General features: G+C 34.9%; 12 protein-coding genes and 1 non-coding gene across 15 annotated transcripts; 8 read left to right on the top strand and 5 right to left on the bottom strand.

Annotated features, from left to right (window-relative positions):
* Nucleotides 1-21,355: 21,355 nt before the first annotated feature.
* On the bottom strand, nucleotides 21,356-22,716 carry LOC120775752 (nuclear speckle splicing regulatory protein 1). The gene is made up of 2 exons (XM_040106080.1): nucleotides 22,681-22,716; nucleotides 21,356-22,623 (listed from the first exon to the last, which is right to left on the bottom strand). The coding sequence occupies exons 1-2, from the start codon at nucleotides 22,689-22,691 to the stop codon at nucleotides 21,483-21,485; spliced, it is 1,152 nt and encodes a 383-aa protein (XP_039962014.1). The 5' UTR covers nucleotides 22,692-22,716; the 3' UTR covers nucleotides 21,356-21,482.
* A 417-nt stretch (nucleotides 22,717-23,133) lies between these two features.
* LOC120775590 (nucleolar complex protein 4 homolog A) lies at nucleotides 23,134-25,372 on the bottom strand. The gene is made up of 6 exons (XM_040105826.1): nucleotides 25,080-25,372; nucleotides 24,870-24,987; nucleotides 24,130-24,783; nucleotides 23,740-24,075; nucleotides 23,489-23,682; nucleotides 23,134-23,422 (listed from the first exon to the last, which is right to left on the bottom strand). The coding sequence occupies exons 1-6, from the start codon at nucleotides 25,227-25,229 to the stop codon at nucleotides 23,306-23,308; spliced, it is 1,569 nt and encodes a 522-aa protein (XP_039961760.1). The 5' UTR covers nucleotides 25,230-25,372; the 3' UTR covers nucleotides 23,134-23,305.
* Nucleotides 25,373-25,652: 280 nt separating this feature from the next.
* On the top strand, nucleotides 25,653-26,311 carry LOC120774895 (uncharacterized protein C1orf131). The gene has a single exon (XM_040104762.1). It carries the CDS (start codon nucleotides 25,731-25,733, stop codon nucleotides 26,274-26,276), a length of 546 nt encoding a protein of 181 aa, XP_039960696.1. The 5' UTR covers nucleotides 25,653-25,730; the 3' UTR covers nucleotides 26,277-26,311.
* Nucleotides 26,312-26,429: 118 nt separating this feature from the next.
* LOC120773761 lies at nucleotides 26,430-26,901 on the top strand. The gene has a single exon (XM_040102835.1). It carries the CDS (start codon nucleotides 26,521-26,523, stop codon nucleotides 26,821-26,823), a length of 303 nt encoding a protein of 100 aa, XP_039958769.1. The 5' UTR covers nucleotides 26,430-26,520; the 3' UTR covers nucleotides 26,824-26,901.
* Nucleotides 26,899-28,081, bottom strand: LOC120773760 (26S proteasome non-ATPase regulatory subunit 8). The gene is made up of 4 exons (XM_040102834.1): nucleotides 27,883-28,081; nucleotides 27,627-27,802; nucleotides 27,354-27,561; nucleotides 26,899-27,266 (listed from the first exon to the last, which is right to left on the bottom strand). The coding sequence occupies exons 1-4, from the start codon at nucleotides 27,988-27,990 to the stop codon at nucleotides 26,961-26,963; spliced, it is 798 nt and encodes a 265-aa protein (XP_039958768.1). The 5' UTR covers nucleotides 27,991-28,081; the 3' UTR covers nucleotides 26,899-26,960.
* A 201-nt stretch (nucleotides 28,082-28,282) lies between these two features.
* Nucleotides 28,283-33,111, top strand: LOC120773759 (bromodomain adjacent to zinc finger domain protein 2B). Its single transcript, XM_040102833.1, has 2 exons — nucleotides 28,283-28,876; nucleotides 29,316-33,111. The coding sequence occupies exon 2, from the start codon at nucleotides 29,337-29,339 to the stop codon at nucleotides 31,929-31,931; it is 2,595 nt and encodes an 864-aa protein (XP_039958767.1). The 5' UTR covers nucleotides 28,283-28,876; nucleotides 29,316-29,336; the 3' UTR covers nucleotides 31,932-33,111.
* Nucleotides 33,112-37,588: 4,477 nt separating this feature from the next.
* Nucleotides 37,589-39,568, top strand: LOC120775462 (ribokinase). 2 transcript variants are annotated; one of them, XM_040105649.1, is made up of 6 exons: nucleotides 37,589-37,751; nucleotides 38,314-38,446; nucleotides 38,507-38,596; nucleotides 38,655-38,783; nucleotides 38,856-39,052; nucleotides 39,128-39,568. In XM_040105649.1, the coding sequence occupies exons 2-6, from the start codon at nucleotides 38,366-38,368 to the stop codon at nucleotides 39,474-39,476; spliced, it is 846 nt and encodes a 281-aa protein (XP_039961583.1). In that variant the 5' UTR covers nucleotides 37,589-37,751; nucleotides 38,314-38,365; the 3' UTR covers nucleotides 39,477-39,568. The 2 variants fall into 2 exon arrangements, with proteins under 2 accessions (XP_039961583.1, XP_039961582.1); XM_040105648.1 differs by lacking the exon at nucleotides 37,589-37,751 and adding an exon at nucleotides 37,815-38,251.
* Nucleotides 39,534-40,057, bottom strand: LOC120775463 (translation machinery-associated protein 7 homolog). Its single transcript, XM_040105650.1, has 2 exons — nucleotides 39,960-40,057; nucleotides 39,534-39,867 (listed from the first exon to the last, which is right to left on the bottom strand). The coding sequence occupies exon 2, from the start codon at nucleotides 39,850-39,852 to the stop codon at nucleotides 39,658-39,660; it is 195 nt and encodes a 64-aa protein (XP_039961584.1). The 5' UTR covers nucleotides 39,853-39,867; nucleotides 39,960-40,057; the 3' UTR covers nucleotides 39,534-39,657.
* A 459-nt stretch (nucleotides 40,058-40,516) lies between these two features.
* LOC120773975 (ADP,ATP carrier protein) lies at nucleotides 40,517-53,671 on the top strand. 2 transcript variants are annotated; one of them, XM_040103220.1, is made up of 4 exons: nucleotides 40,517-40,640; nucleotides 52,315-52,624; nucleotides 52,717-52,844; nucleotides 53,039-53,671. In XM_040103220.1, exons 2-4 carry the CDS (start codon nucleotides 52,319-52,321, stop codon nucleotides 53,511-53,513), a joined length of 909 nt encoding a protein of 302 aa, XP_039959154.1. In that variant the 5' UTR covers nucleotides 40,517-40,640; nucleotides 52,315-52,318; the 3' UTR covers nucleotides 53,514-53,671. The 2 variants fall into 2 exon arrangements, with proteins under 2 accessions (XP_039959154.1, XP_039959155.1); XM_040103221.1 differs by lacking the exon at nucleotides 40,517-40,640 and adding an exon at nucleotides 47,663-47,770.
* On the top strand, nucleotides 49,846-49,990 carry LOC120776233. Its single transcript, XR_005705419.1, has one exon. It is a non-coding gene; the product is annotated as a small nucleolar RNA psi28S-3327 (small nucleolar RNA).
* Nucleotides 53,672-53,854: 183 nt separating the features above from the next.
* On the top strand, nucleotides 53,855-55,753 carry LOC120773974 (ADP,ATP carrier protein-like). Its single transcript, XM_040103219.1, has 3 exons — nucleotides 53,855-54,772; nucleotides 54,842-54,969; nucleotides 55,097-55,753. The coding sequence occupies exons 1-3, from the start codon at nucleotides 54,458-54,460 to the stop codon at nucleotides 55,572-55,574; spliced, it is 921 nt and encodes a 306-aa protein (XP_039959153.1). The 5' UTR covers nucleotides 53,855-54,457; the 3' UTR covers nucleotides 55,575-55,753.
* A 196-nt stretch (nucleotides 55,754-55,949) lies between these two features.
* On the top strand, nucleotides 55,950-57,590 carry LOC120774387 (28S ribosomal protein S29, mitochondrial). The gene has a single exon (XM_040103997.1). The coding sequence runs from the start codon at nucleotides 56,056-56,058 to the stop codon at nucleotides 57,229-57,231; it is 1,176 nt and encodes a 391-aa protein (XP_039959931.1). The 5' UTR covers nucleotides 55,950-56,055; the 3' UTR covers nucleotides 57,232-57,590.
* Nucleotides 57,380-60,659, bottom strand: LOC120774386 (phosphatidylinositol-3-phosphatase SAC1). The gene is made up of 10 exons (XM_040103996.1): nucleotides 60,317-60,659; nucleotides 59,966-60,057; nucleotides 59,541-59,878; nucleotides 59,378-59,486; nucleotides 59,124-59,311; nucleotides 58,900-59,055; nucleotides 58,438-58,827; nucleotides 58,212-58,379; nucleotides 58,051-58,152; nucleotides 57,380-57,987 (listed from the first exon to the last, which is right to left on the bottom strand). Exons 1-10 carry the CDS (start codon nucleotides 60,352-60,354, stop codon nucleotides 57,790-57,792), a joined length of 1,779 nt encoding a protein of 592 aa, XP_039959930.1. The 5' UTR covers nucleotides 60,355-60,659; the 3' UTR covers nucleotides 57,380-57,789.
* Nucleotides 60,660-60,948: the final 289 nt, after the last annotated feature.

Consider the following 60,948-nt stretch of genomic DNA (forward strand, 5'->3'; position numbering starts at 1 on the left):
TGTAGCGCTTTATACATAGCCGCGAAATTCGAAAGACAAAAAGGCGGAAGGGAGATATTTATAATAAAAGGCTATTAAACCTTTTAGGTTAAGGATGCCACAGATACTCCTATTTTCTGCTAAAAAGCTATTAAGAATTAACAGATCGATGCTCAATTTTTTAAATAACAGATCTGCACTGCTCGGTGTGGATTTGTTACTTCACTACAATTCTGTAAATATGAAATTTTGTAACTAACTAACTAATTTCAGTTTGAGAAAGAGCCCAAGATAATTTCGGGCTTATTGAATCAAGAGCGTGGGTTGGTAAATATTTCAATAATAAATTTAGAATAAAATCAATCGTTGAAAAATGCAACCAAAATCGCCTTATGAAGATTCTTTTGGTCTATATATAAAATCAAACTCACAGTTACAAGAAAATGAAATTTTGTGGCACAACTCTGACACATTCGTCAAAGAACCAGAAAAGTCTGAAATAGACATATTCGGTCTACCCGGAGTTGCGGCTGCCAACAACATCTGGAGCAAGCGGTTGGTTGTTTACACTAAATCGCATCTTCGCGTGACAAGTTTGACAATTTCAATAAAAACAGTTGACGACGCCTCGGATGAAATGGCAATGAACTACAATTTAATAGTAAACCGGATGAAGGTACAGCTGTACAACATCTTGATGTTCTCGAAAGTACAAAAAATTTTGTCATTACCATTTCAATTCAATTTGAGTATTTAACATAAAAACGGATAAAATTTCCCATTCAGAAACGCTATAAGGGAAAATTTTCAAAATAATGCAGTATGTACTATAGGAAAATGAGACATTAAGTTGTCGTATCTGCAAATACACAGACTTTTGTCGATTGAGACAGTTTTTTAAACTCCAACATCCTGTTAACTACTTAAGGGATTAGACCATTCTAGAACCCTTAAAATATGCTTAAGGTAAGTAGATGAGGATTTCATTGGGACCTTAGGTCTATTTCGCTCTAAAAAAATGTGTTTAACTCATACTAATTATCCTGGAAGCAAATAAAATGACTCATAAACTACGAAGCGGCTAAACCGATTTCCATGAAATTTTAGGACGGTCTTCAAGATGGTTTAGGGAGTGTTTCTGTAAAGTTTGGTGGCGATCGAAATTTCTTTTTAATGTTCTTAAATACATTATTGATGCGCATACCATACGCAGACGCTTACTTCTCCTTGCCCGCACAAACAATATTTCAAAGTGTCCACTTTTGCTTTCAACAATTAGAGCGAAGCAATTGAACAATTGTCGGTAAGGAAATTGGCCTGCATTTTATATAAAATGGGCTAAATCTAAAATCTATGAAATTATATACATATGTACATATTCAGTATACATATAAATAGAACCACTGTTTGGAGTCTGCTTAGAAGTTATAGAAGTAATAAAAGAGTTCATATAATTTAATCCGCATATGAAAAAAAAAATAAATAAATGGAAAAAAATTTGAGAGTCGGCAACAAGCCACGTTGCCACTTTTCTTTTTTATTCAATTCAATTTGTTTAAAGTTCTCTTTGTTATGGTTGACCAGGCGCACAGGAAACAGAGCGCAGCGCAGAGTATTAGCTACTAGATCACCTCTGGGGATTCTACAAGAGTATGCTCTGGTCTTGAAACCTTCTGTTAGTCGCCGCATCTTTTCATAGAAGTTAAGAGCATTTAATCTTGTATTCTTCTGCTGGCAAAAACTATTGAGTTTTTGGTATAATTTTAAGCTTTAAGCTTAATAGTTACAGTTACGCGTGCCTTACCTAATCTGTACTCAAGTTATTATTGAGTTCATTACAACATTAAAATTCTTTAACTTCGCTGATGTGAATTTGTAGATTTGTGGAAAGTATACCTCTTGAAGAACTATATGTAAATATCATTGTTTGGAAGTAGGTGCATAGAACGCAATCACTCAGCGAACATTGCCACCGATTCACTTCGTTGAATGAGCAATGAGCGGCAAATGTTTGAACTTTCTTAACGGTATATGTTGCAGTCGGCTTTCGTTCACAACAAATGTTTCTGTTATTCTGCCACCATTTTTTAATATTTACGACCAATGTTTCACATGTTTATACACACACAAGCACACCCACACACACAGAGTGTCTTGAAAAAATATTTGACAGGCAACAACATGCGCTACATAAACAAAGCATCCAGTTGTAAGCACACACGCACAACCGCCGTACATTTACGGCGGCACAGCCTACATTTCGTCCACCTTCCACCACTGCCCCTGCAGCGAAACACTTCTGCTCATTGCTTTTCCGTTCGCCTGTCGCTTGGTTGACAATTGGTCGAGCCGCCGACATTGGTAGCAGAGCGCGAAACTTTTCGTCGCCTTCCATACACCACACTCCACCGCTCATGGCCGCACGCCGACGTACATCGAAGTCGATCATAGTTGTGAGTTGCGAGTTGAGGAGTGGAAATTCAATTTCACAAATTGGCAGACTTTGACTGCATATCCGCAGGAGCGTACGTGTGTTGTTGGTCGCAAGTTGGCCGTGCCGACGCATCGTACAGCTACAGCGGAAAGCGGATGTGCCGACGGCCGTCGCCATCCGCGTTATCGTCGTGACATATTGCATCGCGTTGCATTTAGTAATTGCAAAAGTTATGAATGCAACTGGCAGTCGTGCTTTGCTCTTTATTGCCGCTGCTGCTGCCTTTGCTATCCTACTGATGATGATGAAGCTCCGCGGCAATATACTTATTCGTTCTTATAATGCGCGTAGGCACAAGATTTTCAATATTCATTGAGGATGGTCTGCATACGTGGATTTACGGATTTATGGCCGAAAGGAAAATTATGAACACTTGAAGGAAATACTTTGCTAAGTGAACGGCCGAACTTTTCCCAACTATCATTTTGTAGATTATGGTTTAATATTAGTTTGTTGTTTCGAAGATTTTAAAGAAATGTCATAAATAGACCCTAGGAATCTAACATAGAACTCAGGTCTAGCAATATTTGCACAAAACTGAGAATATGTGAATATTAGTCAAAGTCAGGTTTATTATCTGATGTAACACTTTCGTTTTATGACTCCGGAATGCCAGCAATATTAAAGTCGTTCTTTGTTGATTTCAAGCTGTGAAGTTTTCCTGGAAAAAAATGAATCCAAGTCCATCTATCTTACTATTTCCAACACACTACTGACCTTTCTAGTTCATCTGCTGATACCGCATTAAATTCTTTCAGTACTGCAGTCTTTGATTTCCATCGGACGATGCTTCCAGTAAAGCCGTTCTTCATTAAAATTAATTTAGAGCGAAACTACATATTCTTCTCTTTGTCTGATCATACTTTCCATATAAGTTAAGTAAACATACGATTTGTACCAACTTATCGCTACTGGGTTTGTGTTTACTTAATACACTAAGAGTGAACGGACCAATGTGAGAGAGGGGAAAACAAAAGCAAAAGCAAAGGAAGTAATGGATTCCTCTACATTTCCGAAGGGAGAATCTTCCATAGATACTGATACTTAGTAGTATGCAGTATGCACGATTCGTACTGTTCGCTAAAGGTGCACTTCTTTCGGGACCACGACTAATAAGTACAAGTATTATCTTAATATTTGGACTTGCGAAACAGTGCGTATACGTACTAAACCCTGAACTCCGTCATCTGTAGCTTTATGGAAAGGCTTTGCGGGACCGCCGCTAAGCAGTACCAGAGCTGTCGTCCTCTAAATGGTATACCATACTTTTCTCCTTCTCAGCCACTTCCATCTCCAGATTCTGCTGCTCTGTTGTAAATCTCGGGAAGTAGAAAAATGTACGCTATGCTGCTACCACAGAAAGAGCAATTAACTCCGTTATCATGACCATGCCTATGCAGACACTCACTGAAACATCCGTGTATTTTAGAAACTGTGTCATATAAAAGTCTATCTCGATCCAACCATGCTTGTACATTTCCGATTAATCGGTGCGTCCATCTTGTCATTCCTCTATGTTTACTTGTCTTGTCCTGCCAAAAAGCAAAATTATCTTTTGTCATAGATCCGCTTCAGTTCTCGAGCCATTATGTCTGGCGACATTATCACAAATATAATGCTAGCGGCTTCACGAGACACCCTTGCCATTCTTGCATATGTTTTTGGCATTAATGCTGGTCCCCATATAGGCACGGCATAAATTAAAATTGATTGGCTAACCTTGAACAAAAGCGCTCTGCTGCTTCGTTTTGGCCCTCCTATGTTGGCCATGATTCTGGATAAGGCCGCATTTACACGGACAGCTTTTTCGCTCATTTTCACAATCTGGATTTTGTAGCTGAGTCTCGTGTTTATCATTACATCAAGGTCGATTGTGGATATATTTGCGACTATTGTTAAGTCCTGAAATTATCAATAATTTGATAAAATTTGTTGTCATATATTTTTATATACATCTTTATTTTCATTTCTAACTAAGCAGAGAGACAAATTTCTAAAACATATGACCTAATTTCATAAAATGCCTTTCATGTATGTAATTTTCTATCATAATTTTCCAGTTGACAATATTTGTTTAAGGTCCATCACCGACCTCCCATCCTCTGACGATCCCATCGACTTTATACCTTTCTTCCATGGATTTCAGATCCTGGTGAAATCGCTATCTCTGTTCCTCACTATAATTTCCTCAATTATTTGAAAATTTACTCCCATTATTTTAAAACCTAGTGCAAATTTCCTACAGGGTGCATATATACGTTATATACAAACAATCATATGTGAAATGATTTTTCATTGCGCAAAAATCTGATTGCATTCGTATTTGTATTGTATGCTCCAAATAAAAGCCTGAAATAACCGATTTAATGGACGTGAATTCCGCGAAAGTTGTCAGTAAAAGTCGGCGGCACTTTTCTGAAAATAATGTAAGTAAGTGAATAAAAATTCCAACACATACTCATGCACAACAACATATGAGAACTTATAAATGAATGGGAATATGCGTTGATATTAAAAAACGTGGTCGATTTAAGCGTCTTATTGTAGTAAGCACGTTTTATGACGTTTAAACTAATGGGATCTTTGTGGAAAAAATGTTATAGGTAGATTAATGGGTATAAAGGAAGGTTATAGGCATGCACGACTTAAATCGATTTTAATATCGAACTTACGTGTACTTAAATCAAGTATAACAATATGATTTTCCAAAATTCCAATTTTCCCAAGTTAACAAATAATAAAAAAAATGTGAAAATCTCTGTTCACCGAAATGTGCTCTCAATGAATTCATTGATTGATGCGATGTAATGGAAGTGACACCGTCTTGTTAAGACCAAATGTCGCCAAGATCTCGAGCTTCAATTTCAGGCATCAAATATTCGGTTATCATGGCGCGATAACGCTCGCCATTGACGGTTACGTACTCGCCGGCATCATTTTTGAAGAAATATGGAACAATGATTCCACCGGGCAACAAACCACACCAAACCGTCGCTTTTTTCTGAATGAACTGAACAGAAACAGGTTTCTCTACGTCCTAAATGCAGCAATTATGCTTGTTTACTATACATACCCATTGAGCCAGAAATGGGCCTCATCGCTAAACAAAATTTGGCTCGAAAATGTCGAAGCGATGTCGCTTGTGAAGGTCGAGCGGCTTCAGTTCTTGCACAAGCATTGTATTTTGTACGCTTTCAATTTAAGATCTCGACGTAATATGCGCCAAGTCGCTGCATATGTCCGTCCGAGTTGCTGCGAACGGAGCCGTATCGACTCTCCACGGTCTTCATGTACACTCCAACTACGACTGCTATATTTTCTTCACTGCGTGCTGGACGTGGTCTATTCGTAGACAGCTAAGAAGCAATCAAGGAAGTTTACTCGTTTACTCGAAAGTAGAGTAAGTGGAAGGTATCGCCAGAAGTCAACGACTTCACTTCTACTACATGACAGGTGACAAAGGCTTCGAAGGCTATGAGATAGGTGGGAAAATTTCCAAGAGCAGTGTACGGCTATCACCCGAAATTGGTATCGACATTGGCAACTCTATGCATAGACCATACAAAGATCCAGACAGGATCATGACAAGGAAGATCAAAACGCGATGGAACGTTCTACCTGGGAGAAAAACTGCAAAAGTCGTGTGTAAAACGGTAGATTAAAAATATACAAAGTTCATACTGACACTTTACGGAAGAAACTATAGTAATATGTTTAGAATGCCCACAGGTCACTTTGTGGTGGCAAGCCCTGTGCACTTGTCTCTACTGGAAGAGGTACCGCTAGTGAGGCCACAGAGTCTGTTGAAATTCGCGACAAGCGCAGGTATTATAAGGAATTACTACTCCTTATGGACTACGTCACGGCACCCCGTCTGTTATCGCAAAGAACCAAAACTGGTCTATCCGTGACTGATTAGTCTACCAGACTAACCTGACCTCAGGATTATCCGGGTTTAAAGAGACTACCTCTTCCGAAATTCACACCCATATTTTCAATGCTAAGCTTAACTTGATAAATTTTCTTTCCATTCAATTAACTTTTTTTTTGCGGATTATTTTATGGTAAATATCGTGTGTTTTACACTGTTTGTAACATTTGCTCGCTGTAACCGACATAACCGAGTAACTAAAGAAATATGTGAATATGTTTGTTTGTATCAAAAATATCTATTTCAGTTAAAAATATCTTTGATAAATCACTTTAAAAGCCGAGTAATGAAATGTACGCCGTCCAGATACTGTCGGGACTTGAAATTCTCTTAGGTGTAAGAAAAATTATGCATATTAATCAACTTTCCTTTAAGCTAATGAATAGTGAAATATGTGCGAATTTTTGCATTGAATTTTACGCAAAAGAAATCTGGTATACGGTATATGCATTATTTGATTAGACAGGTATTCATATTTATTTAATGTGTGCCAGTCAATTTGTAAAGGAAACCCTGCAAAATACAGGAAGAGTCTGGATTAATAGTTGCATGAATCAAAGCTAGGAAAATACCTTAAGGTATAAAAAGAAAATATATTTATATATATGTCTCATACACTGACCGACATATTCGACATAAGATTTGTTAGAAAAACAAAAATCTTTATACATATGTATGTACTATTTAGAAGTTGAGGGCACAATCGACCCTATTTTATCTATTTGTGCCAATACGTAGGTTGCTATATATATTTCTGGCCTAATAATGTAAATAGGCATATCTATCAACGAAAATGTTTTTTTTTTTTATTTTTTATATATTTTTTTTTTCAATTGCTGTTTTGTTTCGGGCTCATATGCATAGATCCATGATTCGTCACCTGTGACGATCTTATAAACGTCTTTTGAAGCACCGCGATCGTATTTTTTCAGCATTTCTTTACACCAATCCACACGAGCCTTTTTTTGAGCGATTGTCAAATTGTGCGGGATCCAACGAGAACAAACCTTTTTTACGGACAGGTGTTCATGCAATATCGAATGTATGCTGGTGGGAGAAATGCATAGGCATGCCTCTATCTGAAGGTATGTTACATGACGGTCTTGCATTATCAGTTCACGTACGGCATCGATGTTTTCTGGCACAACCTTCACGGAATTCGTCTTTGAGCGAGCGTCGGCCACGATTGAATTCGTTGTACCAGTTTTTCACAGTTGTGTCGTGATAATCCACGTCGAAAGTTGTGAAAAATGATCGCACGAAAATGTTCACGAGTTAATTCCATTTTTTGGCCGAGATGAATTTTTTAACACCCTGTAAATAAAAAAAAAATCACGATTAAATGACAAAACGTTCTGAGTGATGTTATGCTAAAAAATGTCAAACTTTCCAATGGAAATGTCAGATTGCACCTGGCAACACTTAGTGTTGCCCTAGGCCAGAATATATATAGCAGCCCTCGTACTACCTACTACTATATATACCACATACTAGTAAAATATTCCCTGAGATTCATTAAAGTACCTCACATACCATCACCATTCACATAAACTAGTCATCCAGACGTTATATGTTTATTATATGGGGGCTGGGTCCAGTTTTCGTCCAATTGCATCCATTTTAGGCACAAAGCTACGCTATCATCAGTAAAAGACTCTCTACCAATTTCATTGAGATAATTCACATGTTGGCCGATATTTGTAGTATAAAATCACCTGGAAGTTCGAAAATCATTGTATTAGGTACATGAGAGCTAAGCGAAGTATTGACCCGATTTAATCCACTTTTGAAAGAACACAGATATATCATTGCCAGGAAAAGATTATCTCTGAATTTCAATTATAAAATATCTCGCTCATTGACGGATATTTGCGGTAAAAAGTCAACTATAGACATAGTGCATCAAATATTCGGTACCTAAGCGCTTGAACAGTTTTCAGGCATGGTTAAATAGGAACTTAAGAAAGAAGTCACGCACCAAATTTAGTCGGGCGGTTCTGTTATATGTGATTTCATCTAATTGTGGACGGTGTCACCCCCACGTCCAGTTTTTAAACAACAAAAAATAAGAAAAAGCGTTAAATTTTGTCTAGTTCTTTCTAGACTCATATATGGTGAGAGGCAAGCACGATGACAACATCTGATGAATCGGCGTTACGAGTTTTCGAGAGAAAGGTTCTGCTGAAGATTTATGGTCCTTTGCGCAAACGGCGAATACCTCAGTCAATGGAACGATGAGCTGTACGAGATATAGTAGGACGATATTGACATAGTTCAGCGAATTAAGAGAGAGCGGCTACGCTGGTTAGGTCATGTCGACCGAATGGGTGAAAACATTCCAGTTCTAAAGTATTCGACGTAGTACCCGCCCGGGGAAGCAGAGGATGACCTCCAATCCGTTGGAAAGATCATGGTGGAGAAGGACCTGGCGACACTTGGAATCTTTATTAGGCGCCAAACAGCGAAAAGGAAGAACGACTGGCGCGCTGTTGTAAACTTGGCTATTACCGCATAAGCGGTGTCTACACCAATAAAGAAGAAGAAGATAAAGTTAAAAGAATTCGTTGCTGTGATTCCTGCCAAACACAAATTAATTGACATATGGAGTTCAAACTTCACCAAATATGAAAAAAGTTCAAACAACCAGGAAAGAAATTCGATTCGTTTCGTACGCACATCTTCTTCTTCTTAATTGGCGTAGAGGATGGAGTCATGTGTAGAAGTTCACGCAAGTGAGGAAAGTTCTCTGATCGCCATTCACTTGGAAGTGGCCATAAACGATTCTTTTACACATGGCTCAAGTAGCTCACTACTTCCGGTCTTTGATCAATATATCCTCTGGGTAGCCTAAGAACATCCGTTCGAAGGCGGGCTAATGTGAGAAGGCGAAACATCCCCTACATAGGGTTGTGCGCTGGGTTTGGGACCCGCCACGTAAAAAACAATACCAATGAAAAGTAAGCGATATGTCCGAGTCGAATTTGATCAGATGGTATATGCGGGCATACCTTTTCACGCAATATAAGTTCATAAAGTGCATATACATATACTATATTGTACTTACGAAAAACCGTTATGTACTGCCTTTCTTATAATTCAAAGTAAACTCATTTGTACAACAATAGAATCTTTCGGCAAACACATTTGCAACTTTTCACCACATAATGATTATATATGTACATATATAGTACATACATATATATATGCATATGGGAGTAATTCCGCGATAACTCTTCGATTATGCCTCACTCGTCACCAGCTCAACTCAATGTCGCAAAGGTGTGTTTGCGTGCGCGCCTGTGATGTGTATTTCAGTGCGTGGGCGAATTCCCCCACATTTGTATGTTTAGTGAAGAAATGCTCATTTATTGTGATTGAATTTGGTTTGTTTGGTTTTTGCTACGTTTGTCGTCTCTCGTGTTGTCGCGTTAACGGTCGACCAGTCGCTAGGAATTTGCCGATGCCACTATGATTGCTGCTACAGCCGTCGCCGTCGACGCCGCAACCATTGCCAACGCCAATGTCGTTGTTATTGTTATTTGCTTTTGTCAATGGCATTTCTATTTCTTTATTGAAAATAAAATTAAATGTTCCAAATACACCTACACAAACACACACGCACTTGAAGTGACAAAATTTTTCGCAATTTTATGGAGGTGGATGAAAAGTGGCAGAAGAAGACGAAGAAGCATTGGAGATCCTTTGATCAGCTTGTCAACAAAGTCAAGCGGCCATGCTCGGCTTTTGCAAAGATTTCAACGCAAACAAGCAATGTTGTTCATGAAAGTTTATATGTTTGTATGTGTGCATTGCACGGTCCTTGCTCTGCCACTTCGCCAATTCTCAGCTCCCAGCTCCCACCTCCCAGCTATTTTCTTGATTGTTTGGCGTTTTGTCGTACAGCTCGTAGTTACAATTCGCCTCTTCACATAAATATGCATGTGTGTATGTATGCATATTTGTCCATGTGTGTTACCTTTTATGTGTAAATGTGTCCTTTGGGGTATGCAAAAATGCTGTTGATTTCCATCGAAAGGTTCTTATCAAGAAATGAGCACACAGACACAAACAAATGCACACGCCAACGAGCAATCATACCTGTGTGTGAGGAGAGTGCTGTAAGTCCCATTGATTGTATTGATCAAAAGTACACAAACGCATATATGTATAGTACATATGCATGCGTATGTATGTTTGTAGTCTGTGTATTAAATTTCGTTCGAATTCGACAATCAGTTGTGCACAATTTCCGATTTTATTTTGCCATGGAGAGTAATATACTCTACCTTTTCACACACACAGGCACACATGCCCAGACATATGTACATAGAGACTATGACACATATGCATCACTGCATTCATGTGCATATTAAAATTTGATTTGCTGACAAATATTGCATGTTGTTTATTGTTTCAGTCGTTTCCACACACATACACACACGCACACGTACACATGTTCTTTTCATGCCAGAAGCAAGATGACAAGAAACACGATAAGAAATTCAATATGTATATTTTTCTGGTTGTCATGGTCATGGTACATATCTAGCAACGGTTATGAAATATTATTTGGAACGAAGTTTTGGGAAAAATGTCTGCATAACTGTTATTTGGTAAGCCAGTGACTTTTGAAAATATGTTTTCATAGTAATTCCCATAAAACCACGCTGTGAAGACAATATAGCAGCCGTAGCTGAGAGTGTACACGAAGACCCCGGGAGTCGATTCGACGCCGTTCGCAGCAACTCGGACTGACGTAAGGAACAACTTGGCGCATTTCACGTCGAGAACTTAAATGGAAAGCTTACAATATACATATTGTGCAAGAACTAAAGCCGCTCATTCTTCCCAAAGGACATCGTTTCCCTCCATGAGCTCTTGAAAAGTTATAAGAAGATCCGACGTTTTCGAGCCAAATTTTGTAAACAAGCAAATTGGCCGCATTTGGGACGAAGTGCAACCTGTAGAGATTCAAATTTCATACTGAAAAAACAACGATTTGGTGTGGTTGGTTTCAACACGACGCCACTTCCCACACATCACAACAATCAATTTATTTATTAAAAGAACACTTCGCTGAACAGAAAATTTCGAACGAGTCAACGAAAAATGAACTCAACGAATGGTACATCTGAGACGTAGACGCGACATTTGAAAGAGATAATCTTTAAAAAATAAATTTCAAAGAATGTTCTTTTGAATGATAATAAACATTCCCCCCCAATTTAAAGTTTCTGTGTTTTTTCTTTAAAAAATTAAAGATCGTCGAAATGGATCACATTTTAGTAACCACTGTAGCTCGATTAAATCTCAATGAAATTTATACCACTTTTTAAACTCTTGCAACGTATAGCTGCAGAGTATAACAGTTTTGTTCACCTACCAATTCTATATATCGCGTGCAACTAATCGAGGTGATCCGGATGACGAGGCTAGTTCAAATGTGTGACAGTCTTTCTGTCCTTCTATTCGTGTAAGCTGTAATTTGAGTAAAAATCGAGATATCGTAATGAAATGATATGCATGTCCCTTAGTAAAAAATTACGAGTTCGTAAAATACAGTAACTTGTAAAGTTCGGCGGTAAGCCTTGAATCCCTACTCGCAGATGTTTTTGGAATACAAAATTACGTGCCATTCGCTAACTGGAAATTAAAGCAAATTTATCTTAGATGAGATGAGTCGACCTACATTATGTTTTTATCAACTGGACTGTTGATGATGTTATGAACTGGATGATTCAATGAAAACACGGTTACACTGTCTCTTGAAGAATTTCAAGAAGTCATTTTTCAATTAATTAAGAAAAATCCTTCCCTATGGATACATCGACATAAAGCTGTAACAAATAAAAATTATAAGTATTAGACCAAATACCCAGTACTCCGATAAATGTTTGAAAAGTTTGTAGCTTGTTTAAGAAGGTCACTTTATGCAATTGCTAGGAAGACATAGACCACTTTTTGATCGACAAAGTTTATTTATCATGGAGAAAGTGGCGCATGATATAAATCTACGAGAATCATTGGAATTTAATGAGTTATAGTGAACATTAATTTTTAGTAGTTATATGTACTCAGTAACATACAGGGAAATAAGTAGAAAATCGAAGTTTTCTTAAAAAATGAGGTCTTCAAAAACAACCGTGAATCAAAAACCTGAACTGCTATTGCGAAGTGAGGGGAAATTGTGAGAGTAATATTCTAGAATTTTTTAATTGATCTTAATCTTGAAATTATAATACATATATTGTTAATGTTAATTTTATTGATATGTGCTAAAAATATTGTAAATAAACTGAAATGAGACTTAATGAAGTGAATACATCAGAAATAGTTCTTTGCCTACCGATATATGTATGTGTAAGATGACGTACCCTGTACATAAGTATTTGCTTTCACTTACTAAAAGCTGACACTCAAACTAAAGTTTGTCTGCCTGTACTCTACACTTTGCTCGTACAAATACGTAAGTACGAACACTTACAAACAACACTATTAACCAAATTCCCTTATTTCTCGTCAATTAATTAATTTCTATTCTATAAATTACAAAAAAAAAACAATTTATCAATTGTCAGATCTCCAACAAAAGCAATATCCGGCAGTTAGTTTCATTTATACATATGTATTTATGTATTTCGAAAATATTGACATTGTTTGAAACAGAGCTTAAGTTGTGTTAAGCTATTTGTATTTGCTGAAAACTGCACAATGTTGCCTTTTGAAAACCGTTACAGAGTTGCAGAAGCTTCAAAGTAACATAATATAATAAACAGCATAGGATTTACGAAGTTTGTAACGTCGAGAAGGAAACGTCGAAGATTCTAAAAGGCGCGTTCCAAAGTAAACAGGACTTTTTGAATCTAGCGCCGCCTGGTGGTGCAATCTATATGTCGACTGGCATGTTAGAATCTGCTATCTTTATCGATTGTCTGGTGAGAATTTCATGACATTTCATTGATTGGAAGTGAAGTTATTGCATTTTAAGTGTCAGTATGTTTGTGTTATCGGCGTGAAAATGAGCTTCGAACAAAGAGCCAATATGAAATTTTGTTTTAAAATTGTTAAAACTTTTACCGAAACGTTTCAATTGATGAAACAAGTTTATGGCGATGATTGCCTATCCCGTAGTAGAGTGCACGAGTGGTTTCAACGTTTTCAAAGTGGTCGTGAGGACATAAATGACGATCAACATGTGGGCCAATCAAAATCTGTGATCACCGGAAATTCCATTGAAACTGTGCGTGAATTCATCAAAAATCAGCCGAAATCATCATTGAAATTCATGGAAATGGAATTGAACATCTCCAAAACATCGATTTATCGCATTTTGACCGAACATTTTGGCTTACGAAAGGTGTGTGCACGGTTTGTTCAGCACAAATTGACTGACGACCAAAGATTGCTCAGAATCCAATATTCGAAGGACGATTATTTGACCAAAAATCACATTTTAACCATTAACCACTCCCCGTATTCACCTGATATGGCACCGTGCGACTTCTTCCTTTTCTTGTTTCCATGAAAGGAAAGCGTTATGCAGACGTAGAGACCATTCAAAAGGCTGGCACTGGCATACTGGAGCTAAAACACTCGTTCGACATGCATTTGGACCGTGCAAAAAGTTGTATTGACGCAGAAGGACACTATTTTGAATAAAATAAATTGATTTTGCCGAAAAAACCATTTGTTCTGTTTTTTTTTTAATCCTGTTTACTTTGGAACGCACCTTGTATAAAGAATAGCCTTGAGTCAATTTAGCCTTCTCCGTTTGTCTATTCATCTGTATATATGGGAACTAGTCTCTAAGTTTTTCAGATATCGGTCTGAAATTTGTCGATATTTACCGATAAAAAACAAGATGCAGATCTCTTTATACTCTCATATTAAATAAGAAACGCAGCCGCAGAAGGGTATTACAGCTTCGGTTCAAACGAAATTAAAGTTTTTTCTTGTTTTGTTTCCGTTAGGAGGTTTTCTCGGCATTATTCTCACCACAGAGACCTCTTTCAAAAAAGGTGAATAAGAACTGGCCCCATAGCCGCCATTTTGTATCAAAAAGGAAAGAGGGAAATTCAATACCATTTTCTTACTCGCAGAATAAGTTGGTTAAGATCTTAACTAAGCTCATAAAAAGTTCGTGAGCTACTAAAAAACTTTTATTAATAAATTAATAGTTTAGCTTCTGGTGCAAAAATTGTAAAATCTGACTTACATCGTTATAGTAAAAAGCATAACCATATAAAGCGATACAAAACACTTTCCAACGCATAGACATACATAAACCGTTACATATTCACATGTGGCCAATGCCAATTCATATTGCCCTACTTCAAAGTGTTGCATTTCTCATTTCCGTTTATTAACTGTACTTAATTAGCTGTTGTATTCGCCGCACTCAATCAAATCTGCATATTTGGATATGTATGTATGTATGAATGCAGATGTAGATATTTATTGTCATGACGCGTAGTATGTAGGCAGTCCTGTCCAGCATTGTAGTAGAAAACTAATATCTTGTTAAACAACATTTTTGGGGTCTTCTACTGACACCCCCAACACCATCATGCATGTACATACATATGTACATATGTAAGCATTTATGCTCGTTTGTATGCGTGTGGAGTGATTGTGACGTTTTGTTTGGTCTGGTTTCCAATTTAACCAATTTAATTCGAAAATAATTGCTCGAATTATTTGTTAGAAATGCACAAAGCATCCTTATGCTTGATTGCTTGCACACAACAGCAACAACCCATTTTCGAGTTCAAATTTCCTTGTTGCCTGTTATTTTGTAATGCTCTTTTAATTATATCGTATTATTTTTCGCATTGTGAACACAACACAGAGACACATGTACATCTATTAATATAAAATAATTTTTTGCTATCAGGTTTTTTTGCAATTTTACCAACAATACATTGTTAGCATCTCCGAAAATTTTTGGTTGAGTATCGTTGTTGTCATGGCAAGACAGAGATCTCACTATTTAAATACATATGTATGTATACTACTATGAACAAAAAATAGTAAGACTGTGTTCACAATTTCAAAATTCTTAATTTATTCTTCAAAATCTATGTCGTCCCCCTCAAAGTAATCTCCCTTTGCATGAATACAAATGTGCTAACGTTTTTTCCAATCCTCTAAATACAAATTCCTAATTGCCTTCAATTCACGCAGAGATTCACGTTTCTATTGATTCAAGACGGATCCTGAAATGGGTTTGCTGAATAGGCAGAAGTAACGCGGAGCTAAACCAAGCGAATACGATGGTTGCAACACGATATTGTTTGAAAATTTGGCGAAAAGCTCACGAAGAACCAATGCAGTATGTGACCGGTCATTAACATGGTACAAAACCCATGAGCTATCGGCCAATAATCCGGTCTACTTTTACTAATAGCTTCTCGCAAACGACACATAACACCATAACACTCAAATAGTATTCCTTGTTGACAGTTTGGCCTGTCGAAAGGAATTCAGAGTGCACCATACCTTGACAATCGAAGAAAACTGTCAACATAACCTTAAAACAAATAAAGCGACTTTTAAGTTCGGAAAGTTTAAAGTTAATCGAAAACAAAATATATCATAGAAGGAAATATAATTGGAAATTTAAAGTTCTTATTTATTTTAGGCTAAAGACATTTCCCAAATATTTTTAAGTAGCTCTACCGAAGGTTCAACTGGCTATAGTGTATAGGAGGCTATAAAATAACAAAATATAGCTTGTACAAGAATTGAATCCGCTCGACCTTTCCAAGCGAGATCGCTTTATTCTATGGGCTCTTGAAAGGTTTTAAGAAGATCCGACGTTTTGGAGCCAAATTTTGTTCAGCGATGTGATCCTTTTTTGGGACGAAAAGCAACCTTAAGAGATTCAAAAGCTGTAATTTCATCCAGAAAAATAACGGTTTAGTGTGCTTTGTGGGCCTGTGGGAACATCGGTACATATTTCTTCAAAAATGATGCCGGTGACAACGTAACCGTCAATGGCGACCGATATTCCGCCATGATAACCGACTATTTGATGTCTGAAATTGAAGCTCGTCATCTCGGCGACATTTGGTTTCAACAAGACGGAGCCACTTCTCACCCATCACATCAATCAATGGATTTATTGAAGGAACACTTTGATGAACAGGTAATTTCACGTTTTGAACCGGTCGATTAGCCAACAAGATCGTGGGATATCACTCTTTTAGACAATTTCCTTTGGAGATATGTAAAGTCTAAAGTCTATACGGACAATCCTACTTTAATTCAGGCCTTGGAGTTAAACTTCACGCTTGTTATTCGCCAGTTACCAGTCGAAATGTTCGAACGAGTAATCGAAAATTGGACTCAACGGATGAACCATCTGAGACCTAGTCGCGGCCTACATGTCAAAGAGATAAGCCTAAAAAAATAAATGCCAACGAATTTTCTTTTGAATGGTAATAAACTTTCCCCATGAAATTTGAAGTTTCTGTGTTTTTACGCACCAAGACCAAAATAACCTTCACACATCAATTTCTTATAACATAAAAGATTTGTATTAGTATCTTCATTTTTATCGATCCGTTGTTTTATGATACAGCTATATCCAATAGTGGTCTGATCTGAGCGTTATGTTCGGCTATAATAGCGTTATCCTGTAAATTAAGCTATGCCAAATTTTGTGAAGATATGTTGTTAAATAAAAACGTCTTCAAAACAAGAACTTGATTCTTAATTTTGATCGATCAGTATAACACCTGCATCCTATTATGAACCGATATCGACGGTTCCGATAAATGAGCAGCTGTTTGGGAAGAAAAAAATATGCTACATTTCAGATCGTTATTTCAAAAACTGAGGGACTAGTTCCCGTATACAAAGACAGATATGGTTAAATGGACTCAGCCTCCGACGTTTTATTATGAATATTATAAACTTCGTGACAAACGTAAAGTACCCTGTCCAGAGTATAAACACATTGATATTTTTGTTGTAGCTGAAATTGTTGAGGTGTTGACAGTACTTAGCGGAATAAAAATTAGAGTCCATTCCGTTAACATTGAGCCTACTCTGAAAAACCCACTATGAGCTATGTAGTTCGAGCTATTAAAATTACTATAAAACAAGAAAAAACGTTAACTTCGGCTGCACCGAAGCTAATATACCCTTCACAGATTACATTGGTGCCTTAGAAAATAATTTATACCAAATTTCGTAAATATATCTTGTCAAATGCAAAAGTTTTCCATACCAGCATTTGATTCTGATCATTCAGTTTGTATGGCAGCTATATACTATAGTAAGCCGATCTGAACAATTTCTTCGGAGATTACATTGCTGCCTTAGAAAATAATCTATACCAAATTTGGTGAAGATACATTGTCAAATGTGAAAGTTTTCCATACAAGAACTTGATTCCGATCGTTCAGTTTATATGCCAGCTAAATGTTATAGTGGTCCGATATCGGCCGTTCCGACAAATGAGCAGCTTCTTGAAGAGAAAATGACGTTTGCAAAATTTCAAAAGGATATCTTAAAAACTGACGGACTAGTTCGTATATATACAGACAGACGGACGGACAGACGGACAGACAGACAGACAGACAGCCGACATGGCTAAATCGACTCAGCTCAACATACTGATCATTGATACATATATATACTTTATAGGGTCTCCGACGCTTCCTTCTGGGTGTTACAAACTTCGTGACAAACTTAATATACCCTGTCCAGGGTATAATGACTTAAATGAATTTAAGTTTGAAGAAGAGTATTAAAACAATAAAAATAAAATTGAGTTTCCGCCAGTAATTAGGCAATGTTTCCAGCAACCAAGAGCTTGAGGCGTTATGACAAAGCTACGAAATACCCCTCTCCCGCAGGACCACAATGTATTTACTGTGACAGCATAAAGCTTTACGCCATCTACGACTTGGCTTGCACTCCCACACACATGACGTGTGTACATATGTATATTTACAGACATTTACAGTTTGGTTACATCTCAACAATACACTAACAACAATTTGTCCCAATTTAACACTTCATAGCCGCGACGTATAGCATTACCACGGCGCCTTAAGTGTTTCGCTATATGAACATACAGACAAACATACATACATGCGTGCATGTGTGCTTAAGTTTGTGCGTCCAGCGAACATGAAAATAAAAAATGGAATTAATTTCAAGCGATTTCCTTCCGGCAAACAGCGTCGTGATGAACACATCAAAAGTGACAGCAGGCCAGCAGCGATGGAATGTAATGCAACTGTTGCACAACATTGTAAAACCGAAATACACACACACTTTTATACATAGATATGTCCACAATGCAATGCAGTACGTGAAGCCATGCTCTCCATTTACACACGAAGATCAACAACGCTTGACGGTTGACGGACATTCCTTGCTGCAACTGCGAAGGAGCATCTTAGCGGTGTGTGTGGCCAAGTGTATGACGAGACCGTCACCCAATTGCTGTTATAGCATTTACATCAGACTTATCAGTTTTATGATGCAATTTCAGCAAGTGAGTGACAAAGTGACACTTTCGTTCCAAACATTTTGAGGTTATCACAAAAAGTGTCCGGTTTATAAATATACAGAGAACCAAAAGAACTTGTACTGAGAGATGTTTGACCTTGAACGTATGTTTAACAATTTAAATGCAGTTATCAAGTAAGTACCGTTATTTTTGTCCATGGTATCTAACTCAAATATTAATTATTTTCTAGTTTAACAGAGAAATTAAGAGATATTTTTAAGTTATCCAACATTGACAAAAGAAAGAAGAGGCAATATTTGGCAATTATATGGAGTAAAGGCACCCGGATATTATTTTTTGTTATATGGGGGCTGTGTCAAGTTTTCGGCCATTTTAGACACAATGGTACACTGCTGTCAGCTCTCTCATTTCCATTGAGGTATATGGGGACCCAGTTAAGTACAGACCCGATTGAATCCTTTTTAAATCAGGCAGATACTAATATCAGTAAACGGTTCTTTCTGAATTTCAATTGTATGAATATTTCGCACTATAATATAGGAATATGAGAAGAATTCCACAGACTAAGCTTAATCGAAATCGAAACTAACCTTTAAGGAACATTGTAAATATTTTAGATAAAGCTTACTAAATAGATTAGGCATTTTTGAGTTTCTTTCATCAAAACACTACCGCATACACATCTCAACACCTGTTAATATTATAAATTCATTGATGTTGCCAAAAAAAGATTTTGAACTCGCACTGTGCTAAAACGCACCTCACTCTCATTGAGACCCCTTATCACATAGCGGCAAGAGAAGCATTCGCGCATTCCCCACCTAACCAACCAAAGTGGTATTAACTGAAGCAGGTCTTGCTAATATTCATCATAGAACAAAACTCAACACAATGATGCTCATACCAAAGTTTCTCCAGTGTAAAAACTCGATGTTGTTTAATCTTTTGAAAACAAATCGTAAAATCAACAAACCATCTACGATCATAAAATGCTTGAATAGTTATTATCAATCAGCTTCATATGACTTCGACATCGCAACGCATATAAGTTAACACTTATCCGCACTGCCTGATACTGAAATCGTCTACAATAAGTACGCTCTTCAAATTTCAAAAAACAACTAGCAATTCCGAATTATACAGGGTTTGTCCAGAAAGTAATAGGACTCAGTCGATTTAAAAAAATGTTGAACCAATCGTTACAATTCTTTAAAAACTTTCAAAATAGGCTTCTTCTGCGTCGATGCAGCGCTGCCAGCGCGATTTCCAAGCTTTGAAAGCGTTACGGAAGGCATTCTCCGGAATAGCCTCGAGAGCCGAGATGCATGCTACTTGGATTCCCTTCGTCGTCTCAAAATGCTTGCCTTTCATCGGCCCTTTTAGGCAAGGAAACAAAAAAAGTCCGGGGGGCCACATCTGGCACCACACCACTTCTTGCTAAAGCAACATCTGAGTAAGCCTGCTTGATTGTGCTTGTATTAAACGTCTCTGTCGCAGATTTACCGAGTTTCACACAGAATTTAATCGCGGACCTCTGACGAACGAACGGTGCATTTCCGGCTTGCACCACTCACGGAAACACGTCACACGAAAATGTTTGTTCTAACTCTCCAGGTCATCGGTGACAACTGACCAGCCGCTCGTTCGTTAGCTATGAACACCCTCTACCGAATCCAGTCGATGCGCGCACGCCCCGAATTACAGTCGGGGCGGAAGAAATCAGTCCTATTACTTTCCGGACAAACCCTTTATATCTAGCTAGTCAATGAAGCAATAGAAGAGTACAAACTAGAGTGGATATTAATATACATACATATGTATGTACATCAACGAATCCAAATCAGACAACTACACTTCGCTTGCGGTAACAAACAACCAAGGTGTCACCATAACTGTCGAAATTTTACCAACGAACTGTTCGATTTGACGCACAACCCGAAAACGTGGAGAACGATCTGGCTACACATTGAATCTCGAAGTGGCATCAAATAACGGAAAGGAAGAACGATTGAAGAAGAAGTGAGTATGATCAGGTGGATTCGTATTAAATGTACTTGAATCGGGATATCGATTTGTCATCATTGCATTCGAGTTGGTTCACGCCTCACTGCTGACAGTCATAACTTTGAGGTCGTAGATAATTCTTAAGAATCTTTCTCTTTTCAACAAGACAATGCCAGAATCCATACGGACAGAGCAACGAAAACGTGGCTTCAACATAATTATATCGATCTTTTGGAATGACCAACTGATGTAAGTCCTATTGAGAACATATGGGGATTTCTGGTAAGAAAGGATTACGAGGATTATCGTAGAAGTAATACAATTACTAAGCTTTTTTTTTATAGAATTGTTAGAGTTATCATAGAGCTTTAAAATAACATCATTCGTCTTTGGAATGGGAACACATTTTTTCAGTATTTCGCAGAAATACAATATCGTTATAGCAATGAAACAAAGTGTATGTATCTGTATGTAGTTACACATTCTTCTTTTAATGCATACGGAGCTTAATCTATTTATTGTAGTTAACTTATAAATCTTAAATAACTGATTAAATCTTAACTATTACTCTTTTCTACATAATCGATTTATGCCCTCCTTGCTGCCCGTCGTTCATAATAACGTTGAACGGCCGCTTCATAAACTTCCCCAACAGTACGTTTCTTCCATATCGCACTCTTATCTATTTTAACCTTGGGTTTTACATCGACCAAATCACTTTCGCTTGATACTATTGGGGCAAGTTTCTCAGTTTTTGAATCGTTCTCTTCGATCTTTTCGTCAGGTTTTTCTTTCTTTATTGCATCCAAATTTATAGCAGTTGTGGTTGCACTATTGTTCGCCATTAATCCTTTGGTCTTATCAACCATTTTATCTCCTACAGCTTCTTTAGAGGTCTCTTCATCATCAGATGATGAATCAATACTAAAGTCCGAATCTGCATCTATATTATTTGATAAATGCACCTTTTTACTCTCGTTTTCTGCATTTTCTCCGTCATCCTCTTCCATCTCATCGGAAGCACGGCGCTTACGGTAGGTTCGTTGTTGTGGTACTTTGCCAGACTTTATTGGTTTATATGCTATATCATCTTCATCTCCTGCAGATGTAACAACGAGTAGATCCGGTTTCTTAACCTCTTTTGTTGAACCTGTTTTCTGTTCAAATAAATGCCGATAAAATCCATCTAAATCTTTCTGCTTTGTCACATCCCCTATTGCTTCTAGGTACTCATCGCGTTTTTCTTGCTCCTGCAGTTTTCTCATCTCTTCCAACTTCTTTCGATAAGTAGAGGTTACAAAACTTTCTTTGTCTTTGAATTCCTCACCCTCCTGTTCACGTTCTTTTTGGACTTGCCTCTCCACCCTCAGTTCGTTTTCCAACTTACGACGTTCAGCAAACTCCATTAAGCGACCAATATATTTGGGCTTCTTCGGTTCTTTGCTTTTAACTTCTTGTTCCTGTTCTCTCTTATTTTCCATTTCGTCATAAAGTTCATCATATTGGAAAACCGTGGGATCTTCCTTTAATGCCTTCTCTTGCATTGTACGTGCAATTCTCCGCTCCATCAAACTAGGTCCCTGTACTATACTTGTGCGCGGTTTAAATTGTGGTCTACTTTCGTCGTCCGAGGAGCTTTCATCAAATATAGATGGCTTAGATATTGGCCGAGCAGCTGTTGACGACTCATCTTGTTTCTTCTGTTGTCCAGGAATGATGAGACCATATCTACAAATATTAAAAAAAATTAAATGCACAATAATACTTGATTTTACTTCCACTTACTGTTTTGACATTTTGCAAAATAAAACTCACCTAGAGATGGTAAAGGGAAGACATTATCGATATTTACATATGTTGTAAATATCTAATGTATTGTTATCGAATTGTAATTTATAGGCGAATGCATAAAAAATCTATTACTGACATGTAAAAAAAGTTCGATACAACTGGAGTTTGGTAAGCTTTCAATCTTTCTATGATACCCGTCGGGCCAATTGTACAGCTGAACTTCCCTAATTCGAAACACCATAATTCACCAAAAAATCGGGTTCTGGATGGAAATTTGTATGAAATTTGATTTCTATTGCCAACTCAAGAGTTCGAGTCATGGAGAACTTCGAGTTATGGAAGTTCAACTGTAATTTCAACGCTGAATCTTATACGAACAAGTTTTATTTTGAACAATATATAGCCTTTTTATTACACTTATTATTATGTATAAACACAACTAAATTGATTTAAATATACTGACGAATTCTAGTGTATTTAATGTCAAATCCTAAAACAAGTTCACAATGTAAAGAAAATTATCTCCTCATCAAAGAAGGCAGCTCCGCTACAGGCTACCACAACCGCAGTTTAAAATGCAGCACATCTAGATATATACATATACTTAATTATGTAATATTTAGAATAGTTTCCAGTATTGTTTCACTTTGTCATCATGTGGTAAATATAAAGACTGTGGTCGTTCAAAAGCTAAAGCATACTGTTTGCTCTTTTTAGCAATCTCCTGATCAAAAATCTAAAAACATAAAGCAATCAAAAACTTTATCATTATGATATGCAAATTCATCCAAAATTTACTTACGTCGTCTTCTTTCAATTCTAATACGGAAGACAAATCCCACTCTGTAGTTGGTAAAGGTTGGGATATAAAACGTGCCGCATTCGCCACTGCTGGGATAGCATGCCTCTGTAAGGATACCACTTCCCATAATGAACTATCTAACGCATTTGACTTTGTTGGATCGCGTTCCTCCATGATGAAGGGGTCGCGCGAAACTAGGAGTTTAAATGAAATATGAACACAGTAAACATTTTTAAACAAATTTGGCTTACCTTCAATTGCTGCCTGAGCGCAAATAAGCCGTTTTAAACCGGCATGACGTAATATCAAATTGCCAATAAAATGTAAAATAATTATAGAATCTTGTGGCGGTGCGATTAGACTTAATCGTGCCAGACGTTTAACAAATGCGGCTACTAAATTTTCAGGCAAATGTGTTGAGCTTAAGAAAATGTCCGCCAGATAAAACAGACGTGCCTTAAATTTGGTATGGAAAATTTCTGGTTCAAACATAGAATACAGCTTTTCATAAATATTTGGATACGTAATATTATGCTTCTGTATCAGAGTGAAAATGCCTTGCAGTGCAAGTAAGCTAACGGGACCGCCTAAAATATAAAGGTGATGATATTTTTTACTATCAGAAAATAAAATATTTTTACCGCAATCAAGTGAGTCCATTAGAAAATCTGTTAATAATATAGGTTTTTCCAAGTGTGGCAAAACTCGCTCCAACAATATTATGAGCATTTGTCTATGTACAGGCTCCTGTATACCGTCGGTCCATTGCATTAGGCACATCCATACTTTGTTAATACATTTTTTCACTGGCGCGTAGTCAAAACATTCGGGTTGTGAAGATTCTCCGCTGGATTGCGTTATGCACAACAGTTTTTGTTGGTCGTGCAGGTCTTTGGTCACAGGCAAAACATTTATAAGTTCCAAATAATTACATGCAAAAACGTCATTAGCAAAGGCAGCCCGTGTAGCTAGTTGCTGCATTAATTTCCAACTGTAGAACACCACATCCAAATATTCGGAATACTCTTTGAAACGCTGAAGCAGAGTGCTTTGTGATTTCGTTCCTGATACTAGCTTCTGTAAAATACTACGTAGACGTTGCTTCGGAAATTTACAAGGTTCATCGCACTTATCTAAGGGATGTTTGCCTTCTGCTGCCAATAACTTCATGCTTGATACCAAGGCTTGTGCCGCTTCTGCGGGTTTTTCACTTTCAAAAGAGCTAAGTATTAAACTCATTGCTTCCTCGTAACGTTGTCGCAGCCATTCGCGGTATTTGGTATCTGCACTTTCATCTGTAGGCACAAAATAAGAATTAAATGTTTTTGTAAAATATATACAAACATATACATATATGTGATTAATGTATATACGAAATTACCTTTCGGTTTCAGAGGCACACCCGCTATACACATTTCTCGGCGCTTTAAAACTTCCACGAACACAACCTCCAAGGTTAACACAGCAGCAGTAATAGATTGCTTTTCTTTTACGCAATGCTGGACAATAATGCATTTTAATTAATACGAAAAATTCCAAAATATATTTATGTTTTTCAACTATGGCGAAGGGTACATGAAAATATATATACCTGAAAGTGTGCAATGATATCCAAAAGATTGTTAGCATTGCGTCGTGAATTAAGGAAATCGTTAGCCTTTGCACGCAACTCCTTCGATATTTGGCTACGTATAGCTCCGGGATTAGCAAGTGATGCGGCTGAACCTGCAGCCGTAGCCATTTTACGCAAGTAAGTGTCAACAAATAAAGTAGTTTTAAGTTTGTGTAATAAAACGTTTCTCAGTTTGCGAATTTAATTAAATAGTAATTTGTTTTTTAATGTAATAATCTGCAAAACAAAATCGTGTTTGATTAGTAAAAGTGAGAAAAAAGTAAAAATCAGAGATAAAGTAATAATCATGGACAATGTGTAGTACGACAACAATTTCATAAAAATGTGTTGCCAATGTTCTTAGATTTGGTTTTACTTCTTAAAAATACAACGTCTTTTCGAAGCTTGTAATTCTTTGAACACTTAATTATGAACATTTAAATTAAAGGTACATTTTTTTATTATTTATCTTGATCTAATTACAGATTTTAAATAATAGTTCAGTTTTAATATGTCTTTTATTAACTGGCAACTACAAAATGTGATCAACACGTTTTACCGTGTACTGAGTGAAGAAAACAACAATCACAATACAAAGGTAAACAAACAAGGAGTACTACTGGAAGAATAATGGACATAGTTACAGATTTCAAGCCAGTTCCAACGCGAGCCGCTTTAGCGCTGCAACGAAAAAAACAGCCCAGTAATTTTGAGGCTATGGTATTTGAAGATCCTGATAAATCAAATGAAGATGTAAAGGAACACAACAGAAAGTTAGAGAAAGATGACTCCAAAATAAATAACTCTAAAGATGAAACAGAAGAGTTCGACATTAAGAAAGCACGAAATGAAGTTCTTCGTTTTGCCATGAATAATCAACGCATACCCAAAAACAAGAAGAAAATGGAAATGTTCCAGCTCATGAAGATGGGAGGAAAGGCACCCAAGAAACCATATAAAAATTACAAGGACTTATTGGATGAACGCAAACGTTTGAAAGATATACGTGAGCAAAGAAAGAAATTCCATCAGTTAGGCAAAAACCAGACCGGCGCGGCGTCTGTTAAGTGTCGCAGTAAAACCAAGTTGGAGAAACAACAAAAGAAACGTGCACCTGTAACAGCAATAGACCAAAATTATGGAGTTGTGAAACCAAAACTGAAGAAAAGAAAATAAAATTTACTACATTAATGTGTATATGTATAATTTTATCTAAGATAATACATATGTAAATCATAATAAAATCAAATAATATATATATATTAAAATTAATTTCATCGATTTTAAATATCCGATAAACAATCGAATATTATTTGCATCACTGTGTTCATTCTGTCATTTATCAGCTGTGATTACGTGATTCGCAGGGGCAAAGTGAGATTGTTTTCTGGTTCGCAAAAATTAATAGTAAATATTAAATATGTTCCACCGAACGCGTTCATTGAGTACTATTGTACGTCGAGGCTACAACCAAGCAGCACAGGATATGGCTGGAGTAAAACCTCCAAAAGGACCAGGTGGTAGTGATGGTGTTAATACCAATGTGCCAGGACTAAGCAGCAACATCGTCAAACCAGCTTCCGGTCCACTCGGTCCCGGTGCTTCTCCGACTGGTGAATATAAAGTCCCGGAATACTATTCCTTCAACCGCTTCAGTTACGCCGAAGCAGAGGTGGAAATAGCCAAATATCGCTTACCACAACCTTCCGCACATCGAAAGTAATCAGCAAAATAAATTTGAATAGAACAGTGTGAGAAAAATAACTAATATTAATAATCAAAATAAATAATACCACAATTATAGCAAGTTATTATATTTATTTCCCAGATTAGTACAAACTACTTTTATATTAATTACAATTAAACAATCATTTCTAATTCGCGAGCATAAAAAATAGCTTGCTCTGCCAACTCAACTGATGGTAATACTTCTTTGGGCTTGGCAGTTTTTTCCACAAAATTGTAAATTCCATCAGGTCCCAAATTCCAATTCCGTTTTTGGCCAAAAGTTTTGACCTCCTCAAGAGAATTGAGATTCAACCGTTTCGCTGCTTCTTTAGCAGATATCTTTTCATAAGATTTTTCTATACAAGCCCCGATTTCATCACGTACGGTGTTAAGTAGAATATCCATGAAGTGGTTATATATTTCCGAAGGCGCTGAACTCTATAAACAGTGAAAAATATGGATTGCATTTAAAAAGTTATTACTTACCCTAATACAAAAAAAGTATTTATTTTTATGGTTGACTACCTTTGCTTGGAAAATTTTATTATAGCGTCCTTCCATTATGTACTGTTCCAATGCCAATATAGGACGAATATATTTGTTATTTTGGATAGTGTCGGCCGATAACAACTCCAATTCTGTGTGAAATTCGGAAACTCGATTTACAGACAGCAAATAAAGCAGATTTATTCCCAATAATTTGTACATATTTTCGGACTCTCCAATTTTTTGCCTAAAAATGTACAGTATATTAGAATTTTTTTAATAAACCCTTAAGCACATACGATTTATACATACTTGTAGTCATAATAATAGCATTTTAGTTGGGACATGTATCTTTCATATGCCGGTATGTCCTTATTTGCGACGCTGTATTCCACGGCAATTTCGAGAACATCACGAGCTAAGACCATTTCATTTTTGCTTGTTTTCGTATCGCCAGTGGGCAGGAAAGCCAATTTGGTTAGTTCGACCTTACATTATCCATAAAAACAAAGTAGGTGAATTTGCAAAATGTAACAGGCATTGTGAGGTTATATGAGATATAAAATACCTTTAAAACATCCAACAATTGTCCACATTTCTTTAGATTTTGAGGTTTTTTGGACCATTCGGTTTTTAACTCTTTATACAAAGTCTCAATTCCACTCAAATTTGCCATTTTTTAAGTTTTCTTTCGGATGTGAGAATGATAACTTTATAGAATGATACGCTAAAATTCAGCCAATTGTTTTTCTATCCCTCTTTTTGTGTTGTCATTTATGACAGTGTAGAGTTTTCATCCCATCCTTTGAGTTGACATACGTAGCCTCCAAAATCTATTACAACAAATCAATTGGATTTACAATGGGCTTAGTACTCTCGTATGGACCTATTCGTCATGATTCTGTTTAACAAAAGGCTGTTGGATTTATTTAGAATTAGTTTTGCCCTTTCTATTAAACAATATACAACCAATATATCAGTTTAGAATTTGCATTGTTAAAATTAGATGGCCGCCATTTTCTACAAATGCAACTCTCCAACTATTATTCAGCGAAAACGGTTGATCTCTTTTGCTCTTACGTAACGCGGGCAAGTAAATGTCAAAAAGGCGCCATTTTTACAGTTCAATGTTATCTCGTTATGTCCCTTTCACGCACGCCAAGTTCGTAAAGTGAAATTAGTGTTGTGAAAATATCGTTGTGACTGCGTTTCTTTACATCGAAATGTCATATAGCGTTGTTGGTTAACTAATACTACCAATTTAAGAAGAAATATATAATATTTGGAGTTGTGCCCTTACGTTTCTGTAAAAATAAACTACAAATTAATTAGATATATAGTTGAGTGAAAAATCGCAGAAACTTACGTTACCACTTGGACGCGGTAGCGTATCGTGTTCGTTCATTTAGAGTGTGCAGTAAAAGTCAACATTTTCTCCTATTGGAACTTTGTGTTCTCAGTAATTAATAATTTGGTCTTCGCTTTATATTAATGAACAGTTACCATAATTGTTTTTTTGCATTTGATATATATATCTGGACAATTGGCAGCTAAGAATAAAAGTAAGCATGTAATAAATGCAAATATTTGATGAGATGTGCTACTAGATGTTCTTTCAAACACGCCACGAAGTACAGTAGGGCGAATTGCAAAATATAAACTGGCATTTTTATGATGGCCAGAAGTATTTCAAAGCGAAAACAAAGTTAGACTTGGAAAGAATTTATTTAAGTTCCCAAAAATGTTTTGGGTATAGCTTTATATTAGTTTTTGTGCGATTCGCGCCAATATTTGACAATCGGGGGAAAGGTTTAAAGAGTTGCCACACGGCCCTATCGCCCTATCATTAGGGGATGAATTGCAAAGACTATGTTAAAAATAACTTATTTTTGTATTTTTTTTCTAAATAAACAGTAGACATATAGTAGCATATCTATATCATTCATAGAAAAGTAATAATTTGTTAATCAATCAAAATATATTCCATTGTTTGATCATCAGAAAACTACATGTGAAATAAGGATGCGCGTTGATAAAAAAGCTCACGTCGTAGAGGCGAAGAAAACGCGTTCTTGTGTCGTTCGGTTGGAAAAAGTTTCATCACCTCCATTAAAATTAACTAGAAGTAGTGGTGTAATCCCTCGTGGAAACGCTCAACAACACTCTGACGAAAAAAAATTCAAGGGACCACTTAAGAAGCGACCTATTGCAGAAGAAAAAACCACATCAAATTCGCCAAGTGTTTCTACTCCAAGTTTAACACAAAATTTAGGCAAAGCCAAAGAAATGAAAGACAAATTTAAAACTCCTTTGAAAGGTCATAAGACCACAACACCAAAACCCGTTGTTCCCGAACTTCCTCCACCTACAATAGCAGCGGGCCGTTCAAGGAGAGCAATAAAACCAAATCCGAAATATGCAAGTGAGGATATGGTTACACCAAAGATCATCAGAAATGTGTCAGCGCTTGCAGGAACATCAGTAAAAAGGCCAACAATTGTTCCAGAGAAACAACGGAAAAAATCCACAAGTAGTTCGGATGATTTTTTCAATAAAGATTCCAGCGACGAATTGGGTGCCAACGATTTCGATGATGAGGAAGTAGATAAGCTGTACAAAGAAATAGAAAAAGAAAGTGATTCCGATTTCTCAGACGAACCTAAAGTTGTCGAAACACCTGTAAAAAAGCGGGGGCGACCTCGAAAAAATATACAACCAACCCCTACAAGTACTCCTGCAACTCCTCGGCCTACGTCTGCATCTGTATTTAAACCACATTCATCACAACTTCAATTATTACGAAAGACATATGCAGCAAGTGTAAATAGGTCAATTGAAACTTCGATTGGGATTAAGCGTAAGCACAATGAATCTATGACTGCAGGTAGTAGCAGTGATAATGATAATGAATCTACTGGTATTGCTCGAAAGCGTATATTGTTAACAAAATCGTTAATGGTTCGAGAGAGTAAAACTCCGAGTTCCAATGACCTAAGTATGATAGTAAGGAAGGGTAATCAAACACTCAATGGAAACAAAATTGTGAAAATAAAAAGTGATGCATTGGAAAATGAACAAGTCAAACGCAATTCTACAATTATAGAAAAACGTACACTTATTGATGGTGATAATGTACCAATTAAATTGCAGCAAAGTAAATATCTACAAAATATGCGTAATGTCAATAATAGTACTGCTTTAACACCATCAACAACACGTACTTTAATAACATCAAATAGCAAGACACAAAATGCAAGAATAATGGCAGTGGAAAAGCGTCGCAGTGCTTCACCTGCTCCTCCAAAAATTACAAAATCCCCTAAGGAAGAGAAAACTGAAGAAAGTGGTGAAAACAAACTGACGGATTCACCTCCTTCGAATAATGATGATTTTGAAACTATGCCAACTTTTACCATTGTCAACATCAATGACATAATTAACAAAAAAGGTGATGTGCTAATATCAAAGGCTGGTAAACCACAAAAACCTGAAGAAAGTGTAAATCCAGAGAAAGAGACACCGGAACCAGTTAAAGTAAATGAATATAAACTTGGTCCTGGACGCCGTAAAGGTTTGCTTGCCGAAAAAACCAGCGATCCCAATCGTTCGAAAAGTCCATTGACCACAACAAAAAAACCCACGCAGAAAATTCTCAATCATACATTACTTAAAAGAACATCGTCGGCAAATACTTCCGGTCTACGCAATAAAGCTACATCAGATAGACCAGCTCCACGTATACTCAATTCTATGGTAGCGAAGAAAACTCAACCGGTTAAGCCGATGATAGCAAATTTCGAGGATTCGGCAGACGACGAAATTTATCCGCTTTCTCTAGATGGCGACGAGGAAGATGATGATGATGATGATGATGATGAGGAGGAAGATGCAAATGAGACTGCGGACCCAGATGAGGATTTCGATGATCCAGATGAATCATTTGAGGTTGGTAAAAATAAACTTCCTGCCAGCACACCGTACCAACAAAAGAAAACTGCGTCGTCGTTGAAGGAAAACTCACAAACAGCCCTGAATCGACAACCGGCTAAAAATATTGTGCAACGTAAAATCTCACCGGAAAAAGTTGTGATCTCTCGTCAAGGTGATAAAATAATTAAGAAAATTACTTGTTTTGAAACATGGTATGTCATCATACCCGAAGAAGTGACGCCGAAAGTCGCGAGAAATATACTGGAAATACCTCTTATTAAGCTAGCCAACGTGGCTGCTCGGATTAACTTACCATCAGAGGATTGGAAGAGTAAAGTGACGTTACACGAATTGTCACCATCAATGGTAGCGAAAACAAACATGATCACATATACTGGCGATCTAAAAGAGTACAATATCTCGGAAAGCGATCGTGGCCGATACCAGCCTTCGTGCGTAATGTTTCGACGCTCAGTTAATGATCGTACGAAATCGCGACTTCCTTACGATAGAGCTGTCATATTCAAAAACAAAACATTCTTTACAAATATCGAGGGCAAAAATGTCAAAATGGTTGGAGCACCCAGCACAATCAATACACACAAAGATGTCGAAATATTGCTTCAGATTGTGGACACGTTAACACTGCAAAGCTCGCTCGTTGAGCCGACAAATACAATGCAATAGGCAATGTTGCCAAACATTTATGGCACAAACAAAAAATCATTGCAACTATTTTTATGTACGCCCAGGACCACATTATAACTACTTTAGTTCGATATAAATATTTTTTTAAATTTAAGTTATAAACCAAAATAGCTTAAATTGCAAATCTCGATAAGAATTTTCAAATTGATTAATCGAAAAACTGTAATTGAATTACTTAGGCATGTAATATTAAACAATCACTTGAGTGCACAGTTTTTATTTATATCGTTGCAAAATCATTGTACATTGTAATACCTTCTTAAGCGGATATCAGAATAACATTTAATTGCATACAACGGTTAAACTCCTAATATAGGGAACAAATTCAAATAATTTGCAACGGTATATATTATATAGTATATGAATTTGTGTATGTACAAACTATAACTTGCATAGGATTATAGTAAAGTCTGGATCCATATTTATAAAAACTTATTAAAAAGTTCGTTGAACTTTTTAATTACAAAACACTAGTGCGTAGGTGTTGAAAATCAAATACTTCACAATGAACTTGACTTATTTCATTTAAAAAGAATTTTTTTGCCAAGAAGAAAGAAGTTAAAATATAACGATGTATACATAGATATATGTAGCTATTACATATATTACATAGTACATTTGTAAAGTCTTTCAGTAGTAGTAAAAAAAGAAAAAAAAAGAAAACATCTCACATTTGTTAACATAATTATGATTATTTTTAGTCACGTAACGATTAAGTATTTTATTATAGCCATTAGTAGCCAACTTAAATCTAATTTATAAATTTCTACACGGAAAAAATCAAGCGGTTGGTATAATAAACCAATTTTTTATGTTTATATAAAAGTTTTACTTTGATGCCTATAAATCGCTTGGTAGAGAGAAGAAGAGGGAGGTGAAGTATGAAGTGTTTGTTTTTTTAACTACTGCTGAACTTGTTTTAATTCATTAACAACGCGAATTTTTCGAAAAGGCCATACCTATTGCACAATATGTATTTGTTTAAATTGGAAATATCAATTTGTAAAAATTTTAGATATATGGTACATGTATCAAAATCGGTATATCTGAAGTGGTTCGCGACCCCTTAAAGGACCAGTTTTGTTTTTCTTTCATCTATTAAATACCCATAATATGTAATCGCTTTACTTTGCTAATAAAGAATATCTGAGTAAAAACACTGTTTTTCTTTTTCATTTACGAAGTGGCAACGCTTTGTATTGTTTTCGTCGGGGTGGCAACGCCGAAGGAGTGCGTTCGGCGACAGAGTGGTATATATATTTGGGTTTGAATCAAATATCGGTTCACTATATACCTGTAGGTATCCCGGCCTGTAGGTGATATAAAACATTCTATTACAGGGACTTGAACTTCCTATGAGAGCTTATTTGGTTGTCCTACAAGACTAGTGTCTCATACATCTCATGGTAATTTTGAAATTTCCAAAAGTTTATTAGCACAATACCCATATGGTATAAAATATTACAAAAAAAATAGATTTCCCCAGAATTGCGTACATGTCTTAGTTATTATTTAATTTCAATTTGTTTTTTTGCTAAAAAAATATATTCAAAATAGAAATTATAATTTGATTAACACTGTGTGTGTTGCCTAACACTCTTTATAATTACTATTTTTTATTAGATTTATTTTATTAATAGTATTTAAAAAATACTTATTGGATAAATATGACTTTAAAAATTATATAAAAATAAATTTTTAATGAAGTATATTTAAATGCATATATATATATTGTTAGACCTAAGAAGGGCTTAGCCACTATTTAACGTTTACCAATACTGTTTTTTGAAATAAGGATTAGTATTTGCAAATTTTAATTATGAAAGGATAACTTACAAAATAGCACGAATTAGTCCGAATTTTATAATACCATATATTTTTATATATTTTTTCTATTAAAATGCCAATGGGCGTGGTCTTATTGAATTAATTCAACTTATTGCATTGCGGTTTTTAGATTAGCAGAACTTTCAAGTAGATTGTGCTGGATAATTTTACAGTAATATCATATCATTGCGATTTGCTCTTATTCATCCACTTTCTTTTGCTTTATATTTTACCATTCCGCATTATTTTTTGCTCACATTTTGTGAAATTAAAAAGGTTTTACCAAGGTCCTGCATCGGATACTCACGTCAACGGTATGTGAGATACCTTCTATTACTTTCTGTAGAACGATCTCTACAATTTTATTGATTGTATCGGGTGATTTTTTTGAGGTTAGGATTTTCATGCATTAGAGTCTTATCACACGAAGCAACTTTTGTTGCGGCAACTCTTGGTTTATTGGCGAGGGGGCGACGAGGAGAGGGGAATCGCGCCGAGTTTCCAGTGTTCAGCAACTCGCTTTGTGTTCTTATTCGTAGCAGTTCGCTGCGACGTTTTTCGGCATTCGTGTTCTTTCTTTCATAGTACATAGTTGCATTTGCGTATATTTTTTTGAAATTAATATTTTGAATATATTTAAAAAATTTAATTTCATCTTTTGGTAAGTAATTTGCAAATATGTATACAAATATACATAATATAATATAAATATTTTAGAAAATGGAGTATGACGAAAAAATCGAATTAATTAAAGATATTGTGAAATGTATGGAGGAAGCCATACAAATTGATTTAGACGATAGTAAAAAGGGTGATATATGTTTGTTTTAATAAATAAAATGTATTTCTTAATTGACAGAGCTGATTAATATATGTGATAGAGTGCCTCAAATACCTATAAGGAAAAAGAAGCGACAATGGGTTAAAGTAAAGAGTAGACAATGGGTTAAAGTAAAGTGAAAGAGAATGAGAAAAAAACTCGAGCAGAGTTGCGCAACACAAGTTGCTCGTGTGAAGGTAATGGGCGACAGCAAAAGAGAATCGCCCGAGAATTAGCAACTAAAGTTGCTTCATGTAATCGCAAACTTAGTATTTGACAGATCACGTGGGATTTCAGACATGGTGTCAAAGAGAAAGATGCTCAGTATGCTTTGACATTTCATCATGAATAGACTTACTAACGAGCAACGCTTGCAAATCATTGAATTTTATTACCAAAATCAGTGTTCGGTTCGAAATGTGTTTCGCGCTTTACGTCCGATTTATGGTCTACATAATCGACCAAGTGAGCAAACAATTAATGCGATTGTGACCAAGTTTCGCACTCAGTTTACTTTATTGGACATTAAACCAACCACACGAATGCGTACAGTGCGTAAAGAAGATCTTGGTGTAAAACCGTATAAAATACAGCTCGTGCAAGAACTGAAGCCGAACGATCTGCCACAACGTCGAATTTTCAGTGAATGGGCCCTAGAAAAGTTGGCAGAAAATCCGCTTTTTTATCGACAAATTTTGTTCAGCGGTGAGGCTCATTTCTGGTTGAATGGCTACGTAAATAAGCAAAATTGCCGCATTTGGGGTGAAGAGCAACCAGAAGCCGTTCAAGAACTGCCCATGCATCCCGAAAAATGCACTGTTTGGTGTGGTTTGTACGCTGGTGGAATCATTGGACCGTATTTTTTCAAAGATGCTGTTGGACGCAACGTTACGGTGAATGGCGATCGCTATCGTTCGATGCTAACAAACTTTTTGTTGCCAAAAATGGAAGAACTGAACTTGGTTGACATGTGGTTTCAACAAGATGGCGCTACATGCCACACAGCTCGCGATTCTATGGCCATTTTGAGGGAAAACTTCGGAGAACAATTCATCTCAAGAAATGGACCCGTAAGTTGGCCACCAAGATCATGCGATTTAACGCCTTTATACTATTTTTTGTGGGGCTACGTCAAGTCTAAAGTCTACAGAAATAAGCCAGCAACTATTCCAGCTTTGGAAGACAACATTTCCGAAGAAATTCGGGCTATTCCGGCCGAAATGCTCGAAAAAGTTGCCCAAAATTGGACTTTCCGAATGGACCACCTAAGACGCAGCCGCGGTCAACATTTAAATGAAATTATCTTCAAAAAGTAAATGTCATGAACCAATCTAACGTTTCAAATAAAGAACCGATGAGATTTTGCAAATTTTATGCGTTTTTTTTTTTTAAAAAGTTATCAAGCTCTTAAAAAATCACCCGATACTTCTGCCATAATGTTTATATAGATGAAAGCATAAATCAATATATCGCTCATTTGCTGCAAGACCGGCATAAATCAAAAAACGTGATTTTTGAGTTAATGATGCAGAATTGTTCGTTATATCATACTTCATGTTGAGTGAATAATTCATATGAATACCTCTTATATGCTCCGCTTGAGAAGAGAATATGATTCCTGTTTTCCGTGTAAGGTTGGAGTCAGTTGAAAACTTTTAACGCGTTTTCTGGCAAATCGATTTTTTTGATTTATGCCGGTCTTGCAGCAAATGAGCGATATATATAAAACATTACAATAAAAACAAATAAATACAATAGACAAATAAAAATATTACTAACTTTTTTCGGTGCTTTTTATATTTGTTTTATAGAAAATCATGTGAAAAAGATTGGTTAAAATTTTAATAATAAATAATAATTTTATTATTTTACATAAATATCTTGGGTAATTTTTTTGGTAAATACTACAAAATTAAAGAATTTTTTTAATAATGTATATAAACATTTTTTATAAAAAAATTTGCATTAAAAATTAAATTTTAATTTTTTTATCTCAATGTTGGGATTTAAAATTAGAATTTTATCTTTTTATCCCGATGTTAGGGTTAGATTTTTAATTTTTAAATCAAGATGTTTAGGATTAAAAATTTGAAACATCTTGTTTTTAATTAAGATTTATATATATTTATTAAGTACGCAAATGTGAAAGAATGTTAATTATTAAACAATTTCTTTTTTTAATTCTTATTTTTTATATTTCTCAATACAATAGTTGGAATTTTATTTTTTTTTATTTTTTAATCCGGGATGTGGGATTACATTTTTTTATCCCGTACTTGAGATTACGAAATAAAGATTTAGTTCAAATGTTAATTAATATTTTTTTGCTTTATTGCAAACCTGTGTATATATCAGCTTTTATAACTGAAGGTAAATATTTGAAAACGCTTATGTATATAAATAATTATAATTTTATAAAAATTATTACGTGACTTTTTACTATTTGTAAAAAAATGCTATATCAGAAGATTTATATATTTATTTCCTGTTGGTAAATCTAATATAAATTTATTTTTCTTTAACTATTATAAAATGAGTATATAATAATTATTATTAATTTTCTATAATTTGAGGTAAAAAGAATAGTTTTATATTGCTGAATCCAATACCAAGTAATTTTGTTTAGCGTATGAACATTTATTACTTTTTTTTTTAATAAAAATAAACAATATCGAATTGTCATGTAGACTTGTATAAATACTTACATATGCACTTGCGATATTAAACAAAATAGATTGAAGAATTTTAATTTTCCTCATAGGAGCATTGTGTTATTACAAAACTTTGTTTAAAATAGCTGTGCTTAAGGCCCTCCAATGTCTACAAAGATTGTTTAACTATGATAGTTTTGTTGCGCTATCAACATTAAAATACTCTCCAAAACAAAAACAATTGATTTTGCATATACATATGTAGGTTAAAGCATTCAAACTTTTTATACACACATTAATATAATATAAATATTTGTGATAATACTATTTCATTTTGTAAATATTGATCAAATGTGTGTTAGATTAATTAATGTACATAGTATGCATACATATTTAAAAATATGCATTTACAAAATGTGCTTATCTCATTTGTGATCTTTTATTGCAACACTATTAGTAAGGTCATAGGCGTCAGAATATTAAAGGATGGTGTTTAAGCTTGTATGTTGGTAGCTAACATGAATTTATAAATAATTTGTTTTATTTATCTTAGAAGTAATTACAAATTGAAAATATCTTTATCTTATAAGTACATACATGTATGTATATGTATGAGTGCCAATTTAGGTGTTCAATTAATAGGTGCAGGTAGTTAATATGGTTGCATTAAGTGTTGAATTTTGTTATCAGTTCGTATATGTACATATATAATTGCGATAATGTGAAAACCATCCGTTTTCAAATAAATAAATGAGAACCGACGAGATAATCGCATTAAAAATAGTCACTTTGAATTTGTAGCTGTCAGACTGTAAAAATCTGAGGAGAAAATACTGACAAATAATATATGTTTACATACATATTTACACAATTAAAAACAGAAGTTTGAAAAAGAGAAAAAAATCCAAAATTTAATAAAAATATTATTTGGCCACAAACTTATAAGAGTATTAAAAAATGGACGTTGTGGTGTTTGGTTCAGCAATTGTTGATTTTGTCGCGTAAATACATAATATATAAACATATTAGTGACAATACCAATTTCTGCCAAATTTGTTCACAGATACGCCAACCGACTACCAAAAGCTGGTGAGACACTACATGGCCACAAGTTCATGACAGGATTTGGTGGTAAAGGTGCAAATCAATGTGTTGCGGCGGCTCGACTTGGTGCAAGTACAGCAATGGTAGCAAAAGTGCGAAACAACTAAAGTACATGTACCAAATAGATTAAATAATCAAATTTTTTTTTATAGTTGGGTGATGATACGTGGGGCGACAATTACTTAGAACAACTGCGGTCAGAGAATGTGAATGTTGATTTTATCCAGCAATGCAAAAACGAGGTTAGTTATTGAAATGTAGCTTATCTTAAAAATGTACTATTTTATTTTAATATAACAGACGACAGGTATTGCGCAAATATGTGTCTCGGATAGTGGAGAAAATCATATAGTTATCGTTGTTGGAGCTAACAATTTATTGAGTGGAGATGATGTCAAACAAGCAAAAGTCTTGTTCGATAAGGCCAAAGTAAGATAATATACAATGATTATGAATTTTTAATTTTAAAAAAATATTTGTGTATTCCTTTTTGTATTAAAGGTACTAATATGTCAGTTTGAGACACCACTTGATGCGACGTTAGAAGCTTTGCGAGCTTTTAACGGCATATCCATACTTAATACAGCGCCTGCAGTGGAAGATACACCAGTTGATTTAATAAAATCCGCTACCATATTATGCCTAAATGAAACGGAGGCAGCTATAACAACGGGCTCTGAACAGATATCAACTCTAACGTAATTAAGCACATTTATTTCAAGAGTAGTGTGCTATTTAAAACAGTATTATTATTTTTATTGTTATGGTTCTAGGCAAGCCAAAGTTGCAATGGAACATCTGCTAGAAATGGGCGCTAATAATGTAATTATCACATTAGGCGCAATGGGTGCAGTTTATGCTAGACGTGAAGAGCCAGAAACGTTTATACATGTACCGGCAGTTAAAGTGAATGACGTTGTCGATACAACTGGAGCTGGCGATGCTTTTATCGGTGCATTAGCGTACTATATGGCGCATTATCCAGAATTTCCATGGCACCAACATATAGGCGCAGCTAACCAAGTCGCTGCGTACTCTGTAAGACACCCGGGTACACAAGCGAGTTTTCCGAAACTGGAGCAAGTGACTAAACTGACTGAATTTGCGTGGTACGAGATATAAACAGTTGTACAAACACAGCATGTTAACACACGTTTTCTTATTTTATTTACAAAAATTTATTAAATAAAGTCTGCTTTTACTCGGCAATTTTACATATTTTTTTGTTTTGCATCTGTGTTAGACGTGCAACATTTATGTAGTAATGAACATTAATCGATTCACAAATATGCCTGCGGTAGTATCATTTCTTTCCCGATTTCTTGATTCCACCTCCCACCAATGGACCCTTTTGTGACGCACGCTGTTTCGCTTGCTCGAGCGCTTTCTGTGCTTCCTTTTGTTTTTGCTTGAAGGCAATTTCATCGTCATCCATCTCCTTGCTTTCTTTTTTCGGTGCCTTCAATGGTTTCTTTTTACCACCTTCGCGACCAGACATTTTGTTGCAATTTTACTAAAAATTTGTATAAATGTGAATGTTAGATTTTCAGTATATTAGCCACACGTTTACAAGAATTGTATGCCCAAAAATGTATCTAAATTTACCTAACTCGTGCAGTCACGTTAACGAAACAATACAATTTGGCCTTTTTCTTGTGACTTTTGACGTTTCATCGGCAAATGTGGATGTGTATTAATATTTCTTATCGACTTTGAATTTTTGCATAATCGAAGTTTAAGAGTATCTCAAGCCAGATTGCGAATGATGGCGATATGTTTCGAGATATACTCTAACCATATAAAGGTTCGATTTTTTGTATAAACACTTCAGTGGCATAGTACATACTTCCATTTGTTCGGCCACACTGCCTGCATGTCATGGAAAATACGTCTGTAAACCTTAAATTCCCTAAAGATAAGCGATATAATATAGAAATAAGGAGTGCCATGAAATATATACGTGAATATGACTTATTAGGTACATAAACACAAAATAACATAAATATCTCGATAAACTAACGAACCAAATTGCACCCTGTTTCACTTGCGCTTAGTAGCACAGGGTGACTAAAATCAATGGCATTTCGAAACATTAGCCCATTTCCAACTGTTCCACTTATTCACAGAGCTACGAACATATTCGGAGGCGCATTCGTTTTCTTTCATTTCAAGTGTAGCTGCACGAGCTCGAGCACGCGACTTGTCAACGCCGAGTGGGAAAATCTGATTTTCTTCAAAAGAATTTTTTACTGTGTCTCTTTTGTAAGAAGTATACAAAGCAAAAAGGTATTGTACATTTTTAATATATTATTCACTTAATTTATAAATACGAAGTAAAAGAATATGGTTATTTAAAGTGTGAATAGGAAATGTGTTTGAAAAAGTGACCGGAAGATGAAGCGTTAAATCAACTCTACTGCCGTGCTAGTGTGCCATTGATTTTTCTCTTAATTCGCGATACCACTCGGCACTTTGCTTGTCAGTTGGTTATGTAATGAACTTTTTAATTTGCACAATTCCATAAACTGAATTTTTAAATGACTAAAACAGGGTTTTATAATATGATTTAGCTTTTATAAAATCAACTGGACCAACAAATATACAAATTTGAAAGGGTTTTAATGTTATTTGCTATTTGTCTGCAAGCATATACATACACTCATACATATATTTAATTAACCAAACTAGTGGGAGCGGTGACAGCATAGCGTGTGTAGCGAAAACATCCCCGCTTCCCGTCAGTCCGTGTTCCTCCGGAAAGTTAAAAGTGTTCACCAGTCACAAGGTAGACTTTCATGCTTGCGATTCCGTTTTCATAATTCCTAACCTAGAAATGTTAAAATAAAAATAATCTTCAAGAATTTCTGAGTGAATCGAGCGCTTGTACACACATACGTACATCTATACGTAGCTACGATCATGGTATGCTTGTGTTTGTAGGCTCTCTGGCAAGTGGCAGCCAACTTGGCAGCTACTTGCTTTGCACAGCATTATTGAGCGCCGTTAAATCGAAAGAGATTGATGCCATCTTTCCCCGTGCCATCTCATATTCTCTTAAAAATATACAAACAACACTAATTATTCATACATTTTGTATATGTATGTACATATATAACATATTACAAACACATACATATGTACAGAGCTCTTTACACTAAATGCTATTGGAAAGTTAAATTTTTATTTGACTCGGCGGTTACCTCTGCAAACTCTTTTCTCTTAGCAGTTCAACCTTTGCACATACATATGTATGTATGTATGCTGTCGTCAAGTCCGTAAAATTTCCAAACACAATAACCATTTCATTGTTGAATATGTTTCGTGTATACCTTGCGGTTACTAGTGGTGGTCCGCTTATCGCAAAATAAAAACTATATTTTAAGGTCATCCATAGCGACATATATATATATATACTTTTCTACGTAGCAGTATACATGCGAGTACATACATTTTTGTCGTGTCTACTGCGCCTTAATGATTTATTTCTAATTGTTGTGCGTCTTAGCTGCACAGTGCAACATTTTTGTAGAATACCTGGAAATGCCAAAGGCTAACACGGGAGCATAGGTACTCTTTTCTGACAACCTATAAAATTCCAAATGCGGTTACCTGCGTGTTTTTGTTAACTCTAATTAAATGCAGCTGTTTTATGCCAACTGTGTTGCCGATCAAAATTTCAATTTTCAATTTGATCTGCAACATATCTGAATAAGAGTAAGAGTAGTTAGGCTTCATAAGTAGATAGAACTGGTTTCAGCCAAATTCTGCTAAACAAAGTTGACAAAAGAGTCAGCAAGCTGAATGTATTGACATACAAACAAATATATGTTTATAAATATATAAGCAGGGAGCAGATTTGTGCATATTGTCTGCGACTCGAGCGATTTCGAAGAAGCTGCATATACAAACGAAATAGCAAAGTAATTTAATAGCTTTTTTGTTTAACTTCTGTGAATAACCGGATATTTTCAGTTATTTTGAAGAGCAATTTGGGGTGAGTTGCGTTCTGCGTGTTAAAAATCGTAAAAATGCCGACTCCAACGCAAGTAATTAATTTGTTGTTTTGTAGTAAAATGCCACTTGTTGAGTGCATTATGTGGCTAAGGCTTAAATTATAAAAAAAAAAAACAAAAAAAATAAGAGAACAAAAATGAAAAAAATAAGAAATAAGAAAAGTGATAATAATAACAAAATAAAATTAAAATTCGCTGTAATACGAAACTATTTATTTGTTGATGTATTGTTTATAGTAAAATCATTATTTAGATAACAATAATTACTTTTACTTTCCGTTGGTCAGTAAAATATATGAATTTGGCAACACACAAACAAATATTTCAAACTACTGGCAGTATTTTATAAGCAATTAAATTTAAAGACTTGAATATGTAAGTGCCGCCACAATAATAGTGCCAGATACTTGAATTGAGCTTATAATTTCATGTTTTAGTTAAATGCGATAAAAATAAATCACTTAAGTTGTTATTGACAATCGCAAATTAAACCACTTAATCACAAAGGCCGGTAGTTGAAGTAATATAAAATAATAAAAAAATTAAATCGATTTCAAAAATAAATTGTAATAATTTTTTATAATTTAATATTTTTATAATATATGTATATTTTAAATTTTATAATATATACATACATATACATATATGTATATATTTTTTAAATTCATTTGAATGAAATAAAAAAAATAAATTTATAGATGAAAAAACAAAAATCCGACAGTCGTGGTAACGGTTAAATCATTTAATCACAAAGGCCGGTAGTTGAAAGAATATAACCTAATCAAAAATTAAATCAATTTATAAAAATTTTAACATGTTCTAAATTTATATAATATAAATACATATATATGTATATACATGTGTGTATTTAAATTCATTGGGTAAAATAAATAAAATAAAAATAATTTTAAATTGTATCAATGAAAAACGAAAATCAATTACATTGCCAACACGTCCTTGATCTCTTACGCATTCTGCCCTCAATTTCAAACGGACACAATGCGGCCATCAACGCTTTCGTGCTCTTCGCGGACCACTTTCATGCCGCAGCGACGATTAGCACGCATCGATGCAATTAAAAAGTGCATATTGGTTGCACTTTTTCGCTTATTTTAATGTGCCACAACATTGTGGCAACTTGCCAAATGAAATGCAAATTGCAACAACAATACAAGAGCTGGTAAAATTTGTGCGTACATATGGTTTAAAAACACAGCAAGTTGGTCAAGTCGAAAAATTTCAATGGCACGGTAGCAAGCGTCTGAGCATTTTTCATATTCCAGCAATGGGGTTTTGCCAAAACCGGTTTTAAATGAGTTCATTGGCTTCGATTTCAAAAAAGCTTAATGCTTTCGGTTTAAGTACGCAAATGTTGAACTCATAATAACGCAAACTAAATTGTTTTTGTTTGGAATTGTGTATGTAATTGCAAACAGAAATTTCTTTTTTCTCAAAAGCTTTCCAGAAGAGCTTAAATTTTATTTTGAGATATCAAAATGTTCAATTGATTTACCTTTATTATTATTATAATTATTTTGTACAATAACCTAACCTACAATATAACACTTGTTAATGGGTATTTGAGTAAAAATAAGTGGGGATAAATTTTTGAATAAGGATGAAAAATATTTACACTAAATTAAACCACAAACATTTTCACTAAATTAAAAAAATTAACAAAGTAAATTTATCAGTTTTTTAAACTAATAATCAACACGATATTCCCGTGTATGAAAGAATGTGTCATAAAAAGGGGATTTCCCTCGACATAGTTTTATTGTTGTTGTTGTTACAGCGGCAGAAAACATTCCTGAAGTAATTTCGAAGATTGGTACCAAGTTAACAGTCCTTGGCTGGGTAAAAATCCGTATCTTGGTCCCAACTGTCGTGAGAACGGTTAATAACTCTGTTTGTATAATTGATACAGAAAGCTGTGGGCAAAATAATTCCTGAAGCAGAGGAATACAGTGTTATCGGTGAAGTGAAGTGATACAAAAGGGCCGTTACGTGTCTCTTAAAAAAGTTTACAAAAAAAACTTGAAAATCAGTATTAATTACAACAATTGTGTGAGTTGTTGTCATTGTGACACTGCAATTCTTCCGTTTCGAGTTCATTGTAATTAATTATTTTTGCCGCTTCACTAAGTTACTAGCCCAAGACAAAGTTCTTAAAAGCTCAATCAACAAAAATTGATAACAGTTGCTGGTTCTGAAATATCTAAAAATGGTTTGTCTACAAAAGCTTTAATACCAATTCATCGTCAAAATAATAATTTTGATGCCTTTTGATAGATATTTCCATCAAAAGAACCATACAAGTTGAAACCAATTTAACAGTCGTTTTTTATTTGGACTATGAATACTGTCCCCTCCGTGGGCATATTAAGTTTGTCACGAGCTTTGCAAATAGATGTGGTCATAAATATGTTCTTGTTATTGTAAAGGATTTCTATCCCCGTTAGGGTGGTAAGGTTAAGATAAGGAGTAATCGAGGTCATTCAACAGTAAACCCAGGAAACGAGTTGTTTCAACGGGGTCGGATCATAGAGAGATGGGTGTCAGATGGTTAGAGTCATGCGGAGACTCGTTGCATGCTGGACTTATATTTTTATGTCGGGGTCTATTCGGGATAAGTAGGAGTTTAACCAGTTAAAGTAACCAGAACAATTCCCAGACAGCCGATTTTGCGTTACCGGAATTGACCCTGTTTTTATCCGGCTGTTTTTTCGGGGATCTAATTCCGTTTAGATCGTTATAACATATACATACATACATACATATATGTATATGACGAGCTCAGTCTATTTAACCTCGTCCATATTTTAACTTTTAACTCTTAATGTGTTAAATGCTTTTCGTCTCGCAGTGTTTCCGATTTATTCGCCTCCACTGTACTAAAGGCCCTTTAAAAAATATTTTCTCACAAAAAATATATTTCATATAAAAGCTCACTTATTTACATATGTATTTTAAAAACTATCTATTAATTTTACAACATACCAAAAGCTCTTGTCAATCAAAAAAGGAAAAAACCCATTATACATACATACATACTATATATGTGTATATTATACATATGACCGTGAAATTTTTCATTTATCTCATACGTCTTCAATGCGCAGTACGCATATTATCTTATCATAAGACCGCTGGTTACTCAAGAAACTAAAAAAATTATGTAAAATAGGATAGGGATTAGTGGTAGTACATACATACATACATATGCACATATAGCACATTGGAAGCAGTTTGTCATCAAGCTGCTTGGGCTAAAAAATGTGCAAATGGTTAGCATTATTTAGCACTTTAGTCTTATGTTTTTGCGTAAATTGCTGCTAACGGTAGAACATACATATGTATATACATATATAAACATTTGATTCAGCAGTCATATGCGTCGGACTTTAGCTGCTACATATAACCCTACATACTTGTACAACTTGTGCAAATGAATGACTTTTATACACAAATACATGCATAACTTGGTTAGCGCGTGTGTAAAAACACATACAAACATACGAGTATGTAGATGTGTGCGTGAATGTTACGTCAAATTCAAATTTTCGTGTGCGAGACGATCACATGCCCCTTGGCGCCCCACACACAAACGCGTATGCTGCTGTATTTTCATGTGTGTGCGTGTATGTGTGCTCGTGCTGTTGCTATTTCGCGTCGCGTCAATTCTTTGCTAAGTTAATCTCTCCTACAATATACCTACATACAGTTACTTAGTAATAATTCTTGGGCTAATACAACTTCTGTGAGTGATATTACGCGTCTTCGCAAATCAACGATTACGTAAATACTGAAGCAAAAAAAAAAAAAACAAAGTACACAGTAAAGGAAAACGTAATACCCACTTATCGTTTCGGCAGCAAGTGTCCTTATCAGCGTTGAGCAAGTTGGCCATTCGTCAATGCTGTCGCGCCGACATCTGCTCAGCATTGACGCCACCCACCCACAAACGCCTATTTTTTGCACCTTAGCATTTACCCGAATACTTTTATTTATAAGTGATTTGAATGAAGCACAGAGTAGTGAAGAAAGCAAATGCGTTTTTTGCGGCCAAAGCCAAATTTCCGAAGATTTTTTGCTAAATTTAAATTTAATTTTAGTTCAATGCCACTATTATTGTTTAAATGCTGTAAAAGGCATTATGTAATAACACGCTTCTTGTGCATACATACATTTGTTTGTATGCATGTATGTGCCATATGTACTTATGTATGTTTCTCCTTGCTTGTTGGCATTGAGCGAAAAACGAGCGTTATCTATTTGCCACCAAGTTAGTTGGCAACCCAACGCTGCTGAGTGGATTTTTATGTAGCAAATCGAAATGTTGGAGAAGAATGCTATTTTTTTGTTTGGAATTTGTTTTTTAATTTTTTTTGTTTTAAATTTTTTTTATTATTTTTTATATATTTTTTATTTATTTTTATTTATGTATGTATATAGTTTTATAATTTTTTACTAAAATTGTTTTTATGTTTTTATATTAAAAATAGCGCAAAAATTAAGCAAGTAACAATATTTTTATTTTTTATTTAAAAGTTTTTTTATTGTTTTGTTTATTATTTTTAAAATTTTTTGAAATTTAAAGTTTTTTTGAAATTTAAATTTTTTTTTGAAATTTAAAATTTTTTTTCATTTATATTTTTATTTGATCATTTATTTGCATTTTGTATTTCTTTAATTTTTTTTAGTTTTATTTTACATATAAATTCAAAATAATGATCGCGAGCATAAAGAAAGCTCTTTCGCATTCGCCACAGTGACAACTAACCAAAGAAATCACTTTTCACTCGTGTATGTGTATGTGTACCAAGCTTTCTATGCCACCTTTCATAAGCTTACACATGCATATAGATATATGTACGTGTGTGCGTGCATGTATTCTCACCAATTTCACGCGCTCATTCACCATCGTTTTGCTAAAATGTGTTATAAAACCAAAAGTGCCAATGTCTTGTCGGCGTTGGCCTTCAGCGAGAAGCCGTAATGTAAAATAAATAATATATATTCACACATACATATTTACATAAGCAAAACTGTATGTGGGGGGGAAAAAGCTCACTTCAAGCTCTCACACTCTCTTTCGTTTGTGTGTGTAACAAGGCGCAGGCGTTCCCTTGACCGTTCGCTGGCTGCCAGCCGCTCTCACTTCCGCGCGTTTGCGCTCACACCCGCCTCAATGCCACCAACTACGTACGTAGAGGGTGCAAAAGCGCATTGCAGAGCTTTCAACTAAGTTTTGCTTCACTCAACGTCGCCATGTAGAATTTCCAATTTTCCATAAGCAATTCAGCGGCCGTCCGGTGCAGACCTAAAGCTTGGAAGAGGAAGAAGTGGGCAATAGCAATTAACACATTTTTGTTACTGTGATAAATTATACAAAAACAAATAGTACGTAATACAAAAAATATATTAATTTTTAAATTTCTCATATAAAGAAAATATTTATTTGAAAAGAAACTGAAATGCAATTAAACTGTGTTATGGCAAGCACTCAATAGTTATTACGAATCAAAGCGAGAGTTGTTATGCAAAAGTGTTTGGAGTTTGCGAAAAAGTCGACTGCAATGGCAAAGCGTGCAATTATCTAACACCGAATGCGTGCTTGAGTGAACTTTAAACTGCTCAAAGGCAACTTTAAAGTAATAATAAGTAAAAATTATGAAGAAATGTGAAGACATTAAGCGCTGTCTTAGAAAAATAGTGTTTTTATAAGTGCAAATTTTCTAAAATTTCGTAAAAAATAATTGATACTGAAAAATTGTGTGCCCCGAGGCAGAGAAACTGTTATGCAATCACGTCTGTTATTGTAGGCGCTTCGTGAAAAAAGTTCGCTCGTTTGTTCGGTCGATCTTCGTTCCATCGCTTGTTCGGCGGCGCTCGATTCCATATAGTACAACAACAACAGTGTGCCAACGCCACAATCAGCTAACCTCGTATTGATAAAAAAAGCGGTTTATGTAACATAACGGTTATTATACAACAACACAGCGCTGCGCTTAAGCAGTTGGCTGCAACGACCCAAAAAGCACTTTACACCCTTTATAATCGCATATTTACACTATATTAAGCGTTTAAGTGGGAAATGATTTTGCAAAAGATATGTCTGTCTTTAAGTCAGTTAGCCGAATTGTAGCACCTTCTTCGTAGAACCTTCTGCATTGAGGTGTTTTTTAATTATCGATTGATTTCTTGTTCTTGTTGGCCACGTGCCGCCCCTTAAAGCCAGCATTCGATATTGTGACGTAACAATGAAGTGACGCACAAATATACAAGTTGTCGGTACTATTAGTTCAAATACATACAGACATATATAAATCTATGCGAATAGTGTATGTAGTTAGACACAAGCACAAATCTAAGAAAAATTTTCAAAACCAGGCCAAAAAGTCGAAGAAAACTATCACAACGCCATTAGTTAAGTGTATGTTAATATGCACACACACATATGTATATATGTATATGTAGAATTGTTTGCATATTTGCACTTGAACCACATATTAGATAACAGCTTTAGACGCAGTGCGTATGAGTAACATCAACTGCCCGTCGTTAGGATAATGTGTTGATGAGGCTGCGTGGCGTATGATGAACATGAATGAAAAGAACTTTCAATACGCACATACAGTGGTGGGCATGTGATTAGAAATGCCTTGGTGGCCTTTAAAGTTGTGTATTGAAATTAATTATTAAAATCAGAAAATAATATGAAAAATACAATATTTAGATGCAATATTTTTAGTTACTTTTATTTTTTATTGATAAAATTTATTTTTGAAAAATTATTTGCCAAGATTTTTTTTTTATTAAAATTTATTAATTATTTATGAATTTCTGTATGCAATTATGAAAAATTGATTTTCATGTCGAAATTACGCCATTTAAATTTTTTAACCACTGTTTTTTCGCGAAAATTTTTTTTTTAACGGTTTAGACAAAACATTCAAAAAATATTTATTAAGATTTACATTTTTGAACGCACTGAGAGTCTCTTGTTTTGTAATATTTCAAATGGAACATTATTAACTCATTTTTAACTTTTTAAAAAAAATATTTTTTTATACATTAAATTGCAGCAGTAATCATTGATAATGTTTTTTTTTTTATTAAATATTGCAATTTTTAGAATTTGTAAAATAACTGAAAAACTTCGATATGCAAACAATAGATAACTTTGATATTTACCAACTGTTAGATTTGGTTGAACATTTTTTAAATCATATTTTTATCTATTATCTCAAAACAGTAATTACTGTGAAATACATTATTATAAATTATATGTACATATATTTTTTTAACAAATTTTATTACTGAAATATTTATTTATAATTATAATTTGTACAACTTGCAGACAAAGTAAAGTGTTTTCTTAAGTTAGAACAAAATGATTAATTTTACCAATTGAAGAAATATTATTTTTAAAAAATATTATTTTATTATTAAAAAAAAATAAAAAAATATATTATATTTGGGCTTATCGAAGACCATGTACGCTTGTCATTCTACATTTATGTGGTTCAAAACTAAGCCAATAGCAATTTTTGTTACGACGGTCACTAAACGTCTTGATTTTTTGTGATACTTTAGTAACACTTACGTGCAATTACAAAAAAAAATATTATTACTACTGTTAGATTTTATAAATATTTTAATTTTTAATTTATTTAAAGACCATTTGTGAAGGGTAAAATATTTTATATAATTTTTTCTAAATTTTCGAACAAATTGGAATTAGAGATTAAAGTAGATTAATATGCATTCCATACTAAGAAAAAAAAGTAATTATTATCTTTTTAAAAATTTTAAATGTAAGTTCACGTGTAAAACTGCAATTCAACATATTTAATATTCTGGTTTTGATAAATAAAATTTCCACTCCAAAAGTTCAAACGAAATTCCACAGCAAGCGTCATAATGCAATTTAATTAATTTTTGCAAAAACAATATATTATAAATGTATATAAATGTACCTACATGCATATGTATGTATATGTATATGTATGTACGTATGTATGAGTTCATTTTAATTTATATGTATATTGTACATTTATGTATATAAATTTTGAAATTTTCCAAGGCCTTGTCGGTCATTCACAGCATTTTTGATTTGCATAATAAATTCTATTGAATTAGCCACTTTCTTGAGAAAATATATATATGTATATATAGATATAAATTTATTTTTTCAGAACAAATAATTAAAAAAAAAAAATTTTCAGAAAAATAAATAAGGAGTTATAAAATTTGTTATTAAAAAATCGTGTTTGCAAATTTTTATTTTTTTTCGCTTTTCTTCAACTCACTTGAATGAGTTCTAAAATTAAATAAACACTTGTGCATATATATCGAGCGATTGATCTTGACTGTTGCCAACATATGTATGTATGTATGTATGTATACATACAAAAATACATAAATATGTATTTATGTACATTTAGCTATAAGTGTGTGCTCTTGACGTCACTTGATGGTGTTTTTGGGCAATGAATTTGAAAAATTATATCACTTTTTAATCAACTTTTTCGTAATTTTACGGTAACAACACTTGAATTCATATTTTCTTGCATTTGCGTTTCAATATAATAAATAATTTATAAAGTTACTAATTTCGACTTATGGCTTTTTAAAATGAGTTTGCTTACACATATATGTACATATGTATGTACATACAAACAAAACAAATCAATTGAAAAAACTGTGCATTTACATATATGTATGTATGACTGTAAAGTATCCAATTCCAGCTTTGCTAACTGTGCGTTTATCTGAGTCAATGCTTGTGCAAAGAGGCGTAAACAAAAGCATTTCATTATTATTATAAATTGAAATTTGATGCCAATGTAATATGAACTTTAAACTGAACTCTGAAATTTTATACTACGTACATACATAAGTATGTATCTTTGTATGAGAAGTAACTTACTTAGAAAAATAAATTATTTTGAGAAAAAATATATTTTTTTTAATTAAAAATTTTAATACAAAAAAAAAAATATATTTCACAAAAAATATTTATGGTAAAGAATTATTCGAAACTTCAATATAAAGAAATTTTTTGAAAACAATTCATTAAATTAGTTGAAATTTCGATAAAAAAATTATTTAAAATAGTACATTGCAATTAAATAAGATATAGTAAATTTAAATAGAAAAAACTTATTTGAAAAAATGTATTAAATTACCTGAAATTTTAATACAAAAAATCAATTAAAATTTTGAAAAAACATATTTAATTTTTTTAATTGAATTTAAGTTAATTGAAATTTCACCATAAAAAAATTAATAAAAAATTTAGTAAAATTATAATTAAATAAAATTGCAATAAAAAAACTTTGAAAAAAAATGATTAAATTAGTAAAAATTTTAATAACAAAATTTATGAAAAAATTTCATTTTTTGCTCATATGTACTTAGTGCAAAGTATACAAATAATGTAGACCACGTGCTAATTCCATAAGACTAAATTTTTCAGCTAAAAAGCCGCATTGAGTCACACTTAGCAACGAGTCTGAACTTCCATAAACCAGTTTTGCTCGAACCACTTTTTCAAATGCAAACTAGGTTTAGTTGTCTTTGTATTATATAAACGCACAAACACATAGTACAATTATGGATGTATGTGTGTGTAATAATTCTAAAATTCCATGTACGCTTATCGCAAAAAGTACCATTTTCGCGCTAATAAATGCGTTTGTGTGTGAAGCGAGGCCGCTAAGCGTGTGTCTCGTCGGCGACGTGCGGCGCTCGCTTTCCGTTTTTGTGTCTGTGATGTCATGAGTGCGCGAATTTTGCTGTTATCATTATAAAAAGCAATAAATTCAATTTGCGCGTGCCATTTACAGTTTAATTGTTTTTAGAAAGAATTTTATTTTACTATCAATGAAATTGTCGAAATTGCAACTAATCTTAAAATTTTTGATTTAATTTAATTGCAGCATAATGGGCAAGGATGGTAAAGCTGCTGATCCCCTTGCATTCGTCAAGGATTTCGCTGCGGGCGGTATCTCTGCTGCCGTCTCAAAGACTGCTGTTGCACCCATTGAGCGTGTGAAACTGCTGTTGCAGGTTCAACACATCTCAAAACAAATCAGCCCCGATAAGCAATACAAGGGCATGGTTGATTGCTTTGTCCGCATTCCAAAAGAACAAGGTTTTGCGTCATACTGGCGTGGTAACTTGGCCAATGTTATCAGATACTTCCCAACTCAAGCTTTGAACTTCGCCTTCAAGGATGTGTACAAACAGGTGTGTGTTACGTCGTGCACTAATTTTGTTGCTATCAATTGAAATTCTTCTGTTATTAATTAAACTTTGTATCAATTGTCTTTGTTTGGCAGGTTTTCTTGGGTGGTGTTGACAAGCACACTCAGTTCTGGCGTTATTTCGCGGGTAACTTGGCCTCCGGTGGTGCTGCTGGTGCCACTTCTTTGTGCTTCGTCTACCCCTTGGACTTTGCCCGTACCCGGTAGGTTTTCATATTCAATAATTACGAAAGACAGCAATCCATCAAAAATTAAATTCGCTTAAATTCCTCAAAAAATAGTAATTTATGCTACTAATTTTTCGTGGATGACTGTAGTTATAAAGCATAACAGTTTTGAGCTTTTTTAATTCTTTTATAATAATAAATAAATTCGCTTATTCCTCTACTTTATACAGTTTGGCTGCTGATGTCGGTAAGGGTGGTCAACGTGAATTCACCGGTCTTGGAAACTGCTTGGCCAAGACTTTCAAGAGTGACGGTCTTGTTGGTTTGTACCGTGGCTTCGGTGTTTCCGTACAAGGTATCATCATCTACCGTGCCGCTTACTTCGGCTTCTACGATACTGCCCGTGGTATGTTGCCCGACCCCAAGAACACACCCATCTACATCAGCTGGGCTATTGCTCAAGTTGTTACAACTGTTGCTGGTATTGTATCCTATCCATTCGATACTGTGCGTCGTCGCATGATGATGCAGTCTGGCCGCAAAGCAACCGAAATCATCTACAAGAACACACTGCACTGCTGGGCCACAATTGCCAAGCAAGAAGGTACTGGCGCCTTCTTCAAGGGTGCCTTCTCCAACGTACTCAGAGGTACTGGTGGCGCTTTCGTGCTTGTATTGTACGATGAAATCAAGAAGGTCTTGTAAAGTAATTAACACCTACTATCTAATTGAGCTAAAACAATTATTTAATTTAAATATTAAAATAATAAAAACAAAAAATTAAAAAAATACCAACAAAAAGCAGTTACCATACATTATTGAAATAAGCGATATAAATAAATAAATGTAAAACAAATAGGTTGCAAATTGTAACAATACGAAGATAGAGCGAAAAATAACCAACAACAGTAATTCAACAACAACAACAACACTGATGAATCATTAGTAAATGTTCAATCACAAACAAATACGGAAAAGTTAAAAATACAAAAATTAATAAAAATTGTAAAATGATTTTTTTCTAGTATAGTGCTAATTAAGTGCAGATAAGCAGGACCTGTTACCTAATAGGTTCGAGCTTCTGTTATTGATTGAAGTATGACAATCGTATCGTGCGTAGGCGATTAAATTCGAAGAAAAGTTTTCATTTTAAAATGATTGGTCCAGTTATCACGCTACCGTCGAAGTGGGGTTATGTAAGGTTCTTAGACTGTTCCTCTAGCAGCATTACTCAAAACCTTCATTGCATCAACAACAATTGTGGCCTAATATCTTAATAATATTAAACTCAAAGAACTTTCAAAGCTCTCAAAATGATTCTATTTTTTCTTAGCGTACACCATAACCTAAATAACCACTACAACAACAACAACCGAAGTCACTAATCCCTTCCCGTTTATTGACAATTACCGTAAGACTAAATAACTATGTTTGAAGAGTTGGTTGCTTGCCTTATCTGTTATCGTTCAATTGAGTTTTATCGATTTGTTAGTTTGAATACATTTCAAATCAACGTCGTTTTCTATAAATTTTCCGTAAACTTGACACATTTGATCGAATTGTTTCTCATTGTTCATTGTACAATTGTTAAATTCTAAATACTTAAAAATCATTACTTTTGAATTGGCAACTAAATATCTAATTGCGCAATGAGTGAAGGAGAAATAAAGAAAGATTTGTCAGATCCCATTGGATTCCTTAAAGATTTTATGGCTGGTGGCATATCCGCAGCTATAGCTAAAACTGCAATGGCGCCGATAGAACGCGTTAAATTGCTTTTGCAAGTACAAGCCATATCAAAGCAGATATCTGCCGACAAGCAATATAAAGGAATGATTGATTGTTTTGTAAGAATACCCCGTGAACAAGGCTTTTTATCATTTTGGCGAGGAAATCTAGCTAACGTAATTAGATACTTTCCTACCCAGGCATTGAATTTTGCGTTTAAGGATAAATATAAACAGGTATGATGAATTGCCTTTAGGATCCAAACAAACCAATTTTAAATTAATAGCATTATGAAAATTTTTAAGATATTCCTCAGTGGTATAAACAAAAAAGAACAAAAGGGACGTTACTTCTTAGGCAACATACTATCCGGTGGTGCAGCTGGTGCCACGTCTCTCTTATTTGTGTATCCTTTGGATTTTGCACGTACCCGGTAGGTAAAAAATCGAGTTTTAGCTTCTCTTAAGGATAAAGTTGTTATAACTTAAACTGTAGAGTTTTATTTTAAGTCGGCGCTCAGTTACATGCATTAAGTCATAATTTACAATTTTATATAACAGCTTGGCTGCTGACGTTGGAAAGACAGGACAACGCGAATTCAATGGACTCTTTGATTGTATAAAGAAGATATTCAAAACTGATGGATTTATGGGATTGTACAGAGGTTTTGTTGTTTCTGTACAAGGAATTATAATGTATCGTGGGGCTTATTTCGGTTGTTATGATACGGCTCGTGAGCTAATGCCAGATCCAAAAAATTCACCTATATGGGTAAATTTTTTAATTGCGGAAGCTGTAACCACCTTTGCAGGCATAGTTTCTTACCCATTTGATACTGTGCGCCGTCGTATGATGATGCAATCAGGCGTAAAGGCTGGCGAACGCGTTTACAAAAACACTGCCCATTGTTGGTTAGTTATTGCTCGAACAGAAGGCCCCTTTGCTTTCTTTAAAGGAGCGTTTTCAAATGTTCTACGTGGAACTGGTGGGGCACTTGTATTGGTGATGTATGATGAGATTAAGAAGCTAATGAATTAACATTTTAAATTTTTATAAATTAACTAACAAATGAGACATCACCACTTGAATAGTAGTTTCTCATGTTTAGGAAATAAATGTGACTGTTACTTCTTGAACATGATTTAATTATTATTTAAGTTTTGAAGTCGCGACTGTGATTAATCTATTACAAATTGTAATTTCATATTCTAAATGAAAACCTGTCTTTTCACATTAAAATATTTTATTTTATAATAAATCAAATGTTTTTATTATTGTTATTAAAAAACGAAAGTTTCTTGAGATAAACCGGATTTACCTGTTTAAAAAGTCGATAACTATTTGAAAGAAATGAAATGAAGTATCCAATGTTTATCGAAATTATAATTCTCAACTAATTGACAGTTAGTTCACCTGCAAAACAGCTGATAGATAAGTGCATGGAATTTCAGTTCGGTTATAAAATTTTTCCACAAATTTAAATAAATTTCAATTAAATCGTAAAAAATTTGTTGCAAATATGTTGGCTAGACATTCTTTAAAACTACCACGATTGACAAACATGTGTGCATCATTCTGTACTGCGACAGCGGAGGCTGCGGCGGAGCCTCTTTATAATCGCCCTAAACTTGCCCCAACTGATTACCGCACTGGCGAGACAAACACCGACTTGCATTCTAAAGTGCATGAAGCCAAGTTCTACACAATTGCACCAGAAATTAAAAAACAACTGTTTAGCGGTGGTGGACTTCCCCGACAGTACGAGCAACAAATAAAAACATTTACCGAAACTTGCCTCATGGTGCGACCGGTCGGTTTAGAGTTAATAAATTATATCCGTAATACGGATTTCAAACGACCTGCGATACGATACGTATTATACGGTGACAATGGTGTTGGTAAAACTTTAATTATGGCGCATGCATTGCACTATGGGTTACAAAACAATTTTGTGCTTGTACATGTACCATGGGTACCCAATTGGATGAAGCGTCCAAAAGAAACTGCTAACGCTGCACAAGAAGGTTTTATCGATTTACCTTTCGACGCGGCAGCGTGGTTAGTGCACTTTAAAACTCAAAACTCGAATCTACTTACCAAGCTACAATTGAAAACCAGTAAGGATTACGTCTGGAGTAAAAGAGAAGCAACTCCAGCTGGTTCTACATTATTGGAATTGGTGGAGCACGGTATTGCGCGTATTAAATTCGCCTCCGAAACAATAGCTGCTTTGTTATCCGAGCTGAAGCAACATGCTAGTGAAGATAAATGTAAAGTTATGGTTGCTATTGATGGTTTTAATGCATTTTTCCACCCGGAGACACGTGTGTTTGGGGATCATAAACAACGTATAACACCTGATCGTATTACACTGACCCAACCTTTCCTCGATATTACTAATTACAATTGGACTAATGGTGTGTGTATATTAACGGTGGATAAAATAGGAATGACCGAAGGTTATATGGAGTCGTACATGCCACGTTATTTACTCGGTAAGGAAGGATTCGAACATTTAGATCCATTTGTGCCAGTACGTGTGGATAACTACAGTGATAAAGAGTTCGCGAGTTGTGTACAATACTATTTAGATCGAAATTGGATTCAGAAAACACCAGAAGGCTTTGACGAACAACTTAAGTACCTTAGCAATAAAAATCCTTATACATTAATGCAATTAACACGTTCGTTGTAAATGAATGCACAGTTTTGCCAACTGGAAAACCAAAAATTGTTCACACTTTTTAAAATAAAATTAAAAATAATTATCGAAATGATCAAAGCTTTTATATAAGACTCATAAATGTGCAAATATAGTAATTAGGTGTTGCAAGTCAATTAACTTCGTTGAAATAGTGGGTATTTATTGATTAAACATGTACGCATTCCATTAAGAAAATCATCCTACATTTATAAATGTAATTGCTCGATATCATGTCATCAGGAGGTAATTAACTATTGTGTTTTTACTATTATTTTAGGCAAATATTTTTTCTTTTTAGCATTAAACCGGCATTTCGAACAAAATAGAACATCAATCTAGAGCATAAACAAGCAAGGAATTTTTAAGTTGAACACTGTAGTGTCAAATGCGAATAATTGCGGCCAACATGCATATACACTGGCTGAAATTTTAACAAATTTTTAACTTAGTTCACTGCAGATGGTGTTAAGTAGGTTGTATTCGAGGCGTTATTACGAGTTACTAATTGTTTTCATCTAAACGCAAATAATAACGCCGTTCCCATATTTGCTAGGCTTCGATCTTAATTGGTGGATGCAAACGCGGCCAGTCGACAAACTCCACGCCATAGTGTAATATGCCAGTTGTGCCCACTCCAACAATTGTGCCCCAGAATAAAAGGAAAAGCAAGCTTTCGGTATTAAATTCTGCCGGAAAGATGGCGGTAATGAAGAGCATTGCCACGGCGAACAGCAAAACGGAAGGTATCTGAAAATGCAAAAAAAATTTCTTTTAAATCGTAAAATTTTACTTTACCAATCAGAAGTTTACCGTGTTGTAGCGCCAAGTACGTGTAACCACTAACGGTGACGGCAGTAAATTGCCTTCGTCCGGTTTAACCACATACTTGCCCAGAAATAGGTCAAAACCATCCTATAAAGTTACAAAGTAATGAAAATATTGTAAATTTTATCAAACGCGAACTGATGCACCTGTCTACTTCCATCAGCAAAATTATTGAGATAGTAACGGGTTGCTGAATTGACACCATCCTGCATAAGACCGGCTTTTGTACGTTTTCCTGTGCGTGTGAAATCGGTTTTCAAAGCGCCAGTACCGGAATATTGCAATGAAATCACATCCGCATTATCCGCCCAAACCTGAATACACACAAACAAGTAAGTTAATGTTTATTTAGTATATGAGTATACAACTTACCCCTTTGAAAATATACTCGAAATTGGGCGACGCTCGTTCTACAACTTGGCCGGCTTGCAAAATGCCCAGCTTTTGTAGGACCGCATTCAGGGAACGCTTGGCTAGCATACTTTGCACAACATTAGTGCGATCCAAGCAATCAACGCAATTTGTGCGAAAGACGCCATCTTGCGCTGATACCAAACCGCCATCTTCGCGTAAATGAAATACTGAGAACTCATCCTGCTCGTGGGCCACGCGATCAATCAGAATCTGCAAGCGATCCCAACGCATTTTCTTGCATTCTGCATGAAAGTCGAAGGCTTCATAGCGTACATTGGGATTATTCATTTGCTGAACAAATGTGCGGAATGCGCGTTCCAAATTGCCCTCCGCGCGTTTTTGGTCCACCTATAGTTTGTAAAGAATATATATTTTTTTATAACATAATTCTACACATATATTCACAATTGCACAAATTACCAGGTTTAGAACTATTTGACGTCCGTAAAGCATCACCTGTGCTTCGAAATGTTTCAAGCATGCCGCCAAGTGATCCTTACCCGGCACCAGTTCCGGATCAGGTTTATACCTTAGGTTTGGTAATTGTCGCCAAAAGAAGGGCATACTGCCTCGCGTCTGTTGCAATTAGAAAAATACTCTGCATTATTTTAATTCCATTATAAAAGAAAACTGTCGAAAATCACCTGCACAAAGGATATACGTTGTCCATTGTACTCGACAATTTGTTCCGTTTCCACAAAATTGGCTACATTACCCGTCTCGTCAATGCCACGCGCGAAGAAACGTGTGCCGGCGCGGTGTATAGAGCGGCGTGATATGATTGACCAAAAGAACGTTTGGCCATTTACTTGCACTTGATTTATGGAAACAACTGAAAGAAAAAAGTTCTTTTAATAAAACTCGGCTGGAAAATTATTAAATCAATTAAAATTCATACAGCCTAGTACGATTGGCAAGGCGAATTTGCGCATTTCTGGACAATTAAAGTTACGCAGTAAAGCGCCATTCCAAACGAAGCGCTCGTCGGCACGCTCGAACAAACCGTTCTAGAGAATGTACAAAAAAATTAGATGCGTACATTGAAAAGTATTAATATGTACCTTCTTGAAGTCCGGCGGCATGCCGTGCAAGCGCTGTAGCGAGTGTGTCAAATCGTACCAATAGGAAAAGTAGAAGAAACGAGTGTCCAGGGTTTGCCGCAACATGTTAAGATATGTTTCATTTTGCTCGCGTTGTTTGGGGCGCAAATGTGTTATAGTTGGAATGTAGGGTATAATATCGTAACCTGCCAAACGCCATATTATGGCGCCATTTAGCATGCCCACATAAAGGCGATGAGTGGCAACAATTAGGTAATGACCACCAAGTAGTTGAATGGTGCCAAGTATGCCACATACACGCCTTGTGGGCACTTGGTTGTTTAGTTGGTTGCCTTTGCCTACAATAATAATGACATTCTTAATACATACAATTTCATGTATATTTCTGTGTACAATTTTTAAATGCCTCATTTGCGTTTACTTACTTTGAACACGTACTGTATTCACAACGCGATCAATTACCAGCAGTTCATCTTTGCCATTGGGTTCCACAACGAAACGTTCCGGCGTTATGTACCTGTATTGTGTTGTAAAGTAGTTATAAATCGATAAAATCAATCTCTAAGCAGTCATATTTGTGTTAAAAGCTTGGTTGCCACATATGTGCGGCGGACAGCTGCAAGGCTAAACCATTAATAATGTCATTTCAAGTACAGATTAAGTGTGCCCTACACAAAATCACACTCAGCCACCCACCCTACTTAAAGCTACACACAAGCTAACTCTCACAGCCCACTATCCACTGAACACAATATCTTAGCCTGTTATCAACTTACAAATTCATGTCATCGTGTATATCCCAACTGGTGTCCATTTTGTATGTACCAATATTTGTGAAATGCACGAAATTACACTTAAATTAGTTTAAAAATAAAAAACTTTTAGCCCGCTACTTTATCAATTTTGCTAATCACTGCCTGGTAACGAAATCAACCACACTATGGGCGTTGTTTATTTTGGTTGCAAGTGGCCGCGCAAATTTTACTTTATTGTCGTTAGTTCCTTCGTTGTTTATCTGTTAATTTAAAGGCATTTATGCTATTTTTTTAGTTTGATTACTGTAACTAAATTATTAATTTAGAATCGTGGACAAATTAGTTGCCAGCAAAAATTTTGCAAATTTTGACACTAATCAGCTGTAATATTAAATTCTCCACAGGGTTGCATTGATATGTTTTGCTTACAGTGGAGGCTATAGATTACTTGCGCTTTTATAATAAATTTTGTGATTATGAGAAAATCTTTTTAAAATCGTAGAAATTGTCCACTTTTATTATTTTTTTTTTAATATTTTTTTTTTTTAATTTAAAAACTAAAATATTTAATTTTTTAAGTTATTAAATAGTTTGTAGGTAAAAAAGTCGAAGTTGTCTCCTTAAAAACTTTTTTAATCGGTTTTACTCGAAGT

This window comes from Bactrocera tryoni, chromosome 4 (assembly GCF_016617805.1).
Source record: "Bactrocera tryoni isolate S06 chromosome 4, CSIRO_BtryS06_freeze2, whole genome shotgun sequence".
NCBI lineage: Eukaryota > Metazoa > Arthropoda > Insecta > Diptera > Tephritidae > Bactrocera > Bactrocera tryoni.

Excerpts from the sequence above, each read along its gene's own strand:
- LOC120773975 (XM_040103220.1), top strand. The coding sequence starts at position 52,319 with ATGGGCAAGGATGGTAAAGCTGCTGATCCCCTTGCATTCGTCAAGGAT. Across the intron at positions 52,625-52,716 it reads TCAAGGATGTGTACAAACAG|GTTTTCTTGGGTGGTGTTGA; the intron begins GTGTGTGTTACG and ends TTTGTTTGGCAG. Across the intron at positions 52,845-53,038 it reads TTGGACTTTGCCCGTACCCG|TTTGGCTGCTGATGTCGGTA; the intron begins GTAGGTTTTCAT and ends TACTTTATACAG.
- LOC120773760 (XM_040102834.1), bottom strand. The coding sequence starts at position 27,990 with ATGGCAAATTTGAGTGGAATTGAGACTTTGTATAAAGAGTTAAAAACC. Across the intron at positions 27,562-27,626 it reads TGCTATTATTATGACTACAA|GCAAAAAATTGGAGAGTCCG; the intron begins GTATGTATAAAT and ends GTACATTTTTAG. Across the intron at positions 27,267-27,353 it reads ATAAAATTTTCCAAGCAAAG|AGTTCAGCGCCTTCGGAAAT; the intron begins GTAGTCAACCAT and ends CACTGTTTATAG.
- LOC120774386 (XM_040103996.1), bottom strand. The coding sequence starts at position 60,354 with ATGGACACCAGTTGGGATATACACGATGACATGAATTT. Across the intron at positions 59,487-59,540 it reads TGCCGCCGGACTTCAAGAAG|AACGGTTTGTTCGAGCGTGC; the intron begins GTACATATTAAT and ends TACATTCTCTAG. Across the intron at positions 58,380-58,437 it reads TCGAGTATATTTTCAAAGGG|GTTTGGGCGGATAATGCGGA; the intron begins GTAAGTTGTATA and ends GTGTGTATTCAG.
- LOC120773974 (XM_040103219.1), top strand. The coding sequence starts at position 54,458 with ATGAGTGAAGGAGAAATAAAGAAAGATTTGTCAGATCCCATTGGATTC. Across the intron at positions 54,773-54,841 it reads TTAAGGATAAATATAAACAG|ATATTCCTCAGTGGTATAAA; the intron begins GTATGATGAATT and ends AAAATTTTTAAG. Across the intron at positions 54,970-55,096 it reads TTGGATTTTGCACGTACCCG|CTTGGCTGCTGACGTTGGAA; the intron begins GTAGGTAAAAAA and ends TTTATATAACAG.
- LOC120774895 (XM_040104762.1), top strand. The coding sequence starts at position 25,731 with ATGGACATAGTTACAGATTTCAAGCCAGTTCCAACGCGAGCCGCTTTA.
- LOC120775462 (XM_040105648.1), top strand. The coding sequence starts at position 38,208 with ATGGACGTTGTGGTGTTTGGTTCAGCAATTGTTGATTTTGTCGC. Across the intron at positions 38,252-38,313 it reads GCAATTGTTGATTTTGTCGC|ATACGCCAACCGACTACCAA; the intron begins GTAAATACATAA and ends ATTTGTTCACAG. Across the intron at positions 39,053-39,127 it reads GAACAGATATCAACTCTAAC|GCAAGCCAAAGTTGCAATGG; the intron begins GTAATTAAGCAC and ends TTATGGTTCTAG.
- LOC120774387 (XM_040103997.1), top strand. The coding sequence starts at position 56,056 with ATGTTGGCTAGACATTCTTTAAAACTACCACGATTGACAAACATGTGT.
- LOC120773759 (XM_040102833.1), top strand. The coding sequence starts at position 29,337 with ATGCGCGTTGATAAAAAAGCTCACGTCGTAGAGGCGAAGAAAACGCGT.
- LOC120773761 (XM_040102835.1), top strand. The coding sequence starts at position 26,521 with ATGTTCCACCGAACGCGTTCATTGAGTACTATTGTACGTCGAGGCTAC.
- LOC120775463 (XM_040105650.1), bottom strand. The coding sequence starts at position 39,852 with ATGTCTGGTCGCGAAGGTGGTAAAAAGAAACCATTGAAGGCACCGAAA.
- LOC120775590 (XM_040105826.1), bottom strand. The coding sequence starts at position 25,229 with ATGGCTACGGCTGCAGGTTCAGCCGCATCACTTGCTAATCCCGGAGCT. Across the intron at positions 24,988-25,079 it reads ATATCATTGCACACTTTCAG|CATTGCGTAAAAGAAAAGCA; the intron begins GTATATATATTT and ends ATTATTGTCCAG. Across the intron at positions 24,076-24,129 it reads AATGGACTCACTTGATTGCG|GCGGTCCCGTTAGCTTACTT; the intron begins GTAAAAATATTT and ends TTTATATTTTAG.